Source organism: Mustela putorius, unplaced genomic scaffold, assembly GCF_011764305.1.
Source record: "Mustela putorius furo isolate JIRA1106 unplaced genomic scaffold, ASM1176430v1.1 tig00000196_pilon_pilon_pilon, whole genome shotgun sequence".
Taxonomy (NCBI): Eukaryota; Metazoa; Chordata; class Mammalia; order Carnivora; family Mustelidae; genus Mustela; species Mustela putorius.
In genome coordinates, this window is record NW_025421310.1 from 3,410,808 (window position 1) to 3,480,998 (window position 70,191).

Sequence of the window (70,191 nt, forward strand, 5' to 3'; positions counted from 1 at the left end):
AAAAACATGAAAAGATAATTCACTACAGATATATGGTGGCAGGTTAAGCAGAGACAGATGCTCAACACTGAGTCATTAGAGAGGTCACAGCCACAAACTTACTAGAATGGCTGGAGTGAATGGCCCATGTCTTACATACAAGGATCAGCAATGATGTGAAGAAACTGGAAATCTAACACTCTGGAAGGAAATATGAAATGGCATAACCATCTAGAACACAAGTTGGCAAGTTCTCATAAAGTTAAATATTTAGATCAACTTCCTGCATGACAATGTGTGAAGAGCTTTGCAGGCCTGCTTCCCATCAAAACTGGGGGAAATGATAAAAACACAACTTAAGAGTCTCTGGAAATGGTCCTATAGGGCATATAGCAAATGAGGAAGCACTTCCTCAAGAACATCTAATATTCAGTAAGAACAGCAAGAGCCAGTCACATTGAACTAAGCCCATTCCCTCTCTCCCCACTCCAATGATAGAGGCGGCCACTCCATCCAGACTAGTACAGCCAAGAACACAGGGCTCCCTCTCCCTGGAGCTTCCAGGCAGAGAATTCTCTTCTCAGGAGGCAGTATGTGAGGATATTTGGATGAACAATGTTCAGCTGCTGGCTCCCTCAAAAGGGCTACTTCCAGAGCTGCTCTCTGTTTTGTTAGGTTGACAAGGAGACTGTGTGTGTACTGCACTCCTAAAGTCTCTCTCCAGTTTGAACATTCTGGGGCTCAACAAGGTTAAGCCTTTGGCTGAAGACTTTCTTCCCATTTACTGTATACATTAGACTTATCTGGACTGTAAAGTTTCTCTTGCTGAATCAGAGCTGACCTCTGGTTAAAGGCTTGTCCATATGAGCTGTATTCAAGACTTTTCTCCACCATGAACTTTCTGGTGTTGGAGGAGGTTGAAACGCTGGCTAAATGATTTCCCACAATTGCTGCACTCATAAGGCATTTCTCCAGTGTGAATCCTCCGATGTTTAACAAGGCTGGAGCTGTGGCGAAAAAATTTCCCACATTCCCTGCACTCATAAGGTCTTGCTCCAGTGTGAACCCTCTGATGTTTAACAAGGCTAGAATTCTCGCTGAAGAATCTTCCACATTCGTTGCACTTAAAAGGCTTTTCTCCAGTGTGAACTTTCCAATGTTGCATGAGGCTAGAGCTTTGGCTAAAAAACTTCCCACATTCACTGCACTCATAAGGCCTTTCTCCAGTGTGAACTCTCCAGTGATTAATAAGGCTTGACTTGTGGCTATAGAATTTCCCACATTCACTGCACTTATAAGGTCTTTCTCCAGTGTGAACTCTCTGATGTTTCATGAGGCTTGAGTTAAAGCTAAAAAATTTCCCACATTCACTGCACTCATAAGGCCTCACTCCAGTGTGAATCCTATGATGCTGAACAAGTGTGGAATTATGCCTGAAGGCTTTCCCACATTCACTGCATGTAAAAGGCTTTTCTCCAGTGTGAACCCTCTGGTGTTGAATGAGGTCAGCATTGCGGCTAAAGGATTTCCCACATTCACTACACCCATAAGGCCTTTCTCCAGTGTGAACTATTTGATGTATAAAAAGGTTTGATTTATGGCTAAATAATTTCCCACATTCGCTGCATTCATAAGGCTTTTCTCCAGTGTGTAGTCTCTGGTGCTGAACAAGTAAGTATTTCTGACCAAAGGCTTTCCCACATTCGCTGCATTTGTAATGCCTTTTCCCAGGGTGAAAGGCCTCCCCACTTTTGGTGCTCCCTTGTGGCTCCCCTCCACCACGGGTCACCTGATGGTTGAGAAAACCAGAACTAACTGGGAAGTCCGTTCCACCCTCCACACTCTCTTCTGTTCTCAGAGGTTTCTCTCCACAGTGCAGCCTCTGGCGTTGAAGTTTTGCTCTGAGCACCCCTTCTATATAAACACTCTGCTCCCGAGGGGCTTCCTCAGCTTCCGCTCTATGGTGCCAACCTGAAAGCAAAGAGATGCTGATGAGTGTCTGCAGGCGTCAGTGGGAAGGCGCAGCGTGCTTACAGATGTCTCACACACCCAGGGAACAGTCTGTCGTGGTGCTGGCAGAATCAGGCCCGAGGTTCAGAGTGAGGAAGGGCTCGCTGTGCTGCACTGGACCTGGCAAGCTCGTGGGTTGGTGGGAAGCCTCAGGAGCAGCGAGGACACTAGGACAGAGTGCAACTCAGGGAGGAGAGGTTGGGTCTCCAACACACTTCTCTGCAAATGGCCTTCCGCAAGGCTGCTGACGGGAACACAGTGCAGGAGGGTGTGGGCAGGCCCAGAGGACAATCAAATGCAACCAAATAGCTGGTGTTCAGGAACTCTTAAGGATATGTGCACACACCTCATGACACATTCTCTGAAAGCTGTATTACGACCCTGAAAACTGCATATTCTACTGCCTCAACCTCCCCACAAACAGGCCATGAACTGCGACCACATACACTAGCATGATGTGGGCCCCTGCCACAAGTCCTCCTTCCTACCCTCCGCCTTGACTGCGACCTAGCCCCATTCACACGCACCAGGGAAATCCCCTCACTCCTTTTCTTGTGCAGCCCACCCTGCCTCCCCATGAGGGGGATCGGCACAGGTCCTCTCTATATCCCCCCGGCCTGGCTGGGCCCATTCCCTTGGGACTCCCTCCCAGGTGACCCCCCCCTTCTCAGTATGCAGTGACTGTCTCTCCAAGATCTTTGGGTATAATAAATTCTTTTATTCCTGCACCTCTCCTGTCATGGCTGCTCCTATTTTCATAAGAGAATACAAAATGATTTACATAGCAAACAGGATGGTCTGTGATGCCAGTCACTCACAAGTGAGGGAAGATTTAGTAAATGCCCCTTAACTGCTTGGCTTACTAACCGGCTGTCTACTGTATGGAAAGGCTGGGTGTCATGCTGGCCTTCCTGTGTGCTGCTCTGGGCTGCTCTGTGTGGCCTCTCCCAGGCACCGCCAAGGCTTTCCACCCTAAACCGTGGTGCTCATTCCCCTAAAATACCCTGAGACTTCACTTCTGGCCAGCCCTGACTCAACAGGTGCTGGTGAGGAGAGGGAGTATTCTCCTAGTGCTCCTGTAAGAGACAGACTGGTAGCATTGGGTAAAAACATTATGAAGGCTCCACTGGAATTGAGCGTGAGCGTGGAAGGGTAAGCTCCTTGCGGCCACCAAAGAAACACTGCATATCAGTTGTTGGCTATTAGCTGATCTGTCAGCAGAGGAGGGCTGGGTAGCCCTTAGGATAGAGAACTCCTGTGGACTTGTGGCACCAGGACTGGGAGGTTTCTCGTGTTCCCATTCTAGTCCATGTTGCCCCTCATTCCTAAGCAGGGATGTGGCATCTCAGTCAGGAAGTCTGCCATGGCACCCTGAGAGGGTCGGTGCTGCTGGTGACCCCTACACTGTGTGTGTCACTGCTGGGGCTCTCTGCCTCCCAAGCCCACGGGCATCAATGGGTCCCATCCCTGGAGATAAATGGCTCAAGTTCTTATGGCCCAGGATCCCAGCATTTCATTCTAGCACCTCTCAATAACCAGAGGAAGTTAGCCAATAATTCAAGAAAGGTAAATGCCTTCAAAACCCTTCTGGGTTCTGCTTCATGCCACTGCCTATCAACTTGCCAACTCTGCTCCCAAGGTCCGAGACCGATCCCAAAAGAACATCCGGCCACCACAGCTCTTCTCAACAGTCCAATCCAGCTGAGGTTACCCTAAGAAATGGGCCACAGGAAGGAAGCACCCCATGTCTTTCCAGACCCAGCAGGTCAAGAACACAGATCACAAGGAATTAGAAACTGAAACAAGTGACTTCAGAAGACTGGAAATCCAAACTACTTTGAAAGATTTCATGCAAAGAGATGGGGGAAAGGCACTCCCTGGTTACCAGGAGCACTTAGTACAGCCCTGCAGCTCCTGCTCACAGGCGGCCACAGAGACGAGGCAGCTGCCGGTGTTACTGAAGAGCCTAAGATACATACTTTACCTAAAGATCCTCTGGCCTGACAAGTGTGAATCTCACATGGCATTTTGGGCTGAAGTCACCCAAGGAGGATAGAGGACATCCCAAAGGCCAGGACAGGGATGACAGAGACCACAACTCTTGATGCGATTAGAAAAGACTCAGGTGAGGAATCTGAAAGTTCTACCAGACCTCAGGGTTCAGAAGCCCTGCCTTTACCGACTGGGATTTTCACGGCCTGGAGACAGGCAACAGAACCATAAGGAAGCCCTCATGCTCCTCCGCAGAAACGAGGACAGTTCGGTGGGTCTGTCGGTACTCCGAACAAATCCCGAGTGTGTTTTCAATCCAGGGGAGGCCCCTTTGTCAGAGTCTAGGAGTTGTTCTTGCAGGTGCCCTTCCCAACAGAGGGCGGCGCTGCTTAACCTCACCAAAAGTCTCACACACACAGGACGGAACTGGTTTCCTGACGGGCCATGAGGGCTCCCCCTGACACAGTCTGGCTCACCACATGGGCCTCCCAGTGTGCAAGTCCCCTCCCCCCAACTTATGCTACTTAGTCTGCTCCTTCTTTCCCAACTTGCTGACAACCCTACTGCCTCTGGGGGACTCACGGACAACTGAGAGACCCCAAGAAATAACTACTAGGCAAGCCATCCCCAAATTACAACAGCTACAGGAACTATTAGAGGAGCCTCACCCTTTATTACCCACAGGTCTGGTGGCTCAGAGAGCCACTACTCTGGAACCACCCAAGGATGCTTCCAGCTCCAAAATCCGCAACTGCCAAGGCCAAGTTGGTGAGGGTCCAGCTAGTCCTCAGGCCCCATCATACCACCCAAGGGCAATCACCCACATACAACTCAACTAATTCCCTGGAACTCTTAGACATTTCCTAACTTTATGGGCTACAAGAGCCCAAGTCACCAACATTCCAAGCAACCCATTCAGACTTAAAGGAGGTGCCCCTCTCAATTACTGGGTAATGCCAGTAAAACCACTCGTGCCAAAGAAACTGCACTCAGTGTCAACATTGCAATGGTCCTTCTTAATTGGATGCCTGTCACCGGAACCCCTAACGCTTTGTGTTTTCCTACTATAGACAGAGGTGCCACAAACAAAGCTGGAATGAGCCAAGGTCCCTGGTGCTACCAGTCAGAATTACCAAATGGAAACCTCTGGGGCTGCCCCTGCTGCTGAAGGTAGGAAACACACCACAGTATTACCTGAAACAAGGGACTGCTGGCCTTCAGAGTGCTGTTCAAGATCTACTAAATGAAGGGGTGATGATTCTCATAATTTCTTTCAGTGATCCTATCTGACCAGTTTTCAAGGTTTCTACCAACAGTGCCACTTAACTGTTGATTATCAAAACCCCAAAGCTTAAGCTCTCCCCATCAAGGCTCTAATACCTAACATAACTGAATTAACTGAAGATATCCAAAGGGTGCCCAGTGACAACTTTGCTGTGGCAGATCTGGGCAACATATTTTATTCAGTGCCTACCACCAGTCACAGCCCCTGTTCACCTCTACCTTTCAAGGAACCTAACATACATTTACTGAGTTGTCCATGAGTAATTTTTTAAGATTTTATTTATTTATTTGACAGAGAGAGATCACAAGTAGGCAGAGAGGCAGGCAGAAGAGAGCAACAGGCTCCCTGCTGAGCAGAGACACCCCCCCCCCACTGCGATGCAGGGCTCAATCCCAGGACCCTGAGATCATGACCTGAGCCAAAGGCAGAGACTTAACCCACTGAGACACCCAGGTGCCCCTATCCATGAGTAATTTAAACAGCCCAATTACTGCCCACAATCTGTACTGTTAGGACCCAGACAGGGTTCCCCCAAAGCACCTTATCTGCTTACACCACCTGCCTTTGTTCCCAACGTACTCACGCAAAATGGCTGCAAATTATAATCAAGTCACCCCCATGGACTTCTTGCTTGTGCCCCCGAGCCAGCTGCACTTGACAGTTCCCCATGTTAGGTCCCTTGCCCTCTTCATGCTAACTATCTCATGGGCACATTATGCTGTAAATAACAGCACCTGAGGGGCACCTGGGTGGCTCAGTCCATTAAGCATCCAACTTCTGGTTTCGGCTCAGGTCATGATCGTGGAGTAATGGAATCGAGCCTGGTGTCAGGCTCAGCGCAGAGTCTGCCTAAGATTGTCTCCCTTCCCGCCACTCGCGCACTCTCTTTCCAACAAATCAGTAAATCAGTAACAGCACGTCTGGGTTCTACTGCGGCCCAAACTCATGGGTATAGCGCTTTATATACTCTCCCCTGCTGACACCCAGTGAGTGTGAGCACCAGCGAGCAGCGGGTACCCTGAGGGGCCCCACGGTTCTTTATCTGCCAGGTTCTTCCCCTTGGCTATCACACCAGGCAAAACAGGCAATTTTTATTCCCATCTTATCAAGACCCACCATACCACAGAACACCAGGGCTGACCCCAGTAGAGCAGGCTTTGTGTCCGACGACTTCACATCATGACTGCCAACCTCTTGGCAGCCCGCTCAAGACCATGGACAAAGGCTGCTAAATATTGTCCCTTATGCAACAAGCACGCAAATCTCTAAGCCCAAATGGCATGGGTAACAGACTGGCTTAACTGTTTACTAGCCATGAAAGGAGTGTTGGAGCTATTCGGGGTACCTCCTGCTGTATATAAATGAGTAATTCCAGACAGAAGCAAAGCTATGAAAATTGGGCCAAGAAGTAAAAAATCTTTCATAATATACCAAAATCTTCCAGTAGATTCCCTTAAACCAAGAGGTACATGAGCTGTTCCCTTGGCTTTCTCCCTATGAAGCGCAGGCCTGCCCGTGGCCTGGGTTTCAAATCCTCATCATAGGCCTACTAGCACTCCTCTCAGTTGTCACCTATGTCAAAGTTTGCCTTTGATGGGTAGACCTAGCTATTCCAGTCACCTTTAACATCCCTACAACCCAGGTGGCAAGCAGTAGCCATCACCGTTAGTACCGGTAATGATGTTGAGACATCACAGCGTTCGTTGTATTGTAACCTTTTAAATTTCGTATTTTCCTGTTGCCTCAACATCCCCACAAACAGGCTGTGAGCACCTTAACCAGGCTGTGACCAGCTTAACCAAGTGATAAGGCTGGTTCCTGTCACAGTCCCCCTTCTTGCCCCCTCCTGTGACCTAGGGACACTCAAATGTTCCAAATGAAATCCACTCACACCAAATCTTGTGTATCCCCAACCCCAGACCCCCAGGAAAGGCACATGCTCATAGGTCCTCACTCACTCTCCGCTTCCCCCTGCCTGCCTGAGCCCACTCCCTGGGTGCTCCCTCCCCTGGGAACCACTCCCCACACTCACCCCCAGCATGTCATGACTGTCTCTCTAGACCTGCTGAGCAGAATAAGCTTTGTTTCTCCTGAGCTGCTCCTGTGTCTCCTCTTGTGGCCGTGCCTGACTGACCATCTCACAAAGAATACAAAGGAAGGCCACTGTTGGGAAGCATTGCAGAGGGAGCAGTAGGAAGGCTAGAGATGTGGGGGACAGCCCTGGGTCAGAAATCAGAGTAGACATAGTAAGTGTGCAACTGAGAAAAGACGGAAATTAGCCATGGACCGTGCCTTGGCACCAAATCATCAGGGCCCAGCAGAAGGGTTCCTGGTGTGTCCTGAGCCCAACCCCAGGTTCACACCTGCCCAGCTCCACCCTCCAAGTACCTCTCGGCGTGGCTGCAGTCAGGACTGCACAGGGAGGCACAAAGGGTTCTCTCCACCACTCCAACTGGGTGATTGCATGAGCGCTGGAAGATGCAAGTCCTGGGGAAGAGAGAACACAGGCAGGTAAAAGTGACCACCCCATGGCAGCCCACAGGAAAGAAAACTAAATATTACAGGAGAAAGTGGAGGAGACTCTTGCGAGAACAACACAGGGAGGCAGTTGCCAAGTCGGCGCCTCAACTGCTGGGACAGGCACTGCCCGTATGTTAGCCAGAGGAGGAGAGCAGAGCCTAGGGCATGGAGCTGCTGGGGATCTTTACGGCATCCCCAGGCCACAGGGAGGCCAATAGGCTGTAATCTGTTAGGCTGATGGCAAGACTCCTAATCCCCAAATCCAAATTCAGCTTTGGGGCAGCAAGTACTGAGGCTGCTCAAGAGAGAAGGGGTGGTGCACGCAGCCCAGGCTATCACAGCACCTACTCCCGTGCACAGGGCAGGAAGAAATGCCCATGGTCCGGCCCTGGGAAGGCGAGACCTGCCCCTGAGGGAAAGGGGAAGAGCAGAGCCCAGCCCAGGACACTGCAATGGTTGTAAGGACCTTACCCAGAGAGGCCATCAGTGCAAAGTTCTCCAGCATCACATCACGGTACAGGAGTCTCTGGGCTTCATCAAGGAGCCCCCACTCCTCCCAAGAGAAGTGGACAGCCACATCCTCAAAGGTCATGTGATCCTGTCAAGACAGGAAAGTTGAGCTGATGTGTGGCTTCCTTTCCCAGGACTCTAGGCACCCTCACAAGCGTCCACCCTCCTCCAGAGGTCCCCACCTTAGAGGAGATATCAAGCCCTGGGGCAACTGATGGCTGCTTGCTCCCCACTGTCCCAAGAGGCCCTCAGCAACAGCAGGTGCGCAGGTAAATGCCATCTGAGCTCTGGGCCTGCCAGACAACTGACCTGCGGTCTCCTAGACTGTGCTGTCCAAACACATCTAACTCTGGGCCACTGTTCTCCCTTTAGCTCCCAGTACAAGAGCCTGGAGCCATCAGTTTACACTCCCACCCAACATGCACATTGCTGTACCACACCTCCCTTCACTGCCACCAGCATTCCCAACCCACATCCTGCATCTCCCTGGCCTCACCACATGCTAGTGTGGCACATGCCATCCAGAGGGTGCCTGGAAAATGTAATCAGAATCCCATTCTGTCCCAGAATTCCAATGACCCTGACTGCCAGAGGCAACCCCTCAGCCTGCTTTCAAGGCTTTCCTGCCAGGCCCATATCCTTGCTTCATCCTCAGCCACCAGGAACTACACAGAGATCTCAGACACCCTTGGACCTCTTCCACTTCTGTGTTGCAAAGGTGTCCCCTCACCTGTCAGTTTCCTCTGATGCTTATTCGAAGCCCAAGCCCACTTGTCTCTCCAGGGAGGCCTACAATTGTCCCAAAGGATCCCATTTTTCTCTTGAGCTAATCCCCTGGTCCCAGCAAGAGTCAGAACAAGAGCCTGGGAATCCCAGAGCTGAATGAATAAGCAGTGGCACCAGCCTCACTGTCACCCCGCTGCTTTGTCTCTGTATCTATCTCACGTCTGTTGGCCCTGTCAGACCCTCTTCATGCCTACACCCTGACCATAGGGACACTATTCTCCCTCCTGGGTCTTTGTGAAGCCCACTACCCCAATGCAGGTGTCCAGCAAGAGACTCAGTCCTTGGCCCCACACTCTCCTCCTTGTCACCTGAAGATGCTCCACCAAATCTGACCCCTGGCTCCGTCCCGGTCCACACACTATCTGTACTCTGGGTGTTTCCAATATGACCTCTTCACCTCAACTCCACACTCATGTCCAGATGCCCACTCGACACATGCACTGTGTGTCTCTGAAGCATCAGTTCAACACAGCCCCAACCTGACTCCTAATATTCCCACGGAAAATGACTCTTACCACCAACTCTGACATGGTGGTACTTGCCTGCTTCTAGCTACTATGGCCAAACATCTCCGAGTCACTGCTCCTTCCACTTCTCTCTCCCACCCTCCACATCAAAGAGTCTGCTTGCACCTACTGAAAAAACAGACACAGATTCCCCCACATCCCACCTCCACAGCCACGAATAACACTCATTCGGACAACCGCAGCCACCTCCGCCCCCCAGTTTGCTCTCTGCTCTGCAGTGGGAGCAACTCATTAAGTCTGGATCTGTCACTTCCCCCTTCTGCTCCAAACCTTCCCTGGCTCCCACCACTCCAGAAGAGAGGCCTAGCTCCTGGCTTCCATCAGGTCTTATTTCTGTCTCCTACTATTTCCACCAGACATGATGGACCTAAGTTTATATGAGCATTCCCGGCCCAGCCTCACCTCCAGCATTTTCTAACATTCATCACCATGAACGTAAGGTCTTACAAATGTCATGCCACTGGTTGCCAGAAGTGGGAACCAATCCCTGTAATTTCTGGTCTGGACTCAGGCCCCTGACCTTAGGTGATCATCTTCCAGGGATCAGGGATGGAAGAGTAGGGACAAGGGCAGGCAAAGAGTCACAGAATCCTGCACCCCATACAGGTGGGAACTAAACAGGATGAGGATTTGGGATACCCCCTACTTGCCTCTGCATGGTTTGGAAGCAAATCTGCAGCAACAGGAACCTACAGAAAAGCAAAGCCATGAGAAGCAGGCAACAGTGTTGGGCCACAAACGCCCACCCAAGCCCATCACATCATCCGGGCTTCCTCCTCAGGGATGCCCATTACGTCCTCAGGGATGCCCATTACCAGCTGTGTAACTTAGGATAAATATTCGACCCCCGAGTGCCTCAGTGTTGTCTTCTATAAAATGGGAATAATAGTGGTGCCCAGCCTGTGGGGCCATTACTGGAACTGAATTCTTTCCTAAGTAGTGACTCTTATTGTCCTCATAATTAACACCTTTGTCAATATTTTCAGTGCAAATAAACGGATAGGTATTGACAATGTGTTTTGCACATGACTTTTAACTAAAGGAATGTGATATTTATATGAAGAAGGCGTTTATTTAAACATTAACTGGTAGGGGCACCTGGGTGGCTCAGTCAGCCTTCAGCTAAGGTCATGATTCTGAGCCCCACATAGGGGCTCCCTGCTCTGATAGATCTATCAGCCCGCCCTCTACTACCGTCAGGACGGTCCAGTCCGAGTCACAGCTCTCCAGCAGTCCGTTGTATGGGCTTCCTCCACCCTCCTTACCCCATCCCTGTGTTCCCCAAAAAGCCTCTGAAAACTTTGAGCAACAGATGGGTCATTCCTCTGTTCACAACCCTCCGTGGCCATCAGCGCCCTCGGAACGAAGGCCCGGCCGCTCGGGCTGCCTTTCCACCGTTACCACCCCCTCTCAGGTTGTTCCGAGGACACGCGGGAGTCCCCAGCTTTAAGACTCTAGCTCGGGCCCCGTAACCTCCCCACGCCCCATCATACTGACCAACAGAAATGCGGCCGCGGACACGAGCGCCTCACCGTCCCGGACCCGGGGGGCCGCTCCCTCGGGGCTCAGCTTGCGCGGGGCGAGCCCGGTGTCAGCGCCTACCTGAGCCAGGTCCCTCCGCGCGGCCGCTGCCATCAGACTCTGTGGGCGAACACCGGGAGGAGGACCAGCCCGCGCGACCCCGATCCCTCGCCGCTGCCGTACCTCAGACCAGCCTCCTCTCGCGGCTCCCGGCTCCCGCCACCCCCAGCCCCTGGTAGCCTCCCCGAACCTCTGATCAGAGAGAACGGCCCCCAAGTACCCCAAAACGCCCGCCCCTGCGGTCGCGCCAGAAGTCCTGCCCAGCGCGTTCCGCCGTGGGGAACGACCGCTTTCATTGGCTGAGCGCGGGCGGCGCGGGGCGCAGCGACTTTCGGGTAATGTAGTTTTCACAGAGCCCAACGTGACAGAAGGGGGCGAACTGGCAGAGACATGGGGCGGTAGAGACCCGGGTCAAGAGCTGTCCCATACTCTCCTCCAGAGACTGTCCTACATGTAGATGTCCCTGGATTCCGGTTTCCCTGCGGAGCTAGTGCTACTACCGTCTCCTTCTCCTGAAGGACTTTAAGAGGGTCTTGAAAACCACAACAAAGGGCTTCCTTGTACTGAACCAGTTGTACGTTACCAAATTTCCCTTGCAAGGCGATGCCCAGTGTCAGAGACAGCCGTGGTGAAACAAGGCCTGATGGACTAGAAAAGCAACGCAGTTCTGAACATAGGCGGGGAGACAGATGTTCATCCCAAGCATTCGCCTTCTTGCCTCACCCCGCACATCTGTGCCCTTCCCCTTTTTAAGGGCCCAACGTAGGACAATGCGCCTCAAAACCATAAGCCAACACGCTCTCAGTCCCAGGTTTTCCTTCTTCATCCCTTTCTATTCTGTGTTCCCACTGCCCTTTCGTCTCCACGTACAAAGCAAACCCTTGCAGGCAGAGCGGACTAAGGCTGGACTATTACTGACACCGGGAAGAGTTGGTAAAAGAAATGCCACCACTTTAGCATGTGCTCTCCTAGCACCTCCCTTGCCACTGGATCCATTTCTTTCCTGTCCATCTTCATTTCCCCAAAATCTTCTGTCCCTTTTATCTGTGGGCTGAGCAGTGACTAAATTCATCACTGCCTTGGAATGACTCGTGAGCACCAATGATGATGTAGCATTAACTCCTTCCTGAAATTCCCTGGAAGTACTTGTTAAGTACTAGCGAAAATACTCTGGAAAGGAGGTGAGGAGTCAGCATTGGAGTTGAGAACATGACATGACAGTGGCATTAGTTATTTAGTTATTTAGTTCAGGCTTCGACATAGCATGGGTTAGGGTGAAACCTAACCCAAGTGTCCACCTGATGCACAGCAAAGCTGATCCGGGATGTCAGGTATATGATAGAAAAATGGGAACCGAACTCTTGAACTTTGATCTTTATAACTCTGCCCCCTTCTTTGTCTTCCTCAGAGCACTATCAAGGTTTCTACCTGAATCTCTGTCTCCAAATTGCAATTCTAATTGCCCAAGCAAGAGTCCGTACGCTTTACTTGGCAGTGAATTCTTTCTTGGTCAACAAAATATACTCCAAATTTTTCCTCTTCTGGTCTGACAAGTATACATTCTGATTCTATTTATTGTATTTAAGCTAAAATTCACAAATATGTATGTAATACATTTGAGCTGTGAAAATTAGTAACGGGAAACTTCACTAAAATGGAGTCAGGAGGTTTCTGCAAGGGAAGTTCTCACTCCCACCCACTTGTAGTTAATTGCAGACCCAACAGGAAGAGATGGACTTGGTCTTACCTGAGCAGGACCTTGCCTATTGATACTACTCTACTAATCCTCTAAGGGCCTACTTAGCCAGATTGGGTCCATCTCGGTTGAACAGCCATTTTGTTGTTTATGCAGTAAAACTTAAACTAACCCTGCCTTCTCCCTGAGGAATTTACTTAGAACCAAGTCCCAGAAACCAGTGAAATGTGGTCGACCAGTCCCTGATAAGAGAGCCCAAATACAACGGCGGGTCAGGTCAGGTGGAGATAACAGAGTCCAAATGCAGGGTTGAGTCGGGCCAGGTAAACATCCAGTCAGTGGAGCATGCATGCCGTCTCCCTAGCTACCACGGAGTGTGGGCCCTGCCTTTTGGGCGCCAAACTAGGGCACCAACTCTGACCAAGGTGATAGGCTAGTTCAAATAGCTACTATGGGGTGAATTGTAATTCAATTGGCCACCCATGTGTGACCTAGCATGACTGTGCAGCTTTCTCTGTGTGTTACAATTTCATTGGCCACCTGTGTGTGGCCAGGCTCAACCACATGGCCTTTGCTCTATAAAAGTTATTCTGTGAGGCTGGGAGTCGCTCGCTCTCTCTGTAAGAGGCGGCCCCAAATGGTTTGATTCTCCATGCTTGGCGCAAAATAAAGCTTTGCTTGACCTTCGCTTTGTATCAGTCTCACTCCTTTGATCACGGACCCTAACACTCCAGCCATAGGAAGAAATGTTTTCCTCACCTCCCACCCCAGACAATAGCTCAGTCCGTGCAAAATGACCACACTTTGAACTCCCTCTTTACTTCAATGGATGTGTAGTTCATAACAGCCTTCCCAAGTTCCCTTGCTTCTCCTTGAAAAATTCTGTCCATGGGTGCCTGAGTGGCTCAGTGGGTTAAGCCTCTGCCTTTGGCTCAGGTCATGACCTCGGGGTCCTGGGATGGAGCCCCACATCAGGCTCTCTGCTCAGCAGGAAGTTGGCTTCCCCCTCTCTCTCTCTGTCTCTCTGCCTTCTTGTGATCTCTCTCTCTCTGTCAAAAAAAAAAATCTTTAAAAAAAAAATTCTGTCTGTCCTTTGTTCCCCAGTCTTGCCTATGGTTTTGCTGCAGCCTGTTTGTCCTGGATTGCAATTCTCTTTTTCCAAATAAACCCATTTATTGCTAGTAAAATAACTGGCAGCCTCTATTTTTAAGGTAAACAGAGTTACAAATACATTTAGAAATATAAGGGATTTAGAACTTTAAACAACTAGCCTTCTCTCAGTGGATGTTGTCTGAAGGAATGCTTGGGAATTCTGATGCTGAGAACAAAGGTAAAAGAAAAAAATAGATTTCCTTACAACTTAAAGCCCATTAACAAGTCTTTGAGATAGGCAGGTGACCTTCCTCTTGGAACTCAACTGCCTTGATGTTAATACTTTGCTGAGGGCAAAAGGCAATCTTAGCTTAATATTATCTTGACCTCCAAGATCCTGTAAGTCTAGTTTAGCATACAAAAATGCCAGGAATGTCTGGCTGGCTCAGTTGGTAGAGTGTGTGACTCTTGACTTTGGGGCTCTGAGTTCAAGCCCCACTTCGGGAGGTTGAATTTCCTTAGGGAAAAAAATATTTGTGCTGCCCTAATACATAAAAATTCCTTTAGAAATTTCCCTTATCTCTACCCCACCAAAGATATATGTTAGCAATCATCCTTCAAGCATATGACCCACTTGTATACATGGTCTTGTGACTAAGGTTTTGCTCTGCAGTAATAAATGACCTTTTCCTAATGATATCTAGCCCTTCAAGGGTTTAGTTCGTCAAGGTCCTGGAAATCTTGCTTCCAAATTCCTTAGAGACTTAGGCTATGCATAACCCTCTCCCAACTTTAGATTACATAATCAGTTACCCCCTCATAAACCCAGTGCTGCTCCTTCTGCCCACAGGTTCTGTCTCCATACTTGAATTTTAACCATCTTTCTGCACCAATAACGTCTCAAGAATTTCTTCTCAACTTTTCACTCCAAACTCCAACATTTGCATATCAATTCCATCATTTTAATTCCATAGGGGAATATATTTGCATTTACAAAATAAATGATCATCTATTTTGTAAAAAAAAATGTACCTCTCTCACAATCTTGATTCCTTCTCTCATTGCAGACTTTTCATCTGGGATCACTCTTCCTTGATCTTAAATATTTTGCTTAGAATTTTATTTTCTGTGGGTTTGTTTTCCATTACATTCCTCATTTGGGGCCTCATATAATAATAGTCTTATGTCACAAATTCTTTTTTTTTTTTGATTTTTTATTTATTTAACAGAGAAAGACACAGAGAGAGAGGGAACAAGCAGAGGGAGTGGGAGAGGGAGAAGCAGGCTTCCTGCTGAGCAGAGAGCCTGAGGCTCCATCCCAGGATCCTGGGATCATGACCTGAGCTGAAGGCAGAGGCTTAACGACTGGCACCTCTGTCACAACTTCTTAAGAGACATTTTTACTGTGTATAGAAATTTAATTTCGTGGCCACTTTTTTCTGCATAGAGACTGTTCTTACTGCCCTCCTGACTCCCAAACGACATTTGGTACATCGCCTTTCTTTCAGACATTTGTAACATTCCTGATGAGGGAGCAGGAGGCTGGCTGAGGACAAAGCAAAAGCTGGCGCCTTGCACCCCCTCTTCACCCGCTCCCCTCCATATGTGTAGCATTCCTCAGGCACCCCTGACTGCCATAAAACGATAAATAGTTAACTTGCAGGGATCGCAATCCTGCAGAACAGGAATCTCCCTTGCCCCACAAGATGTCCTAGAGACCTAAACAGGGAGGTTACCTTATCCATAGCACAAATTTCCAGAGGCAAATAACTCTTGGTTCCTGAAGCCCTAATGTCCCCCTCCCACCATAAACTGGAGGAGACTGGAGTAGAAAGGAATGTAAATGATAGCCAGATCATAATGCCCCACCAAGAATCCCCCATTATCTTGATGTTAGTGCCTGACCTAAAGACGACATTGATCAAGCCATAAGGGCAAAGACCCCCCCCCCGCACCTTTTGGCCCTCCCTAGCAAGTGAGAACTCTGTCGAAATCTCCCATTCCTTCACCACCTCCCCCCAACTGTGGGGTATATAACATGCCCACCTTCACAACCCGGGGCAGCAGCTCTTCCTGCCCACGGGTCCTGTCCCCGTGCTTTAATAAACCACCATTTCGCACCAACGACGTCTTAAGAATTCTTTCTTTAGTCGTCGGCTCCAAACCTCCTCACCCCACCCAACCTGACTTAGGTTCTGGGACTTCATCATACCTACAAGGAATTGAATACATCTCTATGTACAGAGTAAGAAATACTATTTTGTAAAAAGGGGCTGCACCCCTGTTCTACACAGTCACTGATTATACAGTCAGGAGGAATGACTTCTGAGGTGATCAGAGGCACAAACACTGCCCACGTGCTTGAGCGGCGCTTAATATCCCTCTTCATGTCCACCTGGTCGGGTGTCGAGTCTTTCTGGTTCCTCGCCCTCCACGCTGAGCTCACAAAACTAACTCCAGAGTTGCAGGCTACAAGAGTTTACTTGATGACAATATTTATTAGCTTCCACCTGTAAAAATCTGAGAGAAATTAATTTTCTGGTGAGCAGTCTCTGCGCAGAGTCCTGAAATAATATCTCTAAGCATTTCTGTAATGTGTTATACAGCTCGCCCTTATGGGAAATATGGGGACGGCTCCTTTAAGGGAAAGAGCAGCCCCGCCAGTCCTCCAGGAGACGCAATTTCTAGACTCCGCTAGCTACGGTGGCTCCAGAGGCGGCGCACACGCCTCTCTCCAGTGTGGTCGCGAAGGAAACCACATTACCCAGGATTCTCTGCGATGCTGGGCCAATGAAGCCTGGGGAGAGGGGCATTTCCGTTGGTGCGGGAGATGTCTGGGAGAGACTTCCGTTCCCCTCCTGAGCAGACATGTTGTTTGTTTTTAGATTAACCTACCGGGTCAGTGTCCAGACAGCTGTCAGGCTTGAGTGACACGAGAAGGCAAACGCGAGAGGAGGCGTTGTCTCCCCTGAACAGAGGCGGACCTGAGGATCGGGTCCTTGCACCTGTCGACCGCTAATGACCCCCTCCCCTCCGCGCGCCTTCCCCGGTCCGCAGGTTCCGGTGGCCGCGGTCGCGCTGACCGACCCGACGCAGGTGGGTGCTGTGCCCTCGGGTTCTCGCGCGACCTCCGTTTCTAAACGCAGTCCCTCGAATGAGAGCCGCCTCAGGGCGCTGCCGCTTAGGCCCCTGTGTCTAGACAGCAGGGGCGCCCCTGGTTGGGCCCCATTTCTGATCGCCGGTGTGGCGGGGTGTGGAGGGACGTCGCGGACAGAGGGGCCAGCAGATGCAGAGGCTTGGAAGGCGACACAGACGGAGCATTCGGGAAACCTGGAGCCTTGGTGTGTGCAAGGATTAGAGTGTGAGGAGGACTTAGACCTGCGGTGTCAGCCGGAGCAGCTCTAACGTCACTGTGAGCGTGCTGGGAGCTATAGAGGGTTCATCTGAAGGCTTTTAAAAGTATTTCATAGGCTGCTTGTGGAATGGACAGACAAGGTTAGGAAATGAGGCGGCCGGTGAGGCACAGAAAGAGAGACCTAGTCCGAGGTAACACAGCTGTCAGGTGGCCTGAAGACCTAGGCACAGAAGGTAGGCAGTTAGCCCGGGGTATTTGCGCCTGGTCAGCAGTAGGGGACAGGCATGAGCTCCTTCGTGCTTGCTTGTCTCTCACAGTCTCCCTCTTCCCACAGGTTCCGATGAACTCAGAAGTAATTATGGACCCTGTACAGGTGAGGGAAGGGTGTCTGTGCTCTCAGCCATCTGACCCCCCCACCCACCTGGTCTCCAGGATTTGGGTATCATACAGCACTCTCTTATACTCTCTCAGGTCTTGAGTCTGAGGACCCTGGAGAGGTCTCCAGCCCAGGATTTTGAGCCCAGGCCAGGGGTTATATAGAAAGCTTCTCATTTTGGGTAACTGTTGGAATAAGATGTGGAGAGTTGTTCCAGGTACAGGAACTAACATGTGCATGTACTTGGAGGAGAGACTGAGAGGGAAGTTTTCAGGAAACAGCAGGTCTCACCCATGGGTGGTAGGAATCAGGAGCAGGTTGCCGGGAGTCAGGTCTAGACCAGCTGATAGCTAGGCCTCTGTTCTGAGAGTTGTGTAGCCATGGGGGTATGGAGTGGAGGAGGTAGGTGGTCTGCTCCAGGTTTTAACAGGCACCCTGTTGATGCCAAGTGGAGAACAGACTGTGTGTGGTGAGGGTAGAAGGAGCTCTGGTGTACACAAGGAAACCGGGGAGGGGGTTGCTTCAACATTCCAGGTGAGTGGTAGGAAGGGATGGGCCGGAGGGGAGCTGTGTAGGTGGGAGAAGTGTGATCAGATTTTTTTTTCATGTGTGAGAGAGAGAACCCCAAGGTTTTAGCCTATATTAGCTGGAAGGGTAGAAGCTCCGTCAGCAGAGATGGGCAAATCAGTGCTAGACATAACTCAGATTGGATATTAGGATTTTAAATTTGTTGCCTATGTGAAGAGTCTAAGATGTTCCAGAGAACACCAAGTGGAGGCATCAGGTGAGCTGCTGGACACAGGACTGGACTTCTGTGGAGGGGTTCATGATGGAGACATCCAAAAAGTAGCAGGTGGTGTGTAGGCAGGTTTAAGAGGAAGAATGTGCCATGCAGTGCAGTTAGTGAGCCAGGAAAGTGATGGTGGAGACCAGTGACTGGGTGGGGGGCCAGAGTTGTGAGACAGAGTTGGATCCAGAATTTTGTGCACCTGAAAAGTAGTGTGAACTGATGGCTCCTGGGTCTTGGTTTTGGGGGCCTAAAGGAGAAAGGTGAGCCCAACTTTGGTTGTGGGGTAGCATGATTTTAGTAGCCCCAGGAGAACTGGTTGTCAGGAGGTGGGGGTGGGGGATGGGGAGAACAGAGCAGTCCTGCAGGCTGGGCCCAGAGGTTAGATGGTGCCTCTCTGACCACATGCCTGTGGTTGCTATTGGCAGGCACCATAACAAAGGCATGGTTAGGAGAGTGCAGACACCATTGGCATCCATTCCCTATATTTCCTGAGTTGAGGAATTAGGTAGGAAGAAATGCAGGAGGGACATCTGTGGGGGCCTGGATGGGTGTCCTTGGGAGAGAGGCTACTCATGGACTTGGCTCTCCCCATTGTGGCAGGGACAGGTGAACTTTGAGGACGTGGCTGTGTACTTCTCCCAGGAGGAGTGGGGTCTCCTTGATGAGGCTCAGAGATGCCTGTACCGTGATGTGATGCTGGAGAACTTTGCACTTATGGCCTCGCTGAGTAAGTCCCTCACACCCACCCCAGCGTCCTATATTGGGCTCTGCTGCTCCCCTATCTCCCAAGGATAGTCTAGTCCTTCCTGTTAACAGAGTTTGTTCTCTCCCTGCCGGGATGCCCTGTCCAGATCCATGTGCCCATGTCCCCCAGTTTCTGGCCCCTCCCTCTATCTAATGTCTGCAGCAGCCTGTCTGGGTCAGGAACTGCAGGACCAGAGTGGTCACTGCTGGCTGAGACCACTGAGATATTTGTGCAAGACCCTACTTTGAGGTTTATTTTATAATACTTGGTTTTCTTCTCTGAGTGGTGGGTTACCCAAATCAGTGCTGCCCATTTACCTGTCTCGTCTTCCCTTTAGGAGATGAATCTTCCATGTCCCATGGGGTTCCTTCCCTGGAGCTGGGCAGCAAGACCTGGATGTCTGACTGGGCAGATGTTATTCCAGCCAGGACTGGAGAAGCTCAGGGTGGGTGTGGCCCTGGGGAATGGGAATGGGGAAGGATGTAATGTTGGGACTGTGTTCCTGTCATTCCCTAACCTCTCTCCCACACTTTACTTTCCCATGTACACACTTGTCTTATGCTCTGATCTTTGGCCTCTGGCTGTTCCCCACCTCAGCTTCCATAGCTCACCTGTTCCTCTCCACTGCTTCCTCTGCAGTGCCCCTCAACATTGGCTTATACTCTGTGTGTCGTGAGATGTGCACATGCCCTAAACTGCCCTTAGATACCAGCTACTCAGTGGTAGCTCGTCAGTAGTCAAGCTGCACAGCTCTCACCTGTCCCCCCGTGGAATGTACTTCCTGGGTTGTTACCCCACAGACTGTACCCTGTCCTCCTAGTCAAGGCCTCTTCCATTCCTTTTTACTTTCTTTTTTTCCCCCTTAGACTTTCCCATTCTGTGATCTTTAGATGCCAACTACTGCACGCAGCCCTTTACTCAGCTTGAGCTTGGGCCTCTTGTTCTGACGGCATTCCTGTGACCTTGATCTTACTTCGGTTAGACATGCATATGTAATAAGGCCACCCCTTCCATCAGTGTTAATTTGTACTTGTCCTGTACATTTGTCTGCTTTCAGGTTGTTGGCATGGAATGGATGACGAGGAGATAGCTTTTGAGCAGAACAGTTTTGTGGGAGTGTCACAGGTCAGGACTCCCAAGGCACGTCCTTCTACCCAGAAGGCCCACCTCTGTGAGACATGTGGCTTGGTCTTGAGAGACATTTTGCATGTGGCTGAGCCCCAGGGAACACACCCTGAGCAGAAATCATACATGTGTGGGGTATGTGGGAAACAATTCTGCTTCATTGCAAACCTTCACCACCAGAAGCAGCACAGTGGAGAGGAGCACTTCAGAGGGGGCAAGGGCAGCCCCTTGTTTGTGAGCAGCTCCCCTGTCGAACCACTGGAGATCCCTTGTACGACAGGGAAGAGTTATAAGGACTTCCCAACTAGCTCAAATATTTTCCAGCAGCATGCTCCTCATAGTCAATGGAAGCCAAACAGTAACACCAAATGTGTGGGTGCCTTTCACAGTGGACAAAGGCATTACGAGTGCAATGAATGTGGGAAAGCCTTCAGCCGCAAAGACTCACTTGTCCAGCACCAGAGAGTCCACACTGGAGAAAGGCCTTATGAGTGCAGCGAATGTGGGAAAACCTTCAGCCGCAAACCCATACTTGCTCAGCACCAGAGAATCCACACTGGAGAAATGCCATATGAGTGTGGCATATGTGGGAAAGTTTTCAATCATAGCTCCAACCTTATTGTACACCAGAGAGTTCACACTGGAGCGAGGCCTTACAAGTGCAGTGAATGTGGGAAAGCGTATAGCCACAAATCCACACTTGTGCAGCATGAGAGTATCCATACTGGAGAAAGGCCTTATGAGTGCAGCGAATGTGGGAAGTACTTTGGTCACAAATACAGACTCATTAAACACTGGAGTGTTCATACTGGAGCAAGGCCCTACGAGTGCATTGCATGTGGGAAGTTCTTTAGCCAGAGCTCTGACCTTATTGCACACCAGAGAGTTCACAATGGTGAAAAGCCCTATGTGTGCACTGACTGTGGAAAAGCCTTTAGCCACAAACATGTACTTGTTCAACACCACAGAATTCACACTGGAGAAAGGCCATATAAGTGCAGTGAGTGTGGGAAGGCCTTCAGGCAAAGAGCTTCCCTCATCCGACACTGGAAAGTTCACACTGGAGAAAGGCCTTAGGATGGCAGGGAATACACCATTTCCTTGTTCCATTGGTGACTGACAGCAAAGAGAAGCTCTGAGATTAATTAGCCTTCTTGAGTAGCCATCAGCCAGAAGTTGAACCTCATAACATTTAAACATCCACCCTGAGGAGATTGTTCTGAGTGCAACATATGTGGGAGCTTTCTGGTGCAATGTTGCCCGTTGTAACCTGTCCAGAAGCCTTGCCAGAATTCTGTCACTGCCCGTGTCTCTGGAAAAACAGAAAACAAAAAACCAGCCATGTATGGAATGGCAGAATCCCACATCGTGCACAAGTCACCCCAACATGTTCTAATAGGCAGTCCTCTGCTCCTCCTCCCTTCCCCAGAGGGAATCATCAGTACCTGGAGCCCATTAAAAAGCCATACTCCTTCCTGCCATCTCCACTACCAGTTGGTATAAGCATATACACGACCTAACTTTGGTCAGAAGGTGGCAAGCTTTGTTCTGCTGGCTGCTTGCAGAGAAGGTTTCTGTTTTTCATGGACTTCATTGGTCTCATTTTGCACTCACGATGGATTTGTGCAGTCTTCACATCACCTACCTTAGGAGTTGTCTGTCTCATGTTTTGTTTTTGCAACAAATGACTTACTTTTTCAACTATAGTTTTGGGGATTCTGTTCACTCTGCGTTGTATTGAAAACAGAATTGGATTCTGCCAGCGTGAAGGGAGGAAGAGCTTTTGTGAGAGTGCCAAATGTTGCGTCTCAGTGGTGTTAGCAGAATGGCAAGCAAGGAACATCTTTCATTTTAGCCTAACTTGCATTACTGCTCAAGGTCTCCTATGAAAGAATACTAATCTTGGTGGGCCTAATCTTTTGACCTATATGCCAAGATTTGTGATCATGGTCACCCTGAACACTGGGCAGTTGTGACAGCCTCTGGTGTATCTGGGGGCAGTATGAATTGTTTCCCTTGTCCCAGAGGGAGTTTCATAGTCCCATATTCTCTTGAGGAGAACTTGACCCCTGGGACCTGCCTGTGCCCCTGAAATCTATTATTTAATAAGCAGATGTCACTGTCTCCTAAAAAGACTTGGTAGAATCATAAATTGGCACAGGTACTGATTAATAGGGAGTTGGGAGCAAACTACAGGGAGTGTGACTCTAATAAACTTAAATCCACATGTTTCCATCACTATGGCTTTGGTACGAGGTTACAGAAATTCTCAGGATTCCCATATTTGTGTCTCTTATGGCTACAGTCACTGTCAGAGCAATCAGTTGAAGCATTTTCTGCAATAAAATGCACATATTTATAGTGTACAGTTTGATAAGTTTTGATACATGTTTGCACCTGTGAAGCCAAGTTTTCTGATGTGCCCCACAATCCCTCTGCCCCTTACCTATTCCCAGGCAACCATTCATCTTGCTTTCTGTCACAGTAGATTTATTTGAATTTCCCAGAATTTTCTTCAATTAGCAATAATTGTGCCTCGGATAAACCTCATCGGCTACAATACTGCCACTGCGCAAAGCTCCCAGAATTTTTTTATCTGTGGAAAAATTTCTATACACAGGTAACACTTTAATATGTACTCTTACGTATCTGGCTTTAACTTTGAATAATTATCTTGTGATCCATCAGTGTTAGGACCAATTCATTCCTTTGCATTTATGCTTTTTCTCTGATTTTAGAGAAGTTCCAAATCAGGTGATCCAGTAGAGGGCTCACACAAAGACAGTTACAGTATCTGTTCAACCTTTTCCTGGACGTGATGTGTTAACTTTCCTGACTTACTCTGTGGGTGACACAGACTCATCCTGGTGTAAAGTGGAAGGGGATTCCAGAACAGGGATAATACAAGAAGGTAGGGGTTTCTAAGAGAATGTCTTGGATAGTGGCTACCACAACCATAAGCTTTTTTTTTTCTTTTGCATTTTTAATCTTTCAATGATGAATTACATGGACTAATTTTAAAGACTTAAACCAGTCTTACATTTCTAAGATGAGCCCCGCTTGGTCATGATGTATTCTTTTTATGTATTTTATTTATTTGCCTTTTTTAAAAAATATTTTTGCATCTGTGTTGATGAGAGATTTGGTTTCTAATTTTTCTTAATGCCTGAGTTTAATTGGTATCACCATAATGCTGGCTTTATACATCATGTTGGTTAAGTATCTCCTGATTTTTAATTTTTTAATTTCAGTTTCTGAAGAATTGGTGTTGTTTCTTCCTTGTTTTGTAGAATTCACCAATTCACCACGTCCAAGTGAAATAATTGGACATGGAGTTTATCTTATGGGAAGATTCGTAATTACAAATTTAATTTTCATAGTGGATCTAGATCTATAGAAGTTATCTTTTTTCCCGTGGAGTGAGCATTGGTGGTTTGTGTCATTCAAGGAGTTCATTTTATTTAAGTAATCAAACTTTTCAAACCATTATTATTTTAGTGTCTACAGTCTTTACTGATGCCACCTGTAATTCCTGTGTTAACCTTAAAAATAAAACTGCCAGTTATTTTACCAGCCAAAAAATGGCTTTTTTCAGGAATAGCTGAGATTACAATCTAGGACAAGTGAATTTTAGCAAAACCATAGGCAAGTCCAGAGAACGGAGGTGAAGAACGCTTTTTTATAGAGGAAAGGAGGAAGTTGGGAAGGGCTGTGATAAACTAAAAGTCCACTGACCTAAACTGGGGCTTGTAACTACAGTTTGTTATTACTGAGCTGTCACTGTCTCTAATTCGTTGGATGTTGCCAGGAGAGGAAGAAATCTCTCCTCCTGCTAGGATAATAAAGTAGTACTGGCTTGCAAGGTCCACCTCTTCCTGTCGAGTCTGCAGTAGGCAGCTAGTGCCACGCATGAGAGCACCCCCTGCTGGCCGCCTGACCTCATTCTAAATGAGGTTTCCTTTTATTAATGTGCCCATTTCCCCGTTTTGATTAAGATCTTTCTTTGAAAGCATTGCCAATCAGTAGTCAGAATCTTTATGCTTACTGGTTTTGTCCCTCAGTACCAGGAAGGTTGTCATGTCCTACGTAGGAAGGAAAGTGTTGCAAGTAGAAACCAGTTAAGGCCACATTTGAGGAATAAGGAAGGTTGGGAGGGAGAAATTCAGAGTCTTGAAGCATCAGCCAGCATCACCTTATTGGGTGATCATTTAAAAAGATTAAAAAAAAAAAAGAAACCTCAACGGCTACAGTCAAAAGTAACAAGTCAAAAGTAACAATTTCAAATTGTATGATGGTTCTTTTTATTTTATTTATTCATTTATTTGTCAGAGAGAGAGCGCACGCACCAGCAGAGGGAGCAGAGGGAGAAGCAGGCTCCCCGCTGAGCAAGGAACCTGATGCAGTACTAGATCCCAGGTCACTGGGGTCATGACTTGAGCCCAAAGCAGATGCTTAACCAACTGAGCCACCCAGGCATCCCTGTATGATGGTTCTAAACAAGGACCCTAGGTCTTAAAGTGAAATGAAATGTTTATTGGCACTTATTCCAACTTAGGGGAGAAAAGTTCTCCCTATGAAATCAAACTTGGAGTGATGTATTCCTCTTGAAAATGTTTGCTTAAAGTGACCATGAAAACAGACTACCGAATACCACTAGAGCACAGGGGAAGAGTGAACCACGTGTGCTTGGAAAGATAGAGTGTGGGTATGAACATGGAGCAACAGCCGATGAACTGTTTGCAAAACAACAGAACTTCAAAGATATCTTAAAACCATACCGTTACCAAAACAAAACAAAATACCATACCATTACCTCAAAAAACTTAGAGGGCGCCTGGTGGCTCAGTTGGTTGAGCAACTGCCTTCAGTTCAGGTCATGATCCTGGAGTCCCAGGATCAAGCCCTGCATCGGCCTCCCTGCTTGGCAGAGAGTCTGCTTCTCCCTCTAACACTCCTCTCTCTCATGCTCTCTTTCTCTTATCCTCTCTCTCTCTCAAACAAAATCTTTAAAAATATATTTAAAAATTTAGAAACAAATGTGTTCTTGCTAATATGGCCTGTGAGGTTGAAAATTCAGAGACCATGAATTTGGAGATGGATCTGAAGTCAGTCGATAGTTCAGATGAAGGAGACTTCCGAACTTTGAACCTTCCAACCTGTAAGGAAAAGCAGGTGAAAACTAACTTGTCCCAGGGTCATGAGGCTGTTTCTGAAAGGCCGCGATCAAAAGATGCTCTCCTGCTTGCCAGGGCTTGGAAAATGCAGACAGTGGGACCGTCTTCCCATTCAAGAAGTTGCAGTGAAAAAGGTATGGATGCTTGTTTTGCACATCTTGGGAAAGCTGTTGTCAGACGTCTGCCTCAATTCCAAGAAATCTTTACTTTCAAGTCACCAGATGGGTCTGCAGATCCAGTAAAGGTTTGGTGCTTTCTGTAGAGGTGTTACAGATACCCAAGTCTTTTCCCTGGAGTTTGGTGGCACAAGGGTTGGTTAGCAGTTCCTGACAATGGTCTTTCCAGTGAGGCTGAAGAGTCTGGAGGTGTCTTTTCCAACAGCCCAAATCTCCAGGTTGCAAAGTGTGATGCTTAAGGTCACGGGGGGAGTACTCTGAGAAGATCACTCTACCAAAACATGGTTATCTTTAATAGAAGTAATTACGCCTCTACACGGTTTTATCAACTGTGGGTCAAAGAAGGCAAGGACCAAGTCCTGTGACTACACCAAAGGGTAGAAGTCCATGAGTCCCCACAGGGGTGGATGTGAGGTATAGAAGAATTAACAGCCAGAGCCAAGGTATTGGAGAGTCTAAAGTCTTGCCAATTGAATCTTAATAAGTGCCGCTAGTGCATTCAGTGAACTGAGGGTTTAAGATAATATGCACAACGAAAGTGTAAAACTGGCCAAGCTACACAGAAATGTCAAAGTATATGACGAGTAAAATGGGTTCCCTGATCGCTGGGAAGACTGAGAGAGGTTTCCCATAAGGTACAGAGATCTCAGGTCCTGGGATTGAGTCCCTGAATTGGGCTCTTTGCTCAGCAGGGAGCCTGCTTCCCTTCCTCTCTCTCTACCTGCCTCCCTGCCTACTTGTGATCTCTGTCAAATAAATAAATAAAATCTTAAGATCAGGCCCCCTGAGTATCTAACCTGAGACTAAGAAAATTGCAATTTTTCATTGGCAATTTTATGTCCCTTTAAGGCCAAAAATTTTAACAAGTGGATGCGACCTTCCCACGAAGAGATTTGAGGAGGGGACAGAGAAGCAAATCATCTTGCAGCCAAGTAGAGAGTGCACAGAACTTTCTGTCATCCAAATCAAGTTCTACAGTTTGTGAAAAGTAAGAGGGACTCTGTGAGACCTTGAGGTATGACTGTCCAGGTGTTATTTCTGTTCTTTCCTGGCAAAAACAAAATGATATTGGCTGTCCTTATCAACTGGAATACCAGAAGTGCACTGGGTAGTCACAGTGAAGCGGTTTGCTTCCTGCGGGAAGGGGCACTAGCAGCAGGGTGTCAGGAACAGCAGGGTGCCAAGCAGGGACAGCATTTACTTGGTTTTCATTGCTCAGAGGTCCTGGGCTAACCCCCAACCTTGGCCTTTGGGTTTTCTCCCAGTTAAACCAGGAGTGTTATGGAAAATAAGGCAGGGGATAATGAGACCTTATAATCTGTAATGGGCTTGATACCCTGGAGGGCTTCTTTATTCATAGGGCATTGATTATGGGAGGGGGTTTTGAATCTTGAAGGGAAGTGCCCTGGACTTTGCCAGTATCTGCTGTTTCCCCATGGAGAGGATGGTAGCTCGTTCAAGAACAAGAAATGATCAGTATCTCAAGTCAGCTACAGTGCTGTCAGAGACGGAATAAAAGATACCAAATGGTCCTCTAGTTCTCTTGATGGGCTATTTTGATTACTACTGTAAAATTCCAGAGTTATTCCCCCTTTTGGAGAGGAACTGTGGCATGATACTTTTCTAGGAAACTGTGGCCCAATAAATGAATGGGGTGGACTAACTACAGAGGAAATGAGTGAGTGGCTCTCAAAAGGCCTAGACAGAAGGGAATAGGTACAGACACAGGAACCTCCGAAGTCTGCTAGAGACCCCCACTATCTGAACTGCTCTAGTTTTCTGAGGCAGGGGCAGCTTTACAGCAGTGGGTTAAACCCGAGACTGTAGCTCTGGCGTCAATGACAGAGATTCACTCTCAAACCAGAAAATAGTTTCTCCAAGCTGATTAAGAGGGAGGATTGAGAAGAGCCCCTATAGTTTCTCAGACCCCATCACTGGGAATTAGGAAGACATTCATAAGGTGGCTAAGGGCCGAAGGCACCTGGAGGACTCAGATTTGTTAAGTCTTCCCCACCCCCCAAAATACCCTGGGTTTTTGCAAAAAGAGCAACTAGAGGGGCTTTTGTTTTGTTCAGGGAATGTCATTTGCCAGGATCAAAAATTGAGAATTTTGGTGGTCTTTCTTTAGGTGACTCATCTGAGATGTGAATGAGCTGGTTTGCCATATTAACTCCATCGAGGGGATGGCTTTCTGTTCCATCCTAGTCTCCTAGGCCTTCCAACCAAAAGAGAAAGATCCTGGGTCAATACATTAGTACACATAAGTCAAATGCTACCCAGGTGGATTCAACACCTAAAGGTAGACCAGAATATTCTCAAAAGACAATTTTGTGTTGATTGTAATAGTCATGAGCAGGTTCAGCAGGTTTGTGTGTGCAAGCCTGAATTTTGTTGCCACATGTCTGCAGACAAAGAAGATGAGACAGAAGAGAAAAAGAGGCCTCAGGCCATTTTGACTTCTTTTAATTGTTTGCTTCAGTTAATTGAGAAATAGTATTTTACAAAGAGCAAACTTAGAACCCTGAAAACATCTAGAAGACTTGAGATACCATTTCAAACAGGCATCCCATTCAGGGTTTTTCTGTTTGTTTGTTTTAGGAACTGCAGCTTTCTAATTGAATTTTGAGTAAAATAAGTAAGTTTGGGGAGATCAAAAGTTCCCCATAATGGCCACTGAAGCTCTAAATTGCTTTTGGTTAAGTCAGTCTACTGATTCATAAATGTGCATACGCGTGATCATAGTTTTTAAATATAAAATGAGAGTCCCAGTAGGGAGGAGTGCCCTCAAAAGCATTTTGATGACTGGGATCTCATTTCTTAGACGTTTTTCAGAAACAGTGGTTTAGAGGCTGGTGCAGTTCCAGTAGGAACAGCCGGATGCTGAGCAGGAGCTGAGCTAAAGCTGGTGCAGTTCCAGCCAGAATAATCCGACCCACAAAAAAGGCTCGGACTGAAGGCCTATGCACTTCAAACTGGCACAGTTACCGCAGGAACAGAGTTGTTGGGGTCTTCTCTGGATCCCTATTTGGTCCAACAACTCACCTTAACTTTAAAAATAAAATTGCCACTTATTTTACCAGCCAAAAATGGGGTGGTTATTTGGGAATAGCTGATAATTGCAATCCAGGACAAGCAAGCTTCAGCAAAACCACAGCAAGTCAAGAGAACAAAGGTGAAGAATGCTCTTTAAAATATATATATATTTATTTGACAGAGATCACAAGCAGGCAGAGCAGCAGGCAGAGAGAGAGGCAGGCTCCTTGCCAAGCAGAGAGCCTGATGTGGGGCTCGATCCCAGGACCCTGAGATCATGACCTGAGCCAAAGGAAGATGCTTAATGACTGAGCCACCCAGGTGCCCCCAATGCTTTTTTTTTTTTTTAAACTAAAGGTCACACTGATTATTTCATGCGACTTTAAAATTAGCCACAAAGGTGATCCAGAGGACGAGCTTGTAAGAGCATCTTGAGAATAAGTCTATGATGGTAACTGTGAAACCCGCACAGTGGTTTGCCTGTGAAAGTTCCAGGCACTTTACAACACGCCGCCGAAACTTGCGTAAGCTTAAGTAATGAGAGTTCTTCATGTGTGTTTTCCTGGGTTCATTGGGTACTTTACTTGTGTTTGTGGTAGCTGTAATTAATAGCTGTAACCTATAAACTTGGTATGTATACCTAGAAACACCTGACCACTCAGGAGTAAACGACCTAAGAAACCCCAGAAGAGGAGAGAAGTAGGGCTCGCCTGGGGTGGCCTCCTGCTAGTGATTATCCCCACACCTTGAGGGAAATGCAAATCACCTGAACAATGGCGAATACTCCACCCTTGGTCCACCATCCCTGAAGCTGACTCAGTGCCTGCTGAACCCTCCAGTAGAGTCCATAACTGCCCCCTACTCCACCCCTGCTCTCTCTGCCCTGGTTCCTTAGCAGGCATTTCCAAGTTTAAGTTTTCTGCCACTGTAGCTTGGGCTGATTTGCTCCCATCATGTGTCCTTGAGTGTTTACATTCAGTATTCAAACCTGTTTGAGTCTCCACACTGACCGAAGAAGGTGTGCACCCAGCTCCCGGTTCCGACCGCCATCACTGCATCATCAAACCCGCAGGGACAGGGCTGGGAGCGGGGGGGGGGGGGGGGGGGGGGGGGGGGGGGGGGGGGGGGGGGGGGGGGGGGGGGGGCAGGGGGTGATGGTTCTCTCCCAGCCAGGTTGAAATCACTTGGTCACGCTCAGTTCATAGAGCTTGTTGGATTGCGTGTTTCCACACACCAGGATTTTGGGTGTCCCTATGCCGTGCCTGTCTCACAAGTCTCCCTGCAGTATTTGCGTCTCTGTGTCCTCATACCTGCTAGGGCCTCTCCCTCTGTCCTCACAAGCCCCTGGCGCAAGCTGGATGTGTCGTTGTGCGTGCCACGTCTATTGTGCATCTTTTCTGGCAGTGGACATGGTGTAACGCACTACGTGCGTAGTCTTGTTGTGGGGCGTCCGCATGCCTCAGTTGTCATAGAGTGTCCCCAGGATGTGTGGTGTGTCATCATCTCCATGATCTCCATTGCACAGCTGTCCGCCTGGAGTAAACCTGAATCACCCATCCCCCTGGTGTGAAGAAATATGGGGGAAGGTGCATAGGTGTAAAAGCAAACTAAGAAGGAAAACGGAGTTCTCTGTGGTACAACAAAGGAGACTTTTTCTGCGATCTTTTTTTAGAGTCTTTCCTTGACAAGCACAAAGAGGAACGGGAACTGTGCCTCTAAGACTAGAGTGGTGGGAAGCAGCTAGGTGGTAACGTCCCGTATTCGGCAGGAAAGACAACCGCACTCCGCAGTTTGTGGTTGGGAGGTGTGCGATAAGACTTTCTCGCTGCGGAGAGACACGGTCCGCGGTGGAGCGGGAGGAGCTCGGACGTCCCGGCCCACCGCAGGCGGTGCACCCTCCCGGGCCGGCGGTGCAGAGCCTTCCCGCTGACCTTCGCGCCGGCTGTCGGGCGCCACCCAGTGGCCGCTCTTGTACGTTCTCCCCCCGGAGCTCCGGCGAAACCGACGAAGGAGGGGATTTGGCCCCGGTCCCCGGCGCCGAGTTCCAGGAGGCTGGCGGCGCCGGCGGGATTGTCCCGCTCTCGCCCGCGCGTCGCGGCCCATCCATTCGCGGGAGATTGGATGCGCAGGTCTGCCGGGGGTGTGGGAGTAGGCGCCGAGCCGGGCGAGCTCCTGAGGCTGCCCTGGAGCACTGCCAGCCCCCGCCGGGCGTTTCTGCGCCTACGGGAGCGGACCGTGACGTTGCGGGGTCGCGGGAGAGGGTACCCCGCGCCCAGATGTCGTTGGCTCCGGAAGTAGAGACCGGCCCGGAATGTGCTGGAGGCGGGCTACAGCGTCCAAGTCCGGGGTGCGACTTCGCGAGCGCCTCGGTGGCCCGAGGCTCTCCCCGCGGGAAGTTCTTCCAGGTCCTGACGGGTAGATGGGGTGGACCAGTCAGGGCCCGCGCCCGTGCGCGTTCCCACATGGGTCTTTGTCATTATCGCTCAGTTTGCCGAATTGTTGGCTTGGAAAAAATATTGGCGTGGAACGCATGGCTGGGACGTGCCTGGCCGGGACGTGGCTGGCTGATTCCTCGCAGGGCTGGTGGTCCATCCACGGGCTTTTCAAGCCCTTGCTCCGGAGCTGAGAACGAGCAGGAGCCCTCCTGCGAGGGAAAGGGGCGTGACGTTGGCCTTTCCTGGTGGGAGGGACTCCGTGGAACCGACACTCCAGTCCGGAGACACGTGTGGAGAGACCACTCCTTGCATGCGCACGTGAAAATGTCCAGCCTCCCCAACAATTGGCCTCTATTGGTGGTGCGTTTCCGCGTCTTCACAGCGTTTGGTCTCTACGGAGGAGTGTGTTTTCACATCTTTCCACCCGGCGTCCACTGAGAGTTGCGTCTTCGGCGCTGCTGGAGTCCACCGGGTGGCCGCAGAAGCTCCAGTCCTGAAAAGGGAGTCGCGCTGGGACTGGGAGCCGAGCCCCACTTCAAAAAGGCCCCGCACCGTCTGTGGCAGCGCCGTCCCCGAGCACAGCGGGGTTTCTCACGCGGCGCAGACCCTTGTAGCCATGGAAACGCGTCAGGAACTTGGGCAGCCTGTGGAAACCGCTACGTCTTGGAGCGCGCATGGGAGCGCTGAGCTGGAAACCGGGTACTCCTGTTGCAGCTGTTCATGCGGGTTTTCTGTGGGCTTGGACGCGGGGGACGCATCCTGGGGCGTGTGACATCCTTGTGGTGCACGGAGCGGCGGTCACAAACCTGCTCGGCTCCCCAGCGTTGCTGGTGTAAGGGTCTGCCCCTCCCAGAGGAACTTGCTTCTGGACCCTGGATATAAGGGTGGGGCAGACTGAGTGGAGATATCCAATTAGTGAGGCGTATGTATATCTACTGGGGAAATTGGGATTCAATTGGCCGCCTATGTAGGGGCGGGGCTCAACCACCCCCCATAAAGGTTACTCCGCCAGGCTGTCAGGGGGGCTCCTGCTGAAGGAGGGTCGGGGGAGAGTCGGTGGAGAACGCTAGAGTCGGCGGAGAGCAGGGGAATCAGAGGTGAATAGTAGAGCTGTAACAGCTCTTGTAAGAGCTATCTCGACGCCTGCGGTCCTGAGACACCAGCGGTCCAGCTGTGTCAGCGGTCCCTCGACGCCTGCGGCCCTGCTCCACACACCAAAACCCTCAGCACCGTCGCAGTGGGAAACAGCTGTGTTACTCCAGGGAGCGGCTTCATCAGGAAAGAGGCCTTCCCAGTGAGCGGCCCTACGAGAGCCTCTTCATCACTTCATCAGGGAAAGAAGCCTCGTCCAGAACAGCCACGTTGGGAGTGGGCTCGCCGGGGTCAACATTGTCTCCTTTTTATAAAGAAAACCCTGACCGTTCAGTGTGATTCTTGATGCTTGGCGCGAAATAAAGCTTTGCTTGACCTTCGCTTTGTATCAGTCTCGTTCCTTTGATCACGGACCCTAACAGTTGGGTGCTAGAGCGAATGGGGAGCAGCGTCTACACGAGCGGCAGTTTCCGGCGAGGGGGCCATGGGGGGCCCGCGGTGGTCGTCCTCCCGGTGGGTTCCAGTTAGGGCCATTGAGCTGGTCGCTGTGCTGAGTGCGCTCTTCGCCCCAGCCCAGCTCGAGGCTAACCCTGCTTCTCTTGGCGGGGCGGGTACGCGGGCAGGGCTGCGGAGCCGGGCAGCCTGGCTCTTCCACGCAGACGCGCTTGGGCCGGGGTTTCCAGCTTGGCGGGTGTTGTCTTGCCGCCCCGGGGTGCCTGTTCGCAGTGGCCTCGGAGCCCCCTCCCGGTTCCGTAAACAGGAGCCTGTGCCCGCGTGGGGAGAGCGCTGCGCCCAGACGCACGCGGAGGCTTGCGCAGGTGCAGCGGGTTAACGGTGGCGGCAGTGTGAGAGAGGCGTGTTGGGCGGTTTTCACGGTTGTGGGATTGCGGGGTCCGTCTGGGCTTGCAGGGAGCACGGATGAGCACTGAAGTGGCGCGGTTTCCCAGTCGGGCCCTGAGCCCGGAAGGGCCGTGTGCTGAACGGCATCTTGGGGTGCGCAGCCCGCGTGGCTGGGTCTCCCGGACCATGATTTGTAGTCGGAAAGCAAGCCAGTCGCCCCTGGGCATTGTTGTCGCCCCCACTGCTGCTCCCCTTTCGTGCTGCATAGGCGCTTGGCCCACGCCGTGGGGAGAAGGCCGCTTTTTGGCGTGGAGTTCTCCGTGAGTGGAGCAGCGTCTTCCGCGTGGGGAACCCGTGTCGTTGCCTCGGAGGCAGGGCAGAGTTTTTCGTGACCGCCCGGCGAGGGGCGCGTGTACGGGTCTCGTTTTTGGTGTCCTGAGGTCTGTCTCCAGCACCCCTGTACTGCGGTGGGGTCTCTTGGCCGCTCCTGGCTCCCGATCTGCTGGGTGGCTGGCGACCACTGGGACCTGCCTCGTTGGAGCGCTTCGCGGACGCGGTCCCACTGAAGCGAGGACTTTGAGCGTGCCGGGGTTGGCGCACGTCCCAAGCCTCCAAGCCCGCTCCTGTGTCTGTTGAGGAGGCCTGAGCGTACGGTTTCCTGAAACTGGGCCCACATTGCGCATTTCTCCCTCTCACCGACTCTCCGCCATGCAGCGCGCCGGGACCACAGCGGCTGCCAGCATGCGTGTCGGGGTGTGCGCGCGGCTGCGGGGCAGCGCCCGGAGCTTGGTCGCTTATGTCTGGAGTCGGTGCAGGGTCTCTGAAAGCCAACTGGTTGTTGTGGGTATACCCGAAGTGCCCCCCACTTCCTGTGGGGCCTTCAGGACCGGAGACTCCGGGAGGGCCCCGGGGGCTGAGTTACTGGGAGACGCTGGCCAGAGGCCCCGTGTCCGCCCCATGGTTTCGTGCCCTCGCCTTGCTGCGATGTGGGGCCATGCTCCAGGACCTCGCTTCTGGGTGTAGCTCCGTCACCGGCCGTGTGTGCAAGCAGGGACGTGTGGCCCGCCGCACCCTACGAAGAGACATGCCGGCACGCGGGTCGGGTCGTATCTACCCGTTTCTGAGCCAGGGGCATGCCACTCCCGTGGGGCAGGGCCTGGGCCTGATCTTTGTCCATGCGAGGCGTTGGCTTGGAAGGGGATGGTCTGGCGTCCGCGCCGCCCCTGGGGAAGCCGCGGGGGAGGGGGCTTCCCTTCTCCCCACACCGGGTCAGGAGATGGGGGAGCGCCTTCAGAGGGCTTCCTCGGCTGGCTTCTCCCTGGGAACGCGCCCCGCAGACCAGCGTCTGTCGGCTCAGCCCCCCGCGGCCCTGGCGTGATCTCCTTTGGCTGTAGTGACGGGACCTCAGGGTGGTCGCACGCCGCCAGATTGCCAGCCCTAAGTGGATGCTTACTGTTGTGCATCGCGACGGTAGTTCTTGATTCTGGGAGAGATGGTACCGAGGGATGGGGAATCCGGATCCCATTCCGGTGGTGGGAGCCTCAGAACCGAGCGCTGCATCAAGGGGTGCAGCAGGAGCCCTGATTACTCATTCTTGGCTCCGGACCGGGGGAAGCGGAGGTTCCCTGTCCCCGAAGGGGAGTGCCTCAGATCCTTTGGTCGCAGGCTTTCTGCGGGGTCGAGTCTGAGCCCTATGCTGGGGGTGGGGGTGTGGACAAGAGCCTGTTCGAGGTTGGCTGTGGCCCATCCCCTCGTGCTTTGCTGTCATAGCTGGGTGGGGGTCCTTGCTGGCCCTGAAGGGCAGGGTGGGTAGGACCTTGTCCCCGGCTGGCCCTGGATCCCACAGCCGGGTCCCCATGGACGGGTGTGTCCTGGGAAGGAGGAGCGTCTGCCGAGTGTAGCTTCCAGAAAATGAACGCTGGGGCTGAGAAAACAGGGTTTACGTCACAGCTGTGACCCGGTGTCTTGCGATAAGGTGGCAGCTGGGAGAACAGAGCCTGTGTTCTGGGGCATGTGTGACTGTGAAGCTGTCACTGAGGCAGGGTCCCCAGTGGGAGGGGAACTGCTGGCTCCTTGAATGTGAAGCACTGAAGCTTGGGGTCATTAGTCCCATGGGGATGGTGCCCCACAACTGCGCCGGGGTCTGGGCACGGTAAGAGGGGCTCCGTGCCCTTAGAACACACACCGTCCCCTGCCACACACTCCTCCTCTGGAGTGTGTGCTCCTATGAGGCATTAAGGGCCCCCCACACTTTTGTCTTCTGTGTCCCTGTGATAAGGCTGTCCCCACCCTAGGTGTGTGGTTGTTGCCTCTGGAGATGCGGGGTTTCCTTACCCCCCACAGGGGTTGGTTCTCAGCTACCTGGCCCTCGCTGGTTCTCATACTACCCTGGCCTTGACCTCCTCACCTTTGCACCCCCATGCCCCACCGCTGTCTGGGGCTCTCTGTATGGACCTCCAGCCTTGGCCCCAGATGTTCTTGGGGGAGGACACTGGTGCCAAGATCTCATTTGCTGTTTTTCTGGAGACTAGAAGTGTTCCTGGAAAACAAACCAAGCAACACCCCCACACCCACCTCCATCACACAGAGATGACAATGAGTTGCTTTAGGGGTGTTGGGGTGGGGTGGGGTGGGGTGGCGCAGTTGGCTTTATCACCCCCAGTCTAGGTTTTTGCATGGGGGGGGTGGGTTAGGCCTCAGAACATTTTCAAAAGTTGGAAAGTGCATGTTGCCCTATTGTAGGGGGTACCGTTTTCCATTTTATTAGTGGGTTTTTTTTTTTTTTTAAGGCACATTGTTTTGGGAATCCTGGTGGACCACTTTGCTGCCAAGAGGGTTCTTCTGAAATGGATCCAAGGAGTTTTAAGTCAAATCTTCCATTCCACAGCTGGAATTCGGGGAATACTAGAAAACCTTAAAAGGAAGGGTAGCCACATTGTGAAGACAACTGAAAACAGCCAGTGGTTTTGGTTTATTTTTATTGCACAAGCTGAGTTCCAACACTCCCCCCTTCATTAGCACTCGGAGAGCTTACAGGTAGCAAAGTGAGCAACTGCATAGGGGAAATGCGTAATTCAAGCACAGTGCTACACGACACTTTAGACTTAAATAAATGTGACCATTTCAACTTCATGAGCATAGACCTGGTGTGACCAATGCATTTAGAGTGCCAGCTTCTGTGCTGCGAAACCTAACAAGACACATTCTATAAAAGGTTTGTGTGTTCGCAGTAAGCTTATCTGTGACAGCCCCCACTCTGCAAACCAGACAACCCCTTGTTGAAGGGAAAGGATGAACATCGTGTCATTTCAGCAGGTTTTTTTAAAAGTCCGTTATTCAATGCAGACTGTCCTACCTACCCTTTAAGAAGCCAACTTAAGAGCAGGAAACAATAATAGTACTTGCCACCAACATTACAAAATGAAAATACTGGGACACATGGGTAGCTCTGTCAGGGACCACCTCCAGCTGGGAAAGTCCCCACCATTACAGATGGCGCTTGGCTCACTGCCAGCAAAATACGCTGCAAGTAAACAACAAACGTTCTGGTGAAGCCCGCCTAAAGGAGGACACAGTCATTGGCTGTTTCAAATTTAATCAGCATAGTAACAGGACTCTCTTTGGCTCTCCCCATTGCTTGGCCCCTTATTGGTCACCCTGCCGCATATAAGCTAAGGAAGTTGACGAAATAAACAGAAGCATTAACACCATACCAGGCTGATTGTCGTTCTTGCAGGCCGAGGGCGACAAATGGTGCTGAAACCCAGGAATCATTAACGAGTAGTAAACCTTGCAAGGAGAAAACCGCAGGTAAACGGGGAAGGAACCACGATCAAAGTGGTGGGAATCTTGTACAAGACCGCAACAAGAAGCGGGGCGGCCATAGAGCCAGGATTTTCTTATCCATTGTGAAATAAACCTAAGCGGCCAGATGGGTTCTGAATTATCAAAATCTAGATTGGAGGGTTCTTTAAAGGACCTTCTCAAAGCCAACGGTGCCCCTCTGAAATAAAAAACCAGCATTTCTAACTACAGTGGAAACCGTTGCACCTTCGTTTTTGGACAAGGGTTTGTTAAATATTCCACAATGGGACCATTTTAGGAGAGGATCGGCCCCGGAACATTAGCTATATGGACTCTGGTCAGAGGATGCCTTGGGGGACATAAGCCGAGATGTCAGTCAGCTATTCAGGAGGGAGCTGAGGCCCTTGAGGAAGTTAAAGAGGAACGGTCATCTCGTGCTTCAGAAAGAAACAGTTCTAGCAAAGAGGAAATGTCAGGGGAGGAGTTAGAGCGAAAGGTGGGGCAGAAACCTGAGCCCTTACAGTCTTTGCCCACAACAACCCCTAGTGCCCCACCACCGTATAACACTTGTACAAATAGGGATATATGCGGTTGTCATGCACCTACTACTGAGAGTTGGACAACTAAATGGAAAGAAGCTGGTCTCACTTCAGCTTTCAAATCACTGATACCACCAGCCCCTTGACTTTAAGTTAGTCAAGCAATTGAAGGAAGCAGTTATGCAGTATGGCCCTCAAGTGGCTTTTACGATCTCCTTAGTGGAGTCTATAGCAGGAATGAACTTAATTCCAGAAGACTGGGGGAATCTAGCAAGGGCCGCACTTTCCAGGGGACAATACTTGGTATGGAAGACAGCATGGCAAGAACAGTCTCAAGATGTTGCTTGGCACAACGCCACAGCCGGTAACCCGCAGTGGAATTTAGACATGCTTGTGGGCATGGGACCCTATGTGGGCAGGAATGAGCAATTACAGTATAACCCTGCAGTATACTTACAAATTGCAGCCTCTGCAACCAAAGTGTGGAAAACACTTCAGGGTAGTGGGGACTTACAAGCTCAGTTATCTAAGGTAATACAAGGATCAAATGAAGCGTATGCTGATTTTGTTGCAAGGTTGATGCAAACGGCTGGAAGGATCTTTGGTGATGCAGACACTGCTATGCCTCTAATTAAACAACTGGCTTATGAACAGGCCAATAAATGGTGCAAAGAGGCTATCAGACCATGGAAAGCTAAGGATTTAAGTACATATATCAAAGTATGCAGAGACATTAATAACAGTGTTATACAAGGGCAGGTGCTAGCGTCGGCCATTACCCAAGGTTTTCAAAGCATTCAAGGACCCCAATGTAGAAATAATAAGGGAGGCACAGAGAGGGTTGTTATAAATGTGGAGCCCAAGGGCATTTCAAGCAGAAGTGCCCTGGAAACAAGGGCCCAAACCAAGTAACAAAACGACCTGGCTTGTGCCCTAGGTGTGGCAAAGGTGCTCATTGGGCCAACGAGTGTCGATCAGTGAGAGATACAAGGCAATCCTCTACAACCCCAAAGACTCAAAAAATAGGAAGCGGGGCCCTTCACCCCAGCGCTTTCAAATGTATGGGGTGCTCCAACAAGTGGCACCCTCGCATTATCCGCCAACAAGCCCAGGCGGGCCACAAGAGGGAGCGCCAGATTGGACATCCGTGCCACCACCAGACTGGTATTAACTCCTGAGATGGGTACCCAAATAGTAGAATCGGATTTCAAAGGCCCATTGCCTCAAGACACTGTGGGCCTCTTATTAGGGTGAAGCTGCATTAACAGGATTAACTGTTCATCCGGGGGTTATAGATGCTGATTACAAAGGAGTAGTTAAATATTAGTGTCCTCCCCGCGTGGCATTACGATAGACCCTTCTACTCTTTATGGATCAAAAATAAAAAATTCATGGGCCTATTGGATACTGGAGCCGATCGCAGCCATCGTTAATGAGGTTGATTGGGTGAAAGAATGGGTCAACCTAGCCTACTCCCCAGGAAAAATTCTGCCATGGTATCCAAACGCCACTGCAAAAATTATACTGAAGGTGTAAAACTCAGTGTCACAGCATTTGGCAGACAACCTGACATCTTCGTCACTCGCTACACACAAGACCAATTAACCTGCTTAGGAGCATGTGATGACGATTGGGCTATAACCATGACCATTGTCACAGCAAAGTTCGACAATCATTGTCGGGGGCAGCTATGTATATAACATGCAACATGGCGCTTGCACCTGCGGCCAGGCAGAGGATCTGCGCACCACCAAAAGAATGTTTGGCTATGCCCAGAACAGGAAGACCGTGGACACTGCGTGCTCTCTGTTGTGCTAAGCGCTGATCATGCTTCCTTTCACATGCACAGCTTGCTGACTGGAGGAAAGGGGGATATAAAAGGAAAAGATATCGGGGTGAAGGGATAATAATAAAGAGACTGATAAGCTTGTCACTCCTGGTCTCCTGGTCGTTCTTGCTGGCGAGAGCAACAATCATTATCCTACAAGCCCCATGGCTTCAATTTAGCTTAACCCATCCACTCATTTACCCTAGGGCAACTCGCCACAAGCCACTCAATGGTGCTAAATTGGTTTTCACTGATGGATCCAAACATGGGGTGGTTGCTATAGTCACAAAGGAAAAAAATTGGACCTTCCTGTTTCAGAGCTCTTCCCCACAGGTCACAGAGCTACTTACCGTTACAAAAGCCTTTCAATTATTTCATCATGAACCCTTCAACCTTTTGTCAGATAGCAAATATGTTGTTCAAGCTGTTTCCATTCTTGAAAATGTAGGTCATATAGTACCAAATCCTCTATTACCAAAACCTTAAAAAACCTCCAAACAATAATATGGGACAGAAAAGCCCCCCTTTTTATAGGTCATATCAGAGCACATACAACTCTACCTGGTCCTCTAGCAGAAGATAACCGCACCGCGGATCTACTAACAAAAGAACAGTTTATCTTTACAATAGTTTGTCTTTACAACAAGCAAAACACTTTCATAAACTTTCACGTAAATGCACTCACACTCAGATTAAAATTTAATATAACAAAAGCTCAAGCCCGAGACATAGTTGTATCCTGTAAAAACTCTGTGACACTGCTTCCGTCACCTTCCGTTACTCCCTAGGAGTAAATCCACGCTGTTTACTGCCCAACCATATATGGCAAATGGATGTAACTCACATCCCCGAATTCGGCAAACTCAAATATGTACATGTCTCGGTAGATACCTGCTCGGGGGTCATTTTTGCCTCTATCCATACAGGAGAAAAAACCAAAGACGTTATTTCCCACTGTCTTCAAGCCTTCGCCACTTGGGGTAGGCCCTGCATATACTTCACAATCATTCCGCAGTTTCCTTGCCCAACTAGGTATTACTTTAAATCATGGTATAACCCGACAAGCCCCAGACCCTGAAGATGGCGCTAAAGAAGATGCCACTGATACTACTGATGTGGGGAGAATTAACACTCCACCTCCCGCCAATAGCAACCTGTGAATTGTGGGCAATCCTTAAAGCCTGGCCCTACCCTTTGCCAGTTACTAACTCCTCATTAATATTCCCTCCATTTTTCACAACTAATCAAACATTAGGACTGCCTACTGTACACAATTCACCCAACATCGCGTCTTAGAATCATACCTTCTATCTGCTAGAACTTTATGATTTACTATTACCTTAGACATGAACCAAACATCACCCCCATGTATCCAACTGAGTAATCAAACACTCGGACATTTTCAGCCATATAATCACACTGCCGTTAAAGGTAATGTTACCGTCTTACAGGGTCTTACCCCCATCAAACCCCCAAATGCTACAGGGCCCTATCAACCTGTTACGTTACCTCGCTGTAAACAAACAAGATCCTGGCCCCCTGAATGGTCTGGATGCCAAAACACTCTTCAATTAGTATTTCTCACTGAAACTCATGAGTATACTTTTACACCAAAGTTTCCTACTATTAAAAATGAGACTTTCCACAGATACAATTATACATACCAGAATCCCAAGCTAAGCAACCTCTCTTCACCTTTTGAGGCTTGGTTGCTTTGCAATACCTTAGGAGCATGCTCTGATATCTCACCCATGTCTATGCTTAAAGGCGGGGTTCTCTTATCAAAATATAACAGTACGATTCGAAACGACAGTGCACGTGAACAAATGCAATCAAAATATGACCTTCCCCCCAACACCTGTTTGCATAGCCCCTCTTCTTTTCCTCCTCTTTAATGGCAGCAATCTCAATGACGATCGTCTCAATTGCTCAAACGACAATTGCTCCTTATCCCAATGCTGGAACAGTACCAACTTTCACTCTGCTGTTGTCATGCGTATTCCCACTAACACTCCAGTCCCTGTTTCTATTACAGATGATGTATCCATAGTTCTTCTCTCATGAGAGACTTCGGAATCACTGCTGCCATAATAGCCGCTGTTGCAGCCTCCGCTGCGGCAGCTACAGCTGCCGCCATGGCATTGGCCACTGCGGTACCAATAGCAGAGGCCTTAAATACTTTAGCTGAGGGTACCGCAGCTGCCTTACAAACGCAGTCGCAGTTGAATGCCCACCTTAAGGCTGGTTTATTAATTCTCAATCAATGAGTGGACCTACTGCAAGAACAAGTAGACATCCTGGCAGATATTATGAGTGTTGGTTGCGTCGTTCCCTACCCCGCCCTTTGTGTTACCCCTGTAAAATTCTCTCAATTTAATAAGGCCAGGAATTCCTCCCAACAGCTCTCCCAGTATTTGCAGGGTGCTTGGTCTTACGATTTTCAAAATTTCACACGAATCCTTCTGGCTGAGGTAACTCGAGTAAATAGTACGCGTGTGCAACCAGCTTCCCTCCCAGAGCTATTTCAAACATTCAGCAATATGTTCCAGTTCACCAAACAATGGGCTGGTACAATTGGTCATCTTGTCCTCCTCCTTATTGGCATTCTGCTTCTATTCAGAAACGTTCACCAATGGAGAACACAGCAGCGAGAGCAGAGCCAAGCTATAGCACAAGCCCCTATGTCAATAGAGGCTGGGACATCTCCCCAAATATGGCTAAGCACACTAGATCGGTAGTCAAAGACAGGTAAGATCAGTAGAGAAACATACCAACCTAAGACAGGACAGAGATCATCGATATCTTGTGTCTGATGATGGGTAAGGATGTTTTCTGCTACTGACGACCTAAGACAGGCACGATCTCTGCCATAAAACAAAAAAGGGAGAGATGTCGGGGACTGCCTCCGGCCAGGAAAGTCCCCACCATTACAAGATGGTGCTTGGCTCACTGCCAGCAAAATACGCTGCAAGAAAACAATGAACATTCTGGTGAAGCCCGCCTAAAGGAGGACATAGTCATTGGCTGTTTCAAATTTAATCAGCATAGTAACAGGACTCTCATTGGCTCTCCCCATTGCTTGGCCCCTTATTGGTCACCCTGCCACATATAAGCTAAGGAAGTTGACGAAATAAATAGATGAAGCATTAACACCATACCAGGCTGATTGTCGTTCTTGCGGGCCAAGGGTGACATAGCTCTATCCTTATGCACTGCCTTTACCTTAGATCATGACTCATGACTGTGGGGTCCTGGTGCCCAGGCCCGTGGTGGGAAGCCTGCTCCCTTTCCCACCCCCCCACTTATTCCTCCTTCTCGGTCACACTGAGGGCAGTTACCACCTGTTGCATCTTTGTTCAGTGCATAGCCCGTAGTAACCAGCCCCATGAAAAGTACATTTTAAGTATGATGCAGGCCGATTAGGAATGGCCGCTTGTGTGGATCTCTGCAGTTCCCCTGGATAGGTAGGGGCTATGGGCCATAAAAATTACATTTCCTCTCCCTTAAGGTGTCTGGAGTTCTAGTTCTGCTTTTAAGTGGAGCACCTGGCTCTAAAGGCCTCAAAATTTCTGCAAAAACCTTCCTATAAACCAGGCACAATCCACAATCCCAGGGAGGTACGGGGCATCCCAGCCCCCAGTCTGCTGTACTGAAAGGGGTTCCAGGGAGACCAGTAATACCAAACAGGGTCATATGTGTCCTCCACTATGAAAAGAGGCTGATCCAAAAAATACAACTGTCCTCCAAGGAAAACCTCTAGACCCACAGAAAACCACAACATTTGGATTACAAGATTAGTGACTTATCCCAGAAGGCCTGGGGGCAAAAAAACTAGACATTTAGTGCCATGATACCATCCATCTACCCCCGCTAATGCCTATGAAGTTGGGACACGTGCAGATACAGGTGAGGAACAGCATCACCGCCCAGGGTGCCGCATGCTGCTGTGTTAAATAGTCCGGCTCATTCTCCACCTCCATTGTAAGGCCTTTCTCCCGGATGAACTTTGTGCTGTCGAATGAAATTAGACCTCCAGCCAAAGGCTTTCCCACATTCGGTGCACTGGTAAGGGTGGGTTGGGCTGTGCACTTGCTGGGGGGTGCATCAGAGCAGCCTTGTGGCTGAAGCCTTCATCACAGCTGCCGCTGCATTCACGAGGACTTTCCGTTGTGTGCTCTGGCTAGAGAATTGTCTGCCTCCACTGCACTCATAGGGTTTGTCTGCGCTATGAACTCTCTGGTGTTGAGTGAGGCCAAAACTTTGGCTGAAGACTTTCCCACAGTCGCTGCACTTGTACGGTCTTACTCCGCTGTGAACTCTCTGGTGCTTGATGAGGGTGGAGCTTTGGCTAAAGAGTTTCCCACAGTCGCTACATTCATAAGGCTTTTCACCAGTGTGAATTCTCTGGTGCTTGATGAGGCTGGGACTTTGGTTGAAGAATTTCCCACACTCACTGCACTCATACGGCCTTGTTCCCGTGTGCACTCTCCGGTGTTTAATTAGGTTGGAGTTGGAGGTGAAGAATTTCCCACACTCCCCACATTTGTAAGGCCGTGCCCCAGTGTGAATTCTCTCGTGTTCACTAAGGCTGGAGCTCTGGCTGAAGAATTTCCCACAGTGGCTGCATTCGTAAGGCCTCTCTCCAGTGTGAATCCTCTGGTGGCGCACCAGCGTGGGTTTGTTACCGAAGGCTTTGCTGCACTCGCTGCATTCATAAGGCCGCTCCCCGGTGTGCACTCTCCGGTGCTGGACAAGTATGTGTTTGTAGCTGAAGGTTTTCCCACACTCAGCACACTCATAAGGCCGCTCTCCGGTGTGCACTCTCTGGTGCTGAGCAAGTCTGTATTTGCGACAGAAGGCTTTCCCGCAGTCACTGCACTGGTAGTCCGTGCAGTCAGTGGTCTTAGGGGGTGTCTCCTGGCTGTGAAGGAGCTGCTGTTGGAGAAGGCCTGAGCTAGCACGGAAGGGCTTCCCTGACGTGTGGGTGGCACAGCTTTGCAAGTTCCTTCTGAGGGGCTGCCCCACACTGTGCTGCTTCGGATGCTGGTGAACATGCCCCTGCATCCCACAGGTGGTCTGGCCAGGGTTTGTGTCCAGGCTACAGTCCTGGGCGTAGGCCTTCTGTGACCCTCCTCCAGACACGTTCTGCTCAGAGGGTGCTGCCGCCTCCAATGCTCCCTGGCCGCCACCTGTAAGCAGAGAACAGTGAGGAGCTCTGTGAGGAGGAAGCTAGCCCACCCCAAATGTGCATCTGACAGTGGAACGAGCAAGGGCAGGGAGGAGGTAGTTTGAAAGACAGGGCTGTGTCAAAGGGAGGGCTCACCATGGCCAAGACACATGGATGGGGTGTACCACGGGGAGGAGGGGCTGTGTCCACGACTCCCTTCTGTGGAAAGGTGTTTGTGCCAGAGCCTTGTACACCCGTGCTCCAGCATTAGTGGAAGGGTTTGGTGGTACATAAGCCTGCCGGTGCTGCAGAGCCTGGGGGGTGGGGGAGGATCTACTCCCAGGTCTTTTCTTAGAGGAAAAATGACAAGTGGGCAAACTCATGTCAAGAAAGGGGAGGAGTCTCTGACCTCGGCACCTAACACTGTTGAGCCTGGGACATGACATGTTCCTGGTAGGATTCCCAGCTACAGATCACATCCTCCCCCATCTGGAATCATGTCCACTTTGTCATGTATGCAGTGCTCTCCCAGCTCCAGATGGACAACATGGCATCTAGAAGATGCAGGCCTTTAAGGGAAAGACAGGACGGGTCCATGGAAACCTTTCCTCAAAGAGCTTCAGACCAAGGAGTGTTAGAGCAATTTGTGAGAGGAGGTACAGTATGTGTGCCTCAGCCCCTGGACCTTGGGGTTGGGAGGAGGGGCCTTACCCAGTGAGGCAATGAGTGCAAAGACCTCCAGCATCACATCGTGGTACAAGTGTTTCTGAGCCTTATTAAGAAATCGCCACTCCTCCTGGGAAAAGTACACAGCCACGTCCTCAAAGGTCACAGAGCTCTGTGAGGAGTAACGATAGTTACAACCAGACGCAGTCTCTCTCATCCCACATTCATTCCCCTCCTCCCTTCCCTGCTCATTATCTGCCCTAGTTCTGCAGCCTAAGCACTGGTACCCCGGAGGAACAAAGAGGCAGGTGGTCAGATGCTGCCTGAAAGGCAGGACCCCCATGCATCTCCTGCATGACATCCAACACTCCCCAGGATCTTGCCTCCCACACATAACCATGCTGGGCCCAGCATTTTCTGACTCCTACTCACCAGATCTGACACCTCCACGGTATGTTTGATCCCCACCCACTACTTGGCCCATAAAAGTGACTTTTTTTAAAAGACCCTATTTATCTATCTGACAGAGAGGGAGCCTGAAAGACCCTATTTATCCATTTGACAGAGAGGGAACAGGCTCCTCACTTGAGCGGAGAGCCCGACATGGGGCTTGAGATCATGACCAGAGCCAGTGACTCTTATCAGTGCGTGGCATCTAGAAGTTCCTGCCATGTGCAATAATAGATGCCAACCTCCCATGAACCCACAAAGAAGGGGCTTCTCCACCTGACTTTGTTCCTGGCTTAGACCACATGCAGATCACACCCAGATCTCAATAACCTTGGTCACACTCCGCCTCTGTATTCGACATTTTATGTCTCTGTGTCACTGCACCAGGTATATATGTCCTAACAACACTTTATGTGAGGTGATCTTGAGAGATCCTGAGAGAACCACCACAAAAACCTGGTATTAGGTACCAGTGTGACTTTACCAACTCACCTCCATTATTGCTCTGGTCTCATTCACGCCCATGAAAATCTGGTTACCTGCTGGACTTTCCCCTGCCTCTACCTCCCTCTACATTTCTGTTTACAGCTACTCTGTTTACAGCTCTCCTTCCTTGTCCCCCAGTGGCAATGCCATAATCCAAACATGCCTCCTCCTGTATCAGATCCTCAGTTCTATTTTGGAATACACACCATAGTTCTATTTTGGGATACACACCACATGCCACAGTGTGAACGTCTTGAGGACTATATGCCCAGCTGTCCATTTGTCCCCCATACTTGGGAGTCTCTGAATTATCTGAGACTCAATATGGCCAAAACCTAATTCCTTGATATTCTCACCAAAAATATGGAGTTATCTGTGACCTGGAGAGGCCCTACTTTAAAAAAACAAATCCAGGGGCACCTGGGTGGCTCAGTGGGTTAAAGCCTCTGCCTTCAGCTCAGGTCATGATTCAGGATCCTGGGATAAAGCCCCACATCAGCCCCTCAGCAGGGAGCCTGCTTCCTCTTCTCTCTCTGCCTGCCTGTCTGCCTACTTGTGATCTCTGTCAAGTAAATAAATAAAATTAAAACAAACAAACAAACAAACCAAAAATCCAGGGGCACCTGGGAAACTCAGCCAATTAGGCATCTGCCTTCAGCACAGGTCCTGATCCACGAGTTCCAGGATCAAGCACAGCATCAGGCTCCCTGCTCAAGGGGAGAGTCTGCTTCTCCCTTTGACCCTGCCCTTTCTGGGGTGTATACTCTCTCTCTCACAAATAAATCGTTAAACAAATCGAGGGGCACCTGGGTGGCTCAGTCAGTTAGGCACCAGCCTTCAGCTCAGGTCATGATCTCAGGGTCCTGGGATCAGTGAAGTCTATTTCTCCTCCTCCTTGTGTGTTCTCTCATTCTCTCAAATAAATCCTACTTCCAGATCTACCACTGTACCAGCCTTAGTAATGATCTTTCCCGGGCTGTGGCATATTCTATCTCCTCTGCTCCAGAATTGTGTGGCTACTACTCTGACTCGGTTCCTTGCCCTCTGTTCTCAGCAGACATAACAGCGACGTATGAGACCTACAACAGTCCAGTCAATACTGAAACCTGAGACAACCTTTCACATCTCACCCTGCTGCTTGCCAAAAGTGGGACTCTCTCTCCATATAACCTCTGACGCAGGCTTAAGGGCTTATCTAGAGTATCTAGACACCAAAGGCAGGACGAGTGGCAGCAAGAGGTCCAGGACACCTGACACTCACCGGTGCAGGGTCCATAAGTGCATCTGCTGAAAGCAGAACCTGCAGGAAGAGCAGGGCCACGTTAATTTAATTCAAATCAGGGACACAGACAATATGAAACACTTAATAATTTCAGGTAAAGATGAAAGCTGAAGAGGATAAAGAAAGTATTTATACCAGAAAGTAGAATGTGTTATGGTTATGTCAAAAGCATGTGTGCATTCTCAGGTATGTCCTTCCAAAGTGGGAAAAGGGAGTATAGAGCCTGTCGGGGTTGGGTTGTGTTTGGGTAACGTCCCTTAGGCAAATGAGCGGCAAGAATAAGGGATATAAGGTAAGTCCATGTTTATGTGTGGGTGTGCTTCTGACCCTTCTGTTTTATTCCTTATGATTCTGATTCTTCTTATGCCAAAAATGCGTTCCTCTCTTCCTATACTTCCTGGTTGCCCCTAATAACTGTTTAGATACGTGACTCCTTAATCTTCTTTTCCAAGTTTTTCAATAAATGTGCAGAAAAATACTGCGAATATATTCTCCCCCAGGGCAGACAACTAAACCACACTCCTAGAGTCTGGACTGTGCCTCAAAACTAATCTCTCCGCAGAGGTTGTTGGAGCCTTGGCATCCCGCAGTTCAGCGCAGCAAAGGTGCTTTGGCCTCCTGCAGTTCAGCACAGCTGCATTTCTGTTTCAGCTTCAGAGAAAGGAAACAAGCTAGGACCTAACCTTTGCTCCATCCTCATTATGTAAAGTTATTTACTTTGAAGCATTACTTTCTATCCTTACAATGATTAAACTTCTGCCTATGTTAGCAAAGTAGCTTACCTGAAGTATTCTATCATCATTTTCTCTTGTAGTGGTACCAGAGGATGATGAAGGAATACAACCACTTAAAAAACAAAAATCTTGTGGGTGTAGAGTATAAAAGTTTATGGTAATTTTAAGTGTGTGTTCACAAAGATAAAATTAGTAACATGGCACATAGATTTATCAGGAAGTGAAAACAGTTAAGTACAGTAATTTTAACAAATCTTAATCACAACTTAAGAAAACTGCATCAATATACACAAAGAATCTCAAAAAAGAAAAAAGCCAAAGAAAATATACATAAAGGGTAAAATTAAAGAGAAAAGACAAATCTTGACAATATCCATAAGAAGGAGTACCCAAAACAACGTGGAGAAAAGATATCATAACAAACTGGAGCCAGGAAACTGAAACCCAACACTACTAAAAGGTTCACAACAACCAAAGCCAAAACCTTTGCTTAATACATGTTATTAAAGGATGCCAGGGGGCACCTGTGTGGCTCAATCCATTAAGCATCTGACTCTTGGTTTCAGCTTAGGTCATGATGTAAGGGCTGTGATATCAGTCCCACATGAGGATGCTTGGGATTCTTGCCCTCTCTCCCTCTTTCACCCCTCTCCCCCCACTTCACACTCTCTAAAACAAGTAAGTAAATAAATACATACATCTTTTTAACAAAGGATGCCAGGATGGGAAGAAATATTCAAAGGGGAAAAAAAAGAGATTGAGGCAACAAAACAGGAACAGCCTGTATTTCATCATAAAAATGCATGTTTTGGGACGCCTGGGTGGCTCAGTGGGTTAAGGCCTCTGCCTTCGGCTCAGGTCATGATCCCAGAGTCCTGGGATCCAGCCCCGCATGGGGCTCTCTGCTCAGCAGGGAGCCTGCTTCCCCATCTCTCTCTGCCTGTTTCTCTGCCTACTTGTGATCTTTGTCTGTCAAATAAAATCTTTTTTAAAAAATGCATACTTTGTGGGGCGCCTGGGTGGCTCAGTGGGTTAAGCCACTGCCTTCGGCTCGGGTCATGATCTCGGGGTCCTGGGATCGAGTCCCGCGTCGGGCTCTCTGCTCAGCAGGGAGCCTGCTTCCCTCTCTGCCTGCCTCTCCGACTGCTTGTGATTTCTCTCTGTCAAATAAATAAATAAAATCTTTAAAAAAAAAAAAATGCATACTTTGTGTTACTGCAAATATAAAAGGTCTACAAACTTTTGCTAAAATACCTGAGTATGCCAAGTGTTTTAAGAACATACGAAGTTCTTTCTAAAGTGACAAGGTTACATAAGTAAGAATAAACATTAAACATAACTTTAGAATGCAAGAGTAATTGTTCCAAAAAACTAACACAGAATTAGGTTGAAAAAACTAGAGCTCAAAGTGGGGCACTCATGGGTCTTGATGCCTCAGTGGTGGTACAGAGCATGGAAACAGCAGCTTATAAAGTGTTCTGTGAGGGAAAAGTTTCAGGAGAATAGGAATTAATTCTTTATTTTATTAAAGATGTTATTTATTTATTTGACAGATCACAAGTAGGCAGAGAGGCAAGCAGAGAGAGGGGGGGAAGCAGGCTCGCTGCCGAGAAGACAGCCCAATGTCGGGCCATCCCAGGACCCTGAGATCATGACCTGAGCCAAAGGCAGAGGCTTAACCCACTGAGCTACCCAAGCGCCCCTCTTATGAGTTAATAAAAGAACAGATTTCTCAAACCCAAAAGCATCGCAGTAAAGAATCCCAGTACATTACAATGAAGGGCTTCTGCGATCGCAAAAACTGAAATGACAAGCCACAGAGCTGAGCAAAAATTACACAAATTCTTGAATCCTCCATACTTGTTACAATAAATTATCTAAAATCTTAATATCTAACTAATTGAAATCGTGTATGTAAACAATTCCATCAAGCACTTTTTAAAAATGCAAATGTCATGGTAATCATCAAAGCAAAACTTCGCAAGGCTGGACCTAGAAGCGGCCGCTGCGCGGCGCCCGCAGAACGGTGGAGATTCGTGGATATCGTGAGCGGCAGCAGGTATGCAGACTCGAAACATCTCTAAAGCCAGTTTCGCAAGATCCTGTGAATTCGCACGTGGACTCCCTGCGAGAATCCAGCCTTTCCAGTTGCGCTGGACCGCGGTGCGCTCGCGGACCCGCACGCGCGGCCGGAGCAGCAACGCTCACCCGCGAGCAGGACTCCCCGCACGCCCGCGGTCACAGCACACAACGGCGGGGAGAAACGGGCAGACGCAGGAGCCGGAGGGCACCGTGTTCCTGTGACCTGACGCACGGCGGTCCTTTCGGAGCGATTCAAGACGTGCGGAAACTACACCTCCACGACAGCCACTGATGCTTCCTAGAAACGCGCCCACAGGGACCCACTCGGCGGGTTCCGGCACTCCCTACAGCCCATTTCTGCGCGGCGCCCGCGCTCCCCGGCAGCGAGCAGTCAGGCCGGCAGCGTGGCCCTCAGCCCCACCGCCCGCTCCCGTCTGCGAACTCAGCAGCAGAGCCACGCGCGGGGCCAGGAGCAAGAGCTGAACTGGCCCCGCGGCAGGCAGCCCAGCCAGCCCCCACCGCAGCGCTCTCGCTACCGCCCGCCCGCCCGCCCAACAGGCACGCGCGGTAAAACCCACCGGCCGGCTCTTCACCCGGCGCAGGGACGACGCCAGAGTGATTGCAGCTGGTCACCTAAAGGCGCACCTCCAGTCTGCGCGGATCCCTCTGGCAGGTCTTACCTCAACATTTGGAAGACCAGGCAAACGGCGGCCCCAAGAACAAAAGTACGAAATTCTAACACAGCCTGGGCTGGGCGAGCGCCCCGAGAAGCGCAGCACTCACCTGGGCTGGAACCGCCAAGGCGGCGGCAGGAAGGGGCGTGGCACCTCAGCCTTCAGCCCCAGCGACAGCTACGTTGAGTCTCGGAGCACCCGGCGCAGCCCGTCTCTCCTCCCGTTACCTCAGCACCCCCCTACTCCCCGCCCCACCAGGCAAGCCAAGGCTTCCGTCTGCAGGACAGAACCAGGTTTACGAGATGTCGGAGGCCAACGCTGGAATGCCCATCCAGATGCCGACCTCCGGGCGGGAAGTGCCTCTCCCTGAGCCCTCACTGGCCCAGCAAAGGGGACGCACAGCGCACTGCCTTCCGGGTAATAGTTCTGATGGAGCCAGAGGGTCACCAAGGGTCTCCATTCTTGACCTCAGGGAAATTGTCTGGCGACATCAAGAAAGGCTCTGGGTAGGGATATCTGCAGGCTTTGAGGAAGGGGTGCGGCGGGGCTCCAGCTTCTTGGGTCAACACCCAGATTTTCATGGAATGTAGTTTGTGCTGATCACAGAAATGTACTGAGACAGACGTAAGTTTTCAGACGTTCCCCCAAACTACAAATGGTCACTCAGACACACAGTGCATCCACCCATTGCTGGGATCTAAAATACGGTCCTACTGCTTTTCAAGTACATGTTCGACTGTAACTTCATCAACTGCAGGAATTTTTCCACTGGAAACAAGGTACAGGGGCTCAGTCCGTTAAGTATCTGACTTTGTATCTCAGGGTCCTGGGACTGGCCTGCCTCAGACTCCCAGCTCTGGGTGGGGGGTAATCTGCGTGACCCTCTCTCCCTACCCTCACTTGTGCTCACTCTCAAATCCCCCCCCCCAAAAGTAGAGCTGGTGATTATATCCAACCTTCACTCCACTATTACATTTTTCTTAGATTCTAACACCTATCTGAAAAGAGAGGATGACTTTATCACAATGGGGGAAAGGGGCCTTATGAGACACAAAAACCGGCTGAGGAGAAACTGGACACCTCACACACACCAGTAACGTAAAATGGTGCCAACACTACGGAAAACAGTTCCTCAAAAAAATGACCGTATTACCTTATGGTCCAGCAATTCTACTTCTTGGGGGTATATGCAAAAATAATTGGCAAGCCAGGTGCTGAAGAAATCTTCTTTGAAAGTAAGGTGTTAGAAGAAATACTTGTACATTCGTGCCCATAGTAGCAATTATTCACCACAGCCAAAAGAGGCAGAAACAACTCATGGTTTATGAACAGATGAATGGATAGAGAGAATAAATGGATAAAGAAAATGTGCCATACACATACAATGAAATACTGTTCAATCTTAAAGAAGAAGGAAATTCAGATTCACAAGGTACAGCATGGATTGGGTTCTGGGTTCAAGCCCCATGTCGGGCTCCCTGTTCAGCAGAGAGCCTGCTTCTCTCTCTCCCTGCCGCTTTGCCTACTTGTGCTCTCTCTCTCTCTCTGTCAAATAAGTAAAATTAAAAAAAAAAAATACAGCATGGATGAACCCTGAGGAGGATGCTATGCTATATGAAATAGAACAGTGGTTTCAAGGGATCGGGGGCAGGAGAAAATGGCGAGTGGGGTACTGGATTTAAGTTTAACAAGATGAGAAGAATCACAGATACCCACAGTAAAAGTGAATGTACTTCACATTCCTGAACCATACCCTTAAAAACAAGATAAGCTTCATATGATATGTATTTTAGCAGAACTTTTTTAAAATTTTTATTTATTTGACGGAGAGTGAGAGAGGGAACCCAAGCATTGAGAGTGAGAGAGGGAGAAGCAGGTTTCCCTCTGAGCAGGGAGCCCAGTACAGGGCTTGATCCCAGGGCGAAAGACAACTGCTTAACTGAGCCACCCAGGCATGCCTTTACCACAACTTTTAAAAGAAAACTATATATTGTTTTTTTCCAGTGCTAATTTAGAACACACTTTCAGCTGAAATCTTTCCCCTTCTGCTGTACTCATGAGTTCCCATTCTTCCCAGATGCTGAATGAGGTGGGAGTCTTGGCTAAAGAATTTCCCACATGCCGTGCATGCATCATGTCCTTACCCAGTGTGAATTCTCTGATGGTTAATGAAAGTGGTTTGTACCTAAACACTCCCCCACATTAGCTGCACTTGTGAAGTTTCCTCCAGCGTGCATTTTCTGGTGACTGAAGAAGCCAGACTTTCTAACAAAGGCCTTGCTATATGCTGAACTCATAAAACATTGGCCTGGGATATTTTGATGATAAGTCCACATTTTTGTGTAAAGATTTTTGTGTAAAGAATTCCCCCACATTTTATAATGCTGAAGGAGGTGGGACTTTCTGATGAAGGCCTTCCCACATTCACGACACAAAGGCCTCTCTCCAATGTGACTTCTCTGTTGTTTAAGGAGACGTGAGTTCTGTGTGAAAGATTTCCTGCATTCACCACACTCTTTCTACGCTACGAACTTCCCTGTGGCTAGTGAGTGTGGAGTTGTACCCACAGTTTCCCACGTGGGCTGCACTTAAACACCCTTTCTTCACTGGGATTGCTAAAATGGTTACTGAGGAGATGCCTGGGGGCTCAGTAGTTAAACAGCTGCCTTCAGCTCAGATCATGATCTCAGGGTCCTGGGATCGAGTCCCACAGCTGGCTCCTTGCTCAGCAGAGAGCCCCCATCTTCCCTCTAACTCTGCCTCCTGCTCTCCCTTCTTGTACTGTCAGTCAAAATAAGTGAATCTTTAAAAAAAAAAAAAAAAAAAAAGGACAGAAGAAGTCTTGATAAAATGTTTACTGAAGTTGTACCTAAAAAATGTCCCACTTCCACTACACTCTAAGGCCCTTTTGCAGCGTGACTTTCTTGGACTCTATAAGCGTGTCCTGTGGCTGAAGGCCTTCCCAGAGCACTGCACTTAAAACCATTCTGTCTGATTTCAAAGGCGTCTCCACTTGGGTGTCCCTGTGTGGCTTCAACCCACTGTGAGTGGCTGGGAGGGGGGAGGGAAAAAGACTGTGGAGCCCTCTCCATCCTCCTTCCACACCAAGGTCTCAGCTAGATACGCTACATGGTCCAAATGAAGGGCTCCCCTCACTTTCCCTGAGGGAAAGTTTCTATTCTGCTTCTTTTGATGCTGCTGAAGTTTCCCCCACAAGTGTGTGGGCCTCGCTCAGGGCGTGTACCATCATGCTCAGCCCAGCGCAAAAGGTCCTTCCAGAGCAAGCTACATGGCTCCCAGGGCTGGGACTTCTGGGTGGGTGGGCCTGACTTTGGAGTCTTGACCTGTGACCTTCCTACAGAATCACCGTGCTCTGGAGGGGCCGCCTCGTCCTGGACTCCATGCCAGCAACCTGTAAGCAGACGAATGCTGGGAAATTGCCAGCTGAGTTCAGTGGCAGGAGGCAGCCCCCTTGGGAATGTGTCTCAGACATACCCAGGGATGAGGCCACAGGACTGCTGACAGGCGAGTGGGACTCAAGACAGGGTGAGGAAGGCTTGCGGTGTGGAGCTCAGCCTGGCAAGCCCCCGTGATGGTAGAGCCCTGACTCTGGGGAAGGACATGAGGGAGAGGAAGTGCGGGGAGAAGGCAGGCTCCCCAACCCCCTCCTCTGCAGGTGACTTTCAATCAGACCGTAGCTGCTGGGGACCGCTGAGCACTGACAAAAGACTGGGTCCAGACGCAGAAATGGGTAATTACAACACAGTGGCCGGTGTTCAGAGACTATCTAAGGATATGTGCAGCCCTCCAAGGAAGCAGTGGAAGGCCAAAGACAAGAGCCCAAAGTCAGAGCGGAAATACTAGTGGGAAAGAAAAGGTAAAAATGAGGTGTGGCCACTGTCCTAGGCATCACGCGATGGTGGACACAGGACAGAAGCTCTGCATGAGGGTCATATTCCTTTGAGCTTCTCCTGATGTTCCAGAAGTGATGTCCCCCCTGTCTGGTATCCGGGGGCCTCCTGTTGGTCAATGTGAGAAACCAGCTGGGCCTGGAAGAGGCCAGTCCAGTCCTCAGGGAAAGGCAGGGAAAGGGAGTGGCCAGCACCTCACATCCACATCCCACATTCTAAATTTACAATGCCTTCAGAGGAAGGTCTTCAAAAAACAACCCAGTGGTCCCTACGTGCGGTGACCAGATCAGTGCCTGCAGTCACTGGCACAAGCAGGCCCCAAAGTATGTTAGCAAAAGGGCTGGGAAGGCCTGGGGGCACAGGTGCTCCAAGCATGGACAGGCACCTGACCAGGGATGGCTGAGGCAACGGCCCTGGCCACACTGGAGGCATTTCTTCGGCCTGCTAACATGCCAGTCTGCACAGAGCCCAGGCGGTACGCCGCAGATGCCACCAGCACCCCCTCTGCCCCAGTCCTGCATCAGCACACCCAAGTCCCCCCGCACTGGAGAGCAGCTCTCATTGTCACATGTCCCCACCTAACTCTGTGTCGCTTGAGCTCAACTGCAGAGGCATCTGTGAGGATGTGACGATCTCATAAGCAATCCTGACCTCCTCTCACCACTGGACCTTCATTCAAAGCCTCAGACAAGCAAAGCTTCCGGCTGGCCCCATTTCCCTCAACGAATCTACCAGCCTGAATGAAAGGGTCCCAGCAAAGATCATCAGGAAACCTCGCTGCATCTACCGAAGGATGATGGGCCCTGTCCTGCCCTGGTGTCCAGCCTTCCCTGCAGAGGCACCTCAGCATCCATCTTATGTCTACTCAGGCGGCTTTATGACCTCCACCCTTCACCTCACAGGCGCACACCCCCAACACCACTGTCCAGGTGCCCACCTAACACACACACTTACCCTCTCCTTCCCTTGTCCCTGGTGTGCTGCCATCATAATATAAAGATGCTTCCTCTGAAATCAGACCCACAGCTTTACTGGGGTCCACACAAGAATTATATTGTGGGGGGCGCCTGGGTGGCTCAGTGGGTTAAGCCTCTGCCTTTGGCTCAGGTCATGGTCTCAGGGTCCTGGGATCAAGCCCCGCATCGGGCTCTCTACTCGGCAGGGAGCCTGCTCTCTGACCCCCCACCCCGGCCTACTTGTGATCGCTGTCAAATACATAAATAAAATCTTAAAAAAAAAAAAAGAATTATATTATGGTTGTTGCCAATCTGAACACCTCCACTGGACTCCAAATCTGGGGCTCCAACAGCCAAGTGGACACATCCTACATCCACTCAAAAGACTCGAACATTTGTGATGTAGCCAAGAATGGACTCTTTTTACATTTCCTCTGAAAATCCCTTCTGGCCGTGATCATATAGTGGTTAGTACTCTGTGTTGTGAAAATCCCTTCTGGGGTGCTTGGGTGGCTCAGTTGTTAAGCCTCTGCCTTCGGCTCAGGTCCTGATCTAAGGGTCCTGGGATTGAGCCCCACATTGGGTTCTCTGCTCGGTGGGGAGCCTGCTTCCCCCTCTCTCTCTGCCTGCCTCTCTGCTTACTTGTGATCTGTCTGTCAAATAAATAAATAAATCTTAAAAAAAAAAAAAAGGAACATCACCATTCCCTACAGACAGTTACCTAAACCACTGGGGTGAAAATTAGGGTGGGGAAGAGCCTGGGACATCCGCTACTCATTGGTGCAGGGTCCAGAAGCATTTCTGCCACCGCCACAGGACCCTGTGGAAGGATGGAGGCCATGAGAAATGGGAACCATGGCAGGATCCAACAAGCAGGTCCAAAATGAGCTCCTTGGGCCTCAGTGCTGCCTCTTACTAGCTGTGGGACTCTGGAAAGACTGACCCTTCCTGAGTGTCAGTGCGCTTATTCCATAAAATGGGAAGAAGACTGTTTTCCACCTCGGTAGGGCTGACACTGATACCGCACTTACATAGGACACACTGTAGACCGGCTATCTCTAGTCCACAGCAGCCATGGTTCTGTGTTCTCAGTGCAAGTGAAGTGTGGGGCCTTAAAAACTTGATTGTGTATTCCTCCCACTTTTTAAGGGTTTAAGAGGATGTGATACACAAACTTACATCATAAGCCAATACTGAAAGGTAAGTTAACATTTAAACCAATCATTAAGTATTTGGATAAATTTAAGTAATTCAGTGTGTTCCTTTCTAACTGCCTGCCTGTGTGTACATATTTGGAGAGTGGCTGTTTCATGTTCAATTCAGTAACTGTCTCATACATTCTTTTTTTTTTTTTTTAAAGATTTTATTTATTTATTTGACAGACAGAGATCACAAGTAGGCAGAGAGGCAGGCAGAGAGAGAGGAGGAAGCAGGCTCCCTGCTGAGCAGAGAGCCCGATGCGGGACTTGATCCCAGGACTCTGAGATCATGACCTGAGCCGAAGGCAGCGGCTTAACCCACTGAGCCACCCAGGCGCCCCTGTCTCATACATTCTTAAGTTAAAGGGAGGCACTGACACTACTAGTCCTTAAACTACAGTCCTCCGAAGACAGCATGCAGGGAGCCCCTTACAGAACGGTGGATGGGAGGTGAGGCAGCAGGGCCCCGACCAGCTGCTCTAAGGAGAAGCTATACCAACTCATACCTCAGTCTCCATGACAAGTCAGCGCCTTACCTCACCTAGACCTCCCTTTTTACAAACACAGGCCAGAATTCATCCCACACCAGGACTGCTCCCCTCAGAGAGAGCATCAGGAATATGTGCCCACCTGTACCCTGCCCTCTGGTTTCAGGCCTCTCAAACCTCACTACAGAGCCCATCTGAAAGAACAATCTTAAGGATCTCCTTCTCTAAAGGCCCCTGGGGGCTCAGTCAGTTCAGTGTCCAGCTCCTGATTTTGGCTCAGGTCATGATCTCAGGGTCCTGGGATTGAGACCCACATCAGGGTCCATGCTGGGCATGAAGCCTGCTTAAGATTCTCTCTCCATCTTCTCCTCCGTCCTCTAAACAAAACAAAACAAAACAAACAAAAAAACAAACTTCAGATGGTCTTTCACTTCTCTCCTTTTACTCACAGACGGGATGCAGCAGGAAACCCTACTGACTCTATCTTTATGATCTAGCCAAACTCCCATCACATCTCTGTTCTAGGACTGCAACGGTCTAGCCCCACCACAAATTATCCTGGATCTATCACAGTGTCCTCCTTAGGGGTATCCCTGTCTCCATTTCCTACCTATTATTCAACCATTTTAAACTTCAAATTTGGATATGCGCCTAACATTAGGTCCCTGGAACCAATTCCAAGAAGTCTGTGTGTGTGTGTGTGTGTGTAGCAGGGGGTTGGGGGAGAGTTCCCTGGGCCTCCTCACACAATATCAAGCAAAGTAAAAGGAAAAAAAAAATTATTTATTTGAAGGGGTGGTGAGGAGCAGAGGGAGACACAGTCTTAAGCAGACTGTGCTGAGCGCACAGCCTGAGGCAGGACTCGATCTTATGACCCGGAGATCAGGACCCTAGTCAAAACCAAGAGTGGGACGCTTAGCTGACTCTGCTCCCCATGGGAGCAGGAGGCGGGGGGGGGGGGGGGGGGGGGGGGGGGGGGGGGGGGGGGGGGGGGGGGGGGGGGGGGGGGGGGGGGGGGGGGAGCACAAACAATTCTTAAAAGCCAGCAAGATGTCCAAGCAGCCGATTCAATTCTGACACGATGAGGAAACAGCATCAGAATCACAGGTTAAAGGTTCGGTTCCAGACGAATGCACCCCCACGTCAATCCCAATCCCCTGCCATTTCAGACGCCATGTGCAAGCCAGGCGGTTACTTGTGCTTCTCACTGGTTAAAAATCAAAGGTTCTCAAGATCCCCTCCTCTTGGGACGCCTGGGTGGCTCAGTTGGTTAAGCAGCTGCCTTCGGCTCAGGTCATGATCCCAGCGTCCTGGGATCGAGTCCCACATCGGGCTCCTTGCTCCGCAGGGAGCCTGCTTCTCCCTCTGACTCTGCCTTCCACTCTGTCTGCCTATGCTCGCTCTCGCTCGCTGTCTCTCTGACAAATAAATAAATAAAATCTTAAAAAAAAAAAATCCCCTCCTCAGGTTTAACTGATCTGCTGGAATGGCTCACAGAACTCAGAAAACCTTTTTCTTGCTAGATCATCAGTTCATCATGAGAGGAAATAACTTGGCAACGGGCAAGCAGAAGAGATGCATATGGCCAGGTACGAAGACGGCGCAGAGCGTCCATACTCTCTCCAGGTGCACCACTCTCCTTAAATGTCCCTGTGCACCAGCATGGAAGCTCTGAGCCGTGTCCTTTAGGGTTTTAGGGAGGCTGCATTACAGAGCACGGTAGGTTCAGTCAGTGGCTGCTGGCTATTGGTTCAACTTCCAGCCCATCTCCCTTCCCCCAAGGTGGGGGGAAATAGGAAGTGGGAGGGGAGGAACTAAAATTTCCAAATGTCTAATCGTATGGTTGGTCTCCCCTCCCCCCAACCCACGCCCAACTAATTTAAGTACTTCCAAAAGTCACCGCAGTCACCGAGCACAGACAACTTCATCACCGACAACACTTGGGAAATTCCAGTTTCTGGAAACTGTGAGTCGAGAACCATGGACCAAGACCAGATATATATGAGAAATATCTTTTGGTCATCTTAATCAACAAATATGTATTTTTATAAGCCACCATCGGGGCCCTCCCATCCCCGCCCCTTCCGACCTTCAGCGGACCCACGCCGCCACTGCAGGCGGCACTCCACCTCGGCCTCCGCTCCCCGCACCCGCGAGAGGCCCGCCCCACCCCCCACTCCCGGCCCTGACTCAGGAGCACCTGCCGGGCCCTCCCCCGCCACGCCCCACCGCACAGACCGAGCCGGACAGCACGCTGGGGCGCCCTCTGCTCCCGCCCCGCCGGCCCGGCTGCGGGGAGCTGCGAGGGCGCCCCTCCATCCGACTGCAGCGCTCGGGGCGGGGGACCCCGGGGTCGCAGCACCCACCTGAGCCGGCTTCCTCGGCGCGGACTCCGCCAACGACCGGCGGGAGGAGCGGGGCGGGGAGCGGCGGGCGACCGAGCGGGGACAGAAGAGCCTCGCAGCGGCCTCCGCGGCGGGAATGACTCCTCTTCCGACACTTTCCTTCCACTCCCAACTAACCCGTAGTTCCCCGCGCGCTACACCGGCCAAACCCTCCCGGAACGCGAAGGGGACCACCGCCTGAGGACGCCGCCGGAAGTCCCGCCTCACATGCGCAGCCGCAGGAAAAGGGCGACATGCTGCGTTCTCATTGGTTCAGCGCCCCACCGGGCTTGCCGCAGAGCCTTCTAGAGGAATGTGTCGTTCCCACGCACCACCCACCCTACCTGGGAGCCGGGTCCTTCCTAACTTGGGTGAGGGAGGCCGAAGGACAACGTGCAGGTGCACCGGGAAGTGGGCTCCTAAGATTTAGCGTGGGGGTCGCTGACTCTTCAAGCGGTATACCCAGGTTTCCTCTGAGTGCAGTCTTGGAAAATGCCAGAAATAGGTATCTGTTATTGCAGACTCTTAAATCCACTCCCAAAGGCCGCACGACCAAAGGGACACACTATAGTATTGTTAAAAAATAAAATTCAACCAAGTAATTTTGAAAATCTAATTGTCTTCATTGAACACCTTATCAATCCATTAGAAATGAGGTTTTCTTTTATTAATGTTGATGCATTTAAGAACCTGACACCTATCTGAAGATGACAGCAACTTGTCACATGTCACTTCCTGCCAAGGTAGTGTGTGCCCTTCAACCGTGAAACCCTCCCTTGTCTAAAAGCAATATAACCGAGGAGGAGTCAAGATGGTGGAGAAGTAGCAGGCTGAGACAACAGCAGGTCACAGGAGATTAGCTAGATAGCTTATCAAACCATTCTGAATGTTAGGTCAGTGGCCCTGGGAATACAGCAGGAACAATAAAATGGCCACCAGACCGCCATCATCCCCCTGCCCAGGACTTTCCCACCAGAAGGACATCTGTCAAGGACACATCACCTTGAGTAAACTGAAACTTATGCGAGAAACAGAAACCAGCCACTTTGGGACTTTCCAACCCCCAACCTCTAACCTTACTAAATATGGTTATGAGCCACCACCCTGCCTTGGCCTAATAAAAGCTCACTCAACCCCTTCCCAGGTCTTGGCTTCCCTGACTCTCCTCTCCAGAGTCACAAAAGCTTGCCTGAGGGCGCCTTTAATAAACCTTGCCTTGCACCTATCTCCCCTGGTGTCGTGTGTACCTCACCTGTAAAACCTTACATTTGGTGCCAGAACCCAGGAGGAGATTGAGCCCCTGACCCTGGTGAGGAGGCTCTCTCCTCTCCCTACCTGGACCTGGACCTGCCTCTCCGAGCGCCACTTCCGAGACCATGGTGAGTTTCCCCCAATTCCGCGTCTCTCTGGAAAGCCCTGTCCCAATCACGGCCGTGTCAGGGCGGACCCCACAGGTCACCAGGTGACCTCCTCGACTCTGGGAATTGGGAGACATCCTAATTTCACGGCAGTCGACACTGTCTCTCCTCAACCCAGTGTTGGACGAGGGGACACCTCCCTCCAACCCTTGGATTGCCCGGTGAGGAATCATGGGGCCCTCCCAATCCAAATTCGATCACAAAACACCCCTAGGGTGTCTATTGGCTAACCTTAAGACCCTGGAACTGGACCAGGACCTGTGAAAGCGACATCTCATACATTACTGTACCGTTGCATGGCCACAATACCAATTAGACAATCAATCCCAATGGCTTCCGGAAGGCACTTTTGATTACCAAATTCTCACAGACCTAGATAACCTCAGCAGACACCAAGGCATATGGGCCGAGGTCCCTTATGTTCAGGCTCTCTGAACCAGCGCCCTCGTCTACCCTTACCCCCTCCTATCCCAACTCCTGAAAAAACTTAACCCTTCCCATCTTGGTATTGCCCCCACCAACTCTCCCCTCACATCTCCTTTGAGGCCAACCCCGATAACTACATAAAGGGATTCCAATATCTGGCCCAGGCCTATGACCTCACCTGGAATGACCTACATGTAGTCCAAACCACCACCCTCACCACAAAGGAGAGGGAGCACATTCAGGCTGCTGCCGGAGAACATGCTGACCAGGTCCATCTCACAGACGCCACCATGCCTGTTGGCACTCAGGCGGTCCCAGCTGTAGAACCTGGATGAGACTATCAGAAAGGCCAGATGGCTGCCGATGCTGTGACCGCATAGTCCAGTGTCTCAGTGCCGGCATGCGGGCAGCCTCCAACAAGGCGGTCAATTATGACAAGATTAGGGAAATCATTCAGGAACCCAATGAAAACCCAGCCATATTTCTAAACAGACTTAACCAAGGCACTGACTCAATACACTTGTGTAGACCCTGCCTCCCTGGCAGGGGCGACTGTTTTAGCCACGCACTTTATTTCTCAGTCAGCCACCAACATTTGGAAAAAAAAAATTAAAGAAAGCAGAGGAGGGCCCTCAAACTGCCATTTCTGATCTGGTGAAAATGGCATTTAAAGTCTTTAACTCCTGAGAGGAGGCAGCGGAACTTATGCTCCAAGCCAGACTCCAACAGAAGGTCCAACTGCAGACCAAAGCCTCGTAGCAGCCCTGAGGCCGGCAGGTTCTGGGGTCAACAGAAGGGAGCCCCTAACTGTATCCCTCCGGGGACCTGCTTCAAATGCAGAGCCGAAGGACAATGGGCCCATCAATGCTCCAATCCCAAAGTACCTACTAGGCCATGCCCTCAATGTCCCATGATGGGCCACCGGAAATTGGACTGCCCCAGCCTCGGGGGATCCCCGGCGCCTCCACACGGGGGTGACCCTGAGATGGTAAGTCCCACCTTCCAACTACTTGTATTGGAGGATGATTGACGAGGCCCAGACTCGGACACTGCTCTCACCCACGCTGAGCCCAGGGTCACACTCCAGGTAACGGGTAAGTCCATTTCCTTTCTGTTGGACTCAGAGACTACCTATTCCATCCTGTCTTCCTACTTGGGTCCTACTCGTCCCTCCCCAGTTGCAGTTATGGGAATTGGTGGTACCTCCTCCACTCCAAAGGCCACTCTCCCCCTTATGTGTAGCCTAGATGGGTTCCCTTTCTCACACTCCTTCCTCTTCACCTCTTCCTGCCCTGTTCCCCTACTAGGCAGGGACATCCTCCGTAAGTTTCAGGCCACCATACGTCTCTCTCCCTCTCCCTCAACTTCTGCTCACCTCATCCTCCCTCTACTCCTCTCTGGCCCTCTATCCCGGACTGCCTCCCCTCCGTAGACCGCAGGTATGGGATATTTCCAGACCTGTAGTAGCAACCCACCACACCCCAGTTAAGATACAACTCAAGGACGAGTCTACATTTCCATCCCGCCCACAGTTTCCTATCTCGATGACCCACCTGCGAGGACTTAAGCCCATCATTGACTGCCTCTGGTAGCAGGGTCTCCTTATTCCCGTTAACTCTCCAAAAAACTAGATGTCACCATCCAGTGGCAGCCCTGCCTTAGGGCCCTAGCCGCAGCCAGCCGCTTCTCTTACAAAAGAGGTCCTCAAACTTACCTTAGGACAGCCCCTCACGGTCTTCTCCCTCCATCGACTCGGAGACTTAGTCAGCCACAAATCCTTGGCACAACTCACTCCTTCCTGTCTTCAGCTCTACCACCTGCTGTTCATAGAAAACCCCCAGGACACACACTCTGTCTCTCCTCGCCTAAATCCCTCCAGCCTCTTGCCAACACCCTCGTCTAGCCCCATTCCTTCCCACTCCTGCCCTCAACTCCTGGAAGAACTTACTCCCTCCCATCCGGGACTCTCAGATCAGCCACTGCCTGACCCTGATTGCACTCTGTTCATGGATGGGAGCTCCCTTACAGCGCCAGATGGACAGCAACATGCTGCCTATGCAGCAGTCACCCTAGACGCAGTCATAGAGGTGGCCCCTCTTCCCATCGGGACTACTTCTCAAAAGACAGAACTCGTGGCTCTCACCAGGGCCCTTCACTCATCTAAGGGCTAATGGGTCACCATCTATACTGACTCCAAATATGCTTTCCTCATTACCCACACCCACTCTGTCCTTTGGCGAGAAAGGTGATTCCTCACAACCAAGGGAACCCCCATAGTCAATGGGCCCCTCATTGCCAAACTTCTTGAGGCCCTCAATCACCCTACCGAGGTGGCTATTGTCCACTGCCATGGCCATCAGACCTCCAAGGACCCCATCTCTTTAGGAAACAACAAGGCCGACTCTATTGCTTGGCAGAAGGCCTTAAACTCCTCACCAGCCCCCCTCCTATTCCTCAATACTCCCCACAGTCCCTCATACACTGATGAGATTCAGGCCCTTGAGACATTAGGTGGCATGTTAGGCAACAAGGGATGGTATTATGTCCAGGATAAGATTGCCCTCCCGAATGGCCTAATCCACACCCTCATTACTGACATCCACCAGTCTCTCCACATCAGTCCAAAGGCCCTATACCAATTTCTCCAACCTCTCTTTCACCAACCCCTCCTCCATTGAGACCATTAAGGATGTACATCAGGCCTGCAGAACCTGTTCTGCGGTCAATGCCTAGGGCAGCCTCCCCAGACCAGGACCCACCCATCAGCTCCGGGGGCATCAGCCAAGAGAGGACTGGCAACTTGACTTCACCCACATGTCTCAACACAAAACCTTCAGATACCTACTAACTCTTGTGGACACCTTCACAGGCTAGATGGAGGCGTTCCCCACCACTAGGGAAACAGCTGACATGGTCACCATCATTCTCATTGAGCACATCATCCCGAGATTTGGCTCCCTCGAACCCTACAATCGGATAACGGACTGGCCTTCTTATCCAGCATCACACAACAAGTCTCTGAGATTCTCAACATTACCTGGAAACTTCAAATCCCCTATCATCCCCAGTCCTTAGGTAAAGTCGAGAGGGCCAACAGCCTCCTCAAGGAGCAACTCACAAAACTCACTCTAGAAACTTGCCTCTCTTGGTCAACCCTTCTCCCACTAGCACTCACCCGACTCAGGGCCTCTCCTCGTGGGCTGTCAGGACTCAGCCCCTTTGAACTCTTGTATGGCAGGCCCTTCCTGCTCAATCACAACCTCTCTGCTTCTCCTCCACCCCTCCTATCTTACCTGCCCTATCTGACTCTCCAAGGAGCGCTTTCACGAGGTCATGCAGATGCGACCATCCCCGCCTCCAACAGCCCAGGGACTTCCACCAGGCCCTAAATCCCGGGGACCAGGTTCTCCTAAGAGAATTTCACCCAAAGTCCTTATAGCCCAGTTGGACCAGCCCCCATACTGCTATTCTTATGACTCCCACTGCAGCAAAACTTCTGGGGCACCACCCGTGGGTACACATCTCCAGCCTAAAGTGAGCTCCACCACAGGATGGCTGGACTTCCCAGACCTTGGGGCCCACGTGGTTGCAGATTTCCCGCACCACTTCTCCTCACCTTCCTCCTTGTATCCCCCCATAACTGCCCCTCCAGTGACCCTGGGTTCAAGTGGCGCTTCTTCCTAGTGGAAACTTGGACCCATGGGTATACCACAAAGTCTAGTCAGCGGGCCACCACAGATTGCCAGTCCGGAGGGTGCCAGCCCTAGTGGAAATGGCCATTCTCACTACCCGCCTCCCCCGATAGAAAAGGGCTATATTTCTTCCCCCTGGTCATCGGGGTCTCCTTAGCGTCTTCCTTAGTGGCCACCAGACTGGGCACCGGGGCCCTAGCCCACTCCATAGACGCTACCTGAGATTTATCTGAAAAGCTCTGGACAGCCATCAAAGCCTCAGCCGAGTCCTTGGCATCCCTACAATGGCAGATTACCTCAGTGGCCCAGGCTCGCATACGTGAGGTTTCCAGAGTCACTGTCAACCAGCTCCTCCTGCATCCCTACTCCCGCCTGCCCACATCTGAGGAACCCTATGAGGACACCCCTGCCAGCAGGAAGTAGCCAAATCTGAGTCGCTGCCCCTATTGCACAAAAAAGGTCAGAATGTTAGGTCGGCAGCCCTGGGAATGCAGGAGGAACAATAAAATGGCCACCAGACCAACATCTTCCCCCTACCCAGGACTTTCCCACCAGAAGGACATCTGTCAAGGACACATCACCTTGAGTAAACCGAAACTTATGCAAGAAACAGAAACCAGCCACTTTGGAACTTTCCAACCCCTAACCTCTAACCTTGCCAAATATGGTTATGAGCCCCCACCCTGCCTTGGCCTAATAAAAGCTTACTCAACCCCTTCCCAGGAACGACTTCCCTGACTCTCCTCTCCAGAGTCAAGGAAGCTTGCCCGAGGGCGCCTTTAATAAACCTTGCCTTGCGCCTATCTCACCTGGTATCATGTGTATCTTGCCTGTAAAATCTGACACCGAACACCTACAAGTCCAACAGGAGATCGAAGAGAAGAAGAACAGCAATTCTAGAAACAGAAAATCGACACTTTCTGAAGGGTAGGACGTGCGGAGAAGTGAATCCAATCGACGGGAAGATAGACCACAGGGAGAGGGGCCGGCTCCCCGCAAGTGGCAGAGCAATGGAGCACAAAATCAGGACTTTTAAAAGTCTGCTCCACTGAGGGACATCGCTCCAGAGGCTAAGCTGGGGTGAAGCCCACGCGGGGACAGCGTGGTCTTGATGAAGTTCTAGAACATAGGTGAGGTTCAGTGGAGTGAGGTCCGGAGCCGATGACCAAGAAGGAATTCTTGAGACATCTTTGGTGCATAATGGTGGTTTATTAAAGCATGAGGAGAGGACCCATGGGCAGGAAGAGCTGCTGCCCCACTATCCTGAGGAGTGGCTGATTATATACACAGGAGTTGGGTAGGTGAGGACAAAGAGGGTGTTCAGAAGGGCTGTCACAGTAAAGAAGACTGTCAGGATACTGGAGGCCTGGTTATTGTCAAGCCAAGGCTGTTTTTCCCTCTAATGAGGCGCTAACATGAAGACAGTTGGGAGTTTCCGGGTCGAGTGTCACATTCCTCCTATCACACATCCTTGTTAATGAGCTTTAGGTTTAGAAGAAATTTAACTTCATTTACATTTCCTTTCCCCTCAGCCTCCTTCAGTTTTATGGAGGGGAGGGCGATGTTAGGGCTTTAGGAACTGAGTTACTTGTCTCTGGAAGTTAGGCTACTGATAAGATAGCTTCTTTGTTGTAAATCACTAGGACATTTGTAAACTGAAGGAGACTCCTGTCTTGCAGACAAGTTAACTATTTGTTTTTCTTTTAGGGCAGCCAGGAGTGCCTGAGAAAGCCAGCTACAGAGACGGAGATGAGGAGTGATCTACGGGATTGGGAGACTCCAGGCGGAGCTGTGTGCCAGAGACAGAGTGGCTTGGTCACAGGCTGGGTGAGCTCGGAGCTCAGCTGGAGGCCAGGGAGATGGGAGTGATTGAGCGCTTTTCTCCGATGGCGCACTGCAGAGTGCGGCCCGAGCTTTCGGCCCCCCAGGGCCGGAGATTGGAAGGTCGCCATTTTCATTCCTGTCCTCTGGAACTCTACGGAAAGCATTCAGGGAACAAAAGCTCCCGAAAGCAAACCCCAGCGGATTACTTAGCCGGGCGGTAAGGGCGGTGCAGTTCCGCCTTGGGCAAACACTTGAGAATCACAACAGGCCCCTCCCCAGAAGATCAGCAAGAAATCCAGCCAAGACCAAGTTCACTTACCAAGAAGGTTGGAATTCCAGAGAAGGAGAAAGCAAAGCATGGAATTCATGGCTTTCTCCCCATGATTATTTAGTCTTGCAAAGTTAATTAATTTTTTTTAATTTTATTTTTTCTTCTGCTAATTATTTCTAACTTTTACCCGTTCCTCTTTTAACATTTTTTAAACTAGTTTATCTTAATACCTTTCATTTAAAAAAATCTTTTTTGAACCTTCATTATTACAGTCATAGTTTATCCTTCATTGTATCTAACTTTATTTTTTGTATACACATAGGGTTTTTTTCTTCTAAAAAATTTGGGATACAACTTCTTCTAATAGATCAAAATATACCCTAAATCTAGCACAGGGCTTTGATCTAGTCTCCAGCCTGAGCAAATTCTCTCCACTTTCTTTTTCTTTACTCTCCCAACCAGCTTATTTTATCAAATCCTTTTTTAGAAATTAAAAAAAATTTCATCTTTATAGTCATATTCCATCCCTTCATTGTGTTTACCCTTATAATAATGTTTTTAAAATTTGGGGAGGTAGTTTCTTCTAAGAGACCAAAATACTCCCCAAATTAAGTGGGTGACCCTATTCTATCTACCAGTCTAATATATATATATATGTTTTTTTTCTTTTTTATATCTTTTCCTTTATTTTTTTAAAAAAATTTTTTTCTGAACTTTTTACCCCCTTTCTTCCCCCCATGATTTGGGGTCTCTTCTGATTTGGCTAAAGCACATTTTCCTGGGGTCTTTGCCACCCTTTTAGTATTTTATTCTCTCCTTCATATACTCTTATCTGGATAAAATACGAAGCAGAAAAACTCACTACAAAGAAAAAAAGAACAAGAGGCAGCACTGAAGGCTAGGGACTTAATCAATACAGACATTGGTAATATGTCAGCTCTAGAGTTCAGAATGATGATTCTCAAGGTGCTAACTGGGCTTGAAAAAGGCATGGAAGATATTGGAGAAACCCTGTCTGGAGAAATAAAAGAACTAAAATCTAACCAAGTTCAAATAAAAAAAGCTATTAATGAAGTGCAATAAAAAATGGAGGCTCTTACTGCTAGGATAAATGAGGCAGAAGAGAGAATTAGTGATATAGAAGAACAAATGACAGGGAATAAAGAAGCTGAGCAAAAGAGAGACAAACAACTACTGGACCATGAGGGGAGAATTCAAGAGATAAGTGATACCATAAGATGAAACAATATTAGAATAATTGGGATTCCGGAAGAAGAAGAAAGAGAAAGGGGGGCAGAAGGTATATTGGAGAAAATTATTGTACAGAATTTCCCTAATATGGTAAAGGGAACAAGCATCAAAATCCAGGAGGTGCAGAGAAACCCCCTCAGAATCAATAAGAACAGGTCCACACCCCATCATCTAATAGTAAAATTTACAAGTCTTAGCGACAAAGAGAAAATCCTGAGAGCAGCCTTGGGAAAGAAGTCTGTAACATACAATGGTAAAAATATTAGACTGACAGCAGACTTATCCACAGAGACTGGCAGGCCAGAAAGAACTGGCATGATATATTCAGAGCACTAAACGAGAAAAACATGCAGCCAAGAATACTATATCCAGCTAGGCTATCATTGAAAATAGAAGGAGAGATAAAACAGCCAGGACAAACAAAAACTAAAAGAATTTGTAAACACCAAACCATCTCTACAGGAAATATTGAAAGGGGTCCTCTAAGCAAAGAGAGAGCCTAAAACTAGTAGATCAGAAAGGAACAGAGACAATATACAGTAATAGTCACCTTACAGGCAATACAATGGCACTAAATTCATATCTCTCAATAGTTACCCTGAATGTAAATGGGCTAAATGCCCCAATCAAAAGACACAGTGTATCAGAATGGATAAAAAAAAAAACCCATCAATATGCTGTCTAAAATTTATATGGAACCAGAAAAGACCTCGAATAGCCAGAGGAATATTGAAAAAGAAAGCCAAAGTTGGTGGCATCACAATTCCAGACTTTAAGCTCTATTACAAAGCTGTCATCATCAAGACAGTATGGTACTGGCATAAAAACAGACACATAGATCAATGGAACAGAATAGAGAGCCCAGAAATAGACCCTCAATTCTATGGTCAACTAATCTTCAACAAAGCAGGAAATAATGTCCAATGGGAAAAAGACAGTCTCTTCAACAAATGGTGTTGGGAAAATTGGACAGCCGCATGCAGAAAAATGAAACGGGACCATTTCCTTACACCACACATGAAAATAGACTCAAAATGGATGAAGGACCTCAATGTGAGAAAGGAATTCATCAAAATCCTTGAGGATAACACAGGCAGCAACGTCTTCAACCTCAGCCGCAGCAGCTTCTTCCTAGGAACATCGCCAAAGGCAAGGGAAGCAAGGGCAAAAATGAACTATTGGGGCTTCATCAAAATCAAAAGCTTATGCACAGCAAAGGGAACAGTTAACAAAACCAAAAGACAACTGACAGAATGGGAGAGGATATTTGCAAACAACATATCAGATAAAGGGCTAGTATCCAAAATCTCTAAAGAGCCTATCAAACTCAACATCCAAAGAATAATCCAATCAAGAAATGGGCAGAGGGGGACGCCTGGGTGGCTCAGTTGGTTAAGTAGCTGCCTTCGGCTCAGGTCATGATCCCAGCGTCCTGGGATCGAGTCCCATATCGGGCTCCTTGCTCCGCAGGGAGCCTGCTTCTCCGTCTGACTCTGCCTTCCACTCTGTCTGCCTGTGCTCGCTCTCGCTCGCTCTCTCT

General features: G+C 49.7%; 3 protein-coding genes and 1 non-coding gene across 7 annotated transcripts; 1 reads left to right on the forward strand and 3 right to left on the reverse strand.

Annotated features, from left to right (window-relative positions):
- Positions 1 to 732: 732 nt before the first annotated feature.
- On the reverse strand, positions 733 to 11,452 carry LOC101683770 (zinc finger protein 773). The gene is made up of 5 exons (XM_013048095.2): positions 11,107 to 11,452; positions 10,260 to 10,298; positions 8,258 to 8,384; positions 7,655 to 7,753; positions 733 to 1,950 (listed from the first exon to the last, which is right to left on the reverse strand). The coding sequence occupies exons 1-5, from the start codon at positions 11,242 to 11,244 to the stop codon at positions 854 to 856; spliced, it is 1,500 nt and encodes a 499-aa protein (XP_012903549.2). The 5' UTR covers positions 11,245 to 11,452; the 3' UTR covers positions 733 to 853.
- Positions 11,453 to 16,790: 5,338 nt separating this feature from the next.
- Positions 16,791 to 22,735, forward strand: ZNF772 (zinc finger protein 772). Of its 4 annotated transcripts, none has more exons than XM_004776891.3 (5): positions 16,791 to 17,074; positions 17,668 to 17,706; positions 19,100 to 19,226; positions 19,582 to 19,689; positions 20,302 to 22,735. In XM_004776891.3, exons 1-5 carry the CDS (start codon positions 16,997 to 16,999, stop codon positions 21,444 to 21,446), a joined length of 1,497 nt encoding a protein of 498 aa, XP_004776948.1. In that variant the 5' UTR covers positions 16,791 to 16,996; the 3' UTR covers positions 21,447 to 22,735. The 4 variants fall into 4 exon arrangements, with proteins under 4 accessions (XP_004776948.1, XP_012903557.1, XP_012903558.1 ...); XM_013048103.2 differs by having other exon boundaries at positions 19,106 to 19,226; XM_013048104.2 differs by lacking the exon at positions 17,668 to 17,706.
- A 79-nt stretch (positions 22,736 to 22,814) lies between these two features.
- LOC123391283 lies at positions 22,815 to 22,949 on the reverse strand. The gene has a single exon (XR_006605909.1). It is a non-coding gene; the product is annotated as a U4 spliceosomal RNA (small nuclear RNA).
- A 19,400-nt stretch (positions 22,950 to 42,349) lies between these two features.
- LOC106004136 (zinc finger protein 419-like) lies at positions 42,350 to 60,008 on the reverse strand. The gene is made up of 4 exons (XM_013048118.2): positions 59,752 to 60,008; positions 47,321 to 47,359; positions 45,169 to 45,295; positions 42,350 to 44,479 (listed from the first exon to the last, which is right to left on the reverse strand). The coding sequence occupies exons 2-4, from the start codon at positions 47,333 to 47,335 to the stop codon at positions 43,395 to 43,397; spliced, it is 1,227 nt and encodes a 408-aa protein (XP_012903572.1). The 5' UTR covers positions 47,336 to 47,359; positions 59,752 to 60,008; the 3' UTR covers positions 42,350 to 43,394.
- Positions 60,009 to 70,191: the final 10,183 nt, after the last annotated feature.

Bases quoted from the DNA above. Each gene is read 5' to 3' on its own strand.
- ZNF772 (XM_004776891.3), top strand. From the start codon at position 16,997: ATGACCCCCTCCCCTCCGCGCGCCTTCCCCGGTCCGCAGGTTCCGGTG. The intron at 17,075-17,667 runs GTGGGTGCTGTG...CTCTTCCCACAG, and splicing joins CGCTGACCGACCCGACGCAG to GTTCCGATGAACTCAGAAGT. The intron at 17,707-19,099 runs GTGAGGGAAGGG...CCATTGTGGCAG, and splicing joins TAATTATGGACCCTGTACAG to GGACAGGTGAACTTTGAGGA.
- LOC106004136 (XM_013048118.2), bottom strand. The intron at 44,480-45,168 runs GTAAGGCCCCTC...CTCTGCTTACAG, and splicing joins TGCACTCATTGCCTCACTGG to GTGGCGGCCAGGGAGCATTG.
- LOC101683770 (XM_013048095.2), bottom strand. From the start codon at position 11,244: ATGGCAGCGGCCGCGCGGAGGGACCTGGCTCAGGTAGGCGCTGACACC. The intron at 7,754-8,257 runs GTAAGGTCCTTA...TCTCTTCCCCAG, and splicing joins TGCACTGATGGCCTCTCTGG to GACTTGCATCTTCCAGCGCT. The intron at 1,951-7,654 runs GTACTTGGAGGG...CTTTGCTTTCAG, and splicing joins GACTGCAGCCACGCCGAGAG to GTTGGCACCATAGAGCGGAA.